The sequence below is a fragment of the Lissotriton helveticus genome, chromosome 7 (assembly GCF_964261635.1).
Source record: "Lissotriton helveticus chromosome 7, aLisHel1.1, whole genome shotgun sequence".
In the NCBI taxonomy this organism is placed as follows: Eukaryota; Metazoa; Chordata; class Amphibia; order Caudata; family Salamandridae; genus Lissotriton; species Lissotriton helveticus.
Window position 1 is genome coordinate 702,756,336 of NC_136068.1, and position 72,089 is coordinate 702,828,424.

General features: G+C 43.6%; 1 protein-coding gene across 1 annotated transcript; it reads left to right on the forward strand.

The window, feature by feature from the left end:
* Nucleotides 1–22,859: 22,859 nt before the first annotated feature.
* MSX2 (msh homeobox 2) lies at nucleotides 22,860–58,346 on the forward strand. Its single transcript, XM_078653029.1, has 2 exons — nucleotides 22,860–23,331; nucleotides 55,186–58,346. Exons 1-2 carry the CDS (start codon nucleotides 23,010–23,012, stop codon nucleotides 55,605–55,607), a joined length of 744 nt encoding a protein of 247 aa, XP_078509155.1. The 5' UTR covers nucleotides 22,860–23,009; the 3' UTR covers nucleotides 55,608–58,346.
* The last annotated feature ends 13,743 nt before the right edge of the window (nucleotides 58,347–72,089 follow it).

Sequence of the window (72,089 nt, forward strand, 5' to 3'; positions counted from 1 at the left end):
TTGGTAACACAGGCAAATGCGGGTTCTCAGTGGCAACAGCTCCTCAGCTGTGGCGGCCCACAATAGCGATAACTTTGGTAACACAGGCAAATGCGGGTTCTCAGTGGCAACAGCTCCTCAGCTGCGGTGGCCCACAATAGCGATAGCGATGACTTTCAGTCCGCGTTTCCCGCAGTAGAACTTGCGGCTCTGGAATTCTCAACAGAGGTCTCACCTGCAAGGAAAATTCCCCTCAATTAGAAATCCAAACGGGTGATGGGTGAAGTCTACTGTCCCAGAGACTTCAGCAGGAGGCAAGCTCAAATCAGGCCCTTGGGTAGCTGCTTCAGCAAGATGGATGAAAAAGTCCTTTCCCTCTAGTTACACGGACAGAGGTTCGTCTTGGCATCCAGAAGTAACAGGTTCTTCTTCCAGGAAAGAATTAAAAAATAGCCCTCACAGGGCGCAGGGAGCCATAGCTCCAGAAGCAAAAGTCCTCAGCAATCAAGGGGGCAATTCAGGGACCAGGAAGGCAATCACTCATGGCAGTTCCTCCTGGGGCCCCAGCAGCAGCATGTTCCAGCAGGATCAGGAACAGCACATCATCCTAGAAGAGCACCATGGAACTGAAAAATGTCATGGGGTCACAGCTCCTTTACTTATACCACCAAAAGACTTTGTTCTCAAAAGTCATAAGTCACTGAACTTAGCCAGAACCAGTTCAGTGTGGTCCTGGAGCACTTTGTTTACAAGGCTGTATTCTGCCTTTAAGGAAGAGGGGGTCTTCCATCAGACGCACAGTGGGAGGTGGAGCCTTCATTCACCTTGCCAGGCACAGCCCTGCTCAGATCAAATGGGTAACCCCTCCCCATACTCCAACTGCAGATCTCTCTATTTACTCCACGTCTGGCTCAGCCTGCCCTGTCCCTCCAAAACCAAACATGCAATTCACATCAGGGAGGCAGACACAAAGCACACAGAAATGCCATCTTCTGAAAGTGGCATTTCTCACATAGTCATAATGAATCTGCGCCATTGCGCAGCATTTATTCTCACACTTTCATACATACCAGACTTGACCATACTGCTCCTCTCATAACAGGAATTACCACTGACCAATGTTCCCTCTAATTCTTTTCCTCTGTGCGGCTGTGTAGGGTCTCTGTGCGCTGCAGCCATGGCTATGAGCGCCAGGAACCAGACCGCACTTGTGCGCAGCTCCAAATATCACTCCAATGTTTTGCTTTAAAAAACTGAAAAGACGCTTCATTTCCACCCATACAACCCACGTTAAGGAGCCTAAGGCAGATTTGCAATTTGGATACACATGCCATGACATGGTTTGGTTACACAGGCAAGGACACTTCAGGTTTAGAAAAGTACAAGAGTCGCTGCCTACAATGGAGAGCAAAAAGCGGGATGCCAGAATTAGTTAAGACGGTTGTAGGAGCCCAATATGCTGCATCTGAAGGTGTCCAGGATCTCATCAGAAGGCACTAGACATGCATACCTGGCTGATGGTAAGACAATCCTTCCCTACACTGATATTGTGACGTGGAGACTTTCAGGTAGAGTCATGGGTCATTTGCATAGCGAAGGCCCAGTAAGCAGGATGGCCAATTTTTCTGTTGAATAGGACATCAGTACACTTTACTAGGTAGCATTGCTGAGTGCAGGCACGAGACAGAGACCTTAAACACTGGGCTATTTGCATGCTTGCACACTACAGACTAGGTGTAAATGCGCTCCACACCTGTATTGTATGCAGTTAACATTTATTCAGTTTAGGTATACGTGCTCACAAGTGTCACTCATAGTGGTTGAAATGTCATTAATAATAACACTTAATTTATGGAAATGTCACACATAGCAATCTAAAACCTTGGCCGCTATGACTTTATTGTTGGTGGAGCTGCTGGGCACTGGACAATATAAAAAAAACATTACCTAAGAGCAGAGACATTTTTTTGTCCCCAAAAGCACACATTGCTATACTAGTACCTGGTACTGAAGGTTACTACTTTGAGTGTGAATGTGATCTTGTGAAAGATTAGAATGCCGTCCCTCACACTGAAGTTATCCAATGGCTGCAGGGGGCTGATCTATTGGCTCATGTTGTATGCTACGGTGGGCGGGAGAAAAATGTGAATGACGCAACAAGAGACCAATGGTTGAAGAAGACTGGCTAAAAGAGTCTTATAGCAAGTATTATTTTATATATACTTTTACTAAAATGTAAAGGTCTTGTCTACTGACAGACATAACATTTAGAATTCCTGTGACCGATGAGTAGGCCAAGACCTGGAATCTGATGAGGCTTAGCTCCATAATAAAAGCAATGCACACTATTTTTTAAGAAGATGGTAAGAGGAATTAAGGAGTGGGTCACAAGGTCACATAATATATATTGTTTACACAGAGTACACTGAAATTCTGTGAATGTGTCTCTGAGCTTCAAAAATATGTCACTGCCTCAACAAAATGAATCTGAAAAGAACACACAATTTCAATACTCTGATGGAATTGAGAAGGCCCTCCTGCAGAAGTTTAGTGGTCGCAAACCACAGAGTTTCATTCCCCATCTCACATTTAAGCAACATTTTCTTAAAACAAATGAAGGGAACGATGAGAGAATGACGGTAGGTCACCAGACACGTACAGAAGAGTTTTGATTACCTACTTTTATAAATACAGCAGGGAGCTAGATGATTGTCAGAACCGAAGGCCTATTGGGGAGCACTTGTGACCCATCTACAAAAATGCTGCACTTTGAAGACTTTCTTTGACCCCGTCGGCTGTGCTGAAAACTAACTGGCCCCCGCGCATCATTAATTGACTATCATCAGAGGGTTTGTGCACCACTGATGCATGTGCATAAAATGTTCACCGAGGACTGCCCTTTACTATGGGTCAACACACCCTTACCATTGCATCCCCTCCTGCAGAGGCCCAGTAGACAGTGGGTTCGCTGGCAAGCCTGCAGGTCCTGGAGATGCTCAGAGCTACAATGTTGGAGGGCCAGGTGGTAGCTGACAGTACTGGAAACTGCCCTAGAACCAGAATCGATAAGAGCAGAGAGAACAGAAAGTGGAAGATTATTTAACAGACTAGGAGGCGGCAATGTGAACAAGTGAAAGCGTGAAGAAACAACTAGAATAGAAACTATATAGATGTGGAACCAAAACTAAGAGAAATAATTTGAGTACTCCGAGACATCAAGTAACTTAGCTGGGGCAAGAGAGTGAAGACCCTTGAAGATAACACAAAGATAACAAAATCTAAGCTGGAAGGAAAGCAGTGAACAAAGGAATCTGAGCTAAATAAGAAGTCGGAGTAAGAAAGTTAAGAGAAACGAGGAGGCGAACACAAACGTTTTAAGTAGCTTTGGAGTAGGGAGAGCAGCGATTAAGGAATGTCAACATACAAAATAGGAAAGTAGTTGATTCCACTAGGGTCTTCTTCAGGGCTCAAGCATGTATTATTCCATGTTTTCTGCTGTGTGTAATCCTCATGTTCCTTCTATCAATAGGATTTATGGGCTTAATGTGATATGTTCACCTCCATTGGGCCCGTGGTTCGGAGTTTATTATAGTCCATCAGAGAGCCAAGTAAGATGGCATGCTTTCGGCAAACACCGTCAGAATACAGAATAAAGACTGGATATTTTTTAAAACTGGACTCTTATTTTTCTTTTATTTAAAGTGTGTTATCCCTCCTCGATCATGGGTTTATTTTAATATCAAAATACGAACAAATGTGTGAGTGCTTGATAGAAATAGTCCTAATTCTGCACACTGGATTTGATTTCTGGTCATGAGGTGTATGGTGACTGCTCCTCATTATCTGGGCACTCCATGCAGATCACTGGTGTAATACAGGGCCTTAGTGCTTTGTTCTCAGAGGGGATAGTGGTAATGTGGGGTGTTCTTATGTGCCCAAGTCACCAATTGTAAGTCTTCTGTTCTATCATATGTGTGATGAGTGTGGAAGTAGTATGACTAAATTGTGTGAGTAGGGTGAGGATTTCTCCACATATCCATCAGGTCAGCCTCTCTCATTATCTTAACTAATGCATTCCCCATTCTTTGCTTCATCCCTATTTTGGGATGGTATTTGTCTATGTTCCTGTAACACAATTTCGGTATGCTGCCCATATGAATCTAGCATCCAGATAGGGGGATGCTTCCTGCAATATTTCACCAAAGAACAATTTGTCGTAAGTATTTGGGGCGTAAATGTTTATAAAGCAAGGCCCAAGTTTATAGCTTCAGCAGGAATCAGACACTATCTCCCACTTTTGAAAGCAAATGCCCACAGCTCTATGCTCTCTTTTTGTTTTGAACGTGATCTATAGTCCATGCACTTTGGCCACCTGATTGATCCACTTCTCCAGCAACTGTGAATTTGATGTCTCCTAACTTCCATAGAGAAATCACAGGAATACGATATTATAAATTAGATATCACCCTTCAGCTTTCTTAAAAGGTTTTATTTCAAGTAGATCTCATCTAATTTTAGTGTTTTGACATCTTCCTTGTTGTTTGGACCCTTTCCACTATTATCTTCAAATCCATTTGCAATAGGTTGACCTCTACTGTCACTGTGTCTTTTTAATTCTCTGCTCTCCCCTCTAGATAAGAATTGTCATTAGTATAATATTGTAGATTTCATAATCTGTTTGGCCAGATCCACTTCCAGGGGATTCCAGCAGAAGGAGTCCTTCTTAGGGTAGTGCTTCTTAGATTGTGTATTGAGTTATCGAGATCCCCTCTGTGGCCTTCATTGCTTTATCCTTAGCCATGTCTGCCTATACTGGCCAGAGGGAATATTCACCTATGTATATGCACAGTAATGAGCAACACAATTATTTGTCTGTTTTGTCAGAGGTAGTGGTGTCTGGTTCACTGTGGCAGGACAGAATTCTTGGAGCCTTTATCCAAGTCTAAAACGTACTGCTTCACTGTTAACAGCATGATGCCAGCATTTGTGGTATTAAAAGTCGGTACTGATATTGAGCTGAGATGTTGACACACTGTGTGCTTCTTTTACGTGTAATTATCAGCTCATACAATTACAGCAATCGTCCTTCTTTCTAGTGAACAGTTGCACCAATAGGTACAATCAAACCCCCTCCCTTCTGTGCCCGAACCAGGACCAGTAGGAGCCTTGCTCCTCCACTGCCCATTCCTGCAATGGTATTACATTGTCCTCCGTTTCAGGCCCAATCAGTTATTCATGGGTATACCAAGACACACGATCAAGGTCACTCCAGCCGTCCATGGCACAGTGATTGCTTCTTTCACCAGCATCAATTAGGAAATGTGGCACCCCTCCCCCCGCCTAGAGCCAGCCCTGGCTATCCCTCCAGTGCAGGGAAGATTGTGGGTTTAAGTATTCATGTTAATCACAGCCCCTTCTCGAGCCGTGATTAACATGAATATTTAAACAAAAGCACACAATCTCTCTCGCAGCTGTGCTTTACTAACAAGAGTACAGCAAGTTTAAAAACACAGCGGGTGCTTTCTGAAAGTACACGCTGTGTTTTTAAACTTGCTGTGGTCTTTGTTAGTAAAGCGCGGTGCAGGGAAGATTGTGGGCTTTTGTTTAAGTATTCATGTTAATCACAGCTCGTGAATGGGCTGTGATTAACATGAATACTTAAACAAAAGCCCACAATCAGCCTAGCACCGTGCCAGAAAAACAGCAAGCAAGACCCAAGCCAGCCTTACTTGCCCTCCTGACACACATGGGCAAAACCGCATCCAGGGAGAGCCTGTTTATCACGCCTCTCACTTTTTAAAGTGGTGGAGCAAACTGTCTCTCGGGATGCCCTGTGTGTGTGCGCGCCCTCCACACACGGGAATGCGCACGTGCCAGCATGCGCACCTTATTGGGAACAGTGCCACTGACACACACACTGAGCAGGGAATCCCCAATGCATTCCTATTGGAGGGAAGGCAACTCTCACTAAATGTAACACAGAGCGCATACACTTTACACTGGACCACAGTGCTAAAGTGCCCAGGGGCCTAACACCACTAACACTACACAGAGAAAAAGGCTGGGAGAAATGCAAAAAGTTTAGGGGTGAACCTGCAAAAAGGGCCAAGTCCAACAGGATGGCTCGTCTTGCCAACATCTAATTCCCCTTTGTCTCACTGCCTGGGAGGAATACACAAAGGCAATCTGCCAAACTATTCACAGTCATATGACCTGGACACAGGCAGTAGGCACCAAATAGTTAGGACAAGAAAATGCCAACTTTCTAAAAGTGGTACAAAAGGGGGTGGTAAAAAAAGGGGGTGGTGATGGACGGAGCATCTGAACCAATCAAACACTCACACCCAGTCAAAAGATCTGGGTTTAATCCTTCACCGTTCTTTAGCCCACTCTGCCACCCCAGTTCAGACATGGCTATATGCAAATCAGTCTGACCCTGTGCCTCATGGGAACAGTCCAGCCCGAACTGCCAAGCCATGCCTTCCCTAGACCGGAAACAAGCTTCCGTGGACCGGTTTCTGGCATTCCAGCCGTCTTCAGCCCGGCTTGCTTGAATCCAGTGGCAAAGTGAGCAAGGGACTCACGTCTGAGCATACCCTGCCACACTTATGGTGGCCAAAAGCGGTACAAAAGGGGGTGGTGATGGACGGAGCATCTGAACCAATCAAACACTCACACCCAGTCAAAAGATCTGGGTTTAATCCATCACCGTTCTTTAGCCCACTCTGCCACCCCAGTTCAGACATGGCTATATGCAAATCAGTCTGACCCGGTGCCTGAGATATTGTAATGTTAAACGCTCCTTAATGGTAAAGTTGGATTGTGTTGTCTGTTCTTGAATCTATGTATAACATGTGATGAACTTTTTTAGATTGTTGTTTCTATTAGTCACAAGAAAGACTGCATATTTTAAATAATTTATTTGTGTATTGAACAGATATATCTAATAAACATTTGTATATTGGTAATTGTTTGCCTTTAACCGTTTTCTCTGATGAATGATTGACAGTTTGAATGTGGGAGTGAACGGTATGGTATGCTATTGAAAAATTCCAAAGGGAATTTGTTTCTTACTTAGTGTCTTTTGGTGTCCTGTTCATTTGGCGAGCAGGACCCCTCTCCCTTTTTTTGATATGCAATTCTAATAATGCCACTTTAGAAAGTTGGAATGTTTTTGGTGCCTGCAGCCTTTTCCTGTGTCACATAACTAGGAGTAGTGGTAGTTGGCCTTTGTGTATTCCTCCAGGACATCACAATCTAGGGTCTAAGTGTTGAAAGGATGGACGTTTTCTGGCAGGATGGTGGGGCACAGCTGTCACCTACAACACTTGCACTTTGAAAGACACTGGCTCATGCCACACACAAATGACTTGACAGTAGCCTATTGTGCCCCCAGACAGGCTGGGGCCAGGGCATGGATGCAGGAAATTCCAGATGCCCCTATAGGCGGAAACTCCGGAAGCTTCACCCACCTCAAAGTGGGCACCAGGTATACATATTGGACCATCAGATACAACACTTCAGATCACTTTTGGACCTGTGAATATTTCAGAGGAAGGGCTCTCTGCTGCCCTGCTGCCCTGCTGCTCTTTTGCCTGGCTGCTCTGCTGCAATGCTGCTCTGCCTGCAAGAAGGAAACTCCAGAAGCTTCTCCCACTTCAAAGTGGGCACAAGGTATAAATGTTGCACCCTCAGAACCAACTCTTCATATCACTTCTGGACCTGTGGAAGACTCAGAGGAAGGGTTACTCTGCTTCCCTTTTGCTCAGCTGCCTTGATGCTCTGCTGAAAGAAGGATTTCCCAGCTGCTCTGCCTGTAAAAAGTACTGCTTGGCTACCATCCTGGTAAAAGAAGAGCTGGATCTACACCGTAAACCCAGGACCACAAGAGTGACTCCAATGGTTTTTTGACTGGCCTCCAGTTCTGAGCTACTGGGACACAACACAACATATCTTGGCGCAGGAGCACACATTGAGATTCTGTTCGGTGGCTGTGCAAGCACCAACCTAGAACAACAGATCTTGACACTGACAACCGGCCCAACTTGATGCATCTTGAAGTAGGATCACACATTGCAGCTTCTGCTCAGCAGCTTCACAAGCACTGACCCAGAACGATGCATCTCTATGCAACAACCAGCTCGATGCATATTGATGCAAGGCATCACAACACCAGTGGCTTCATTGGCATCAATGCAGCCCTACACACCTCAATGTCTACATTGCAGCTCCTGATCTGCAGCATCAGAGGCACAGACACAGTACCTTATACCACAAGCTCCCGACGATTGCTCCCCGACACCCACACTGTGCAGGTCAACACAAGGACTTTGCATTTCGACACCCAGGACACAAACTACTTTTAACAGCTCACTGAACTCAGTCCGGCATCCAGCCCATGCTCCATCGCGGTCGCCCTGACTTTTTGACTTGACCCGGTCCACCACAACCAGATAACCGCAATTGGCGCTTGTTGCGTCTAAGTGCTATTTTTCCTCAAAACGTTTAAAATTACATACCTCTGGTTCTACTAATTAGATTTCTTTTGTTTTTGTCTTAAAATATTTATTACAGTTGAATCCATTTTTCTAGATTGGTGATTTTTCTTATGTGGAGTTTTCACTTTATTACTGTTTGAAGTGCTGCATATATACTTTACACATTGCCTCTAAGTTAAGCTTATGTTTCACCCTGGCAAGAAGTGTGGTCGTTGCTTAAGTAGAGTTTCACCCCCTCAACCTATAACCCAATTTCTCACAATTGCCCTGGCCATCTAGTGTCTTTCCCTTCCATGAAGCATTGCCAATTTCATTGTGTTCATTCAGCCCTACTTTTAGGAAACCATTTTCTTTTTGCCTTAGGCCCTCCATGAGAGTGCATGTATTTGCCACCTGTCTCCAAGAGTTCTTAACTCCCCTCCCTTCGAGCTCCATGTTGACCTCTCTCCCATGTCCTTCCCCCACGTTACTTCTATGATGCGTTCACCCAGATTGCTTTCTTGCCCATGTGCTTCTCTTCCCAGCTCCACTTTGCTCTCTCTCTCTCTCTCTCTCTCTCTCACCTGTTTGCTTTTCTTCGCCCTCCACCTACGCCTTTGTGCTGCTTCTCCGTGTTGTTTCCACCCATCCACATTCCCCATATTGCTTCCCCCCCACCACTGTGTTGCTTCTGGCGCCTTGAACCACTGCATTGCTTCTGCCCGCCCAAGTTGCTTCCCACACCCTCTCAACAAAAAAAAAGAAACATTCTTTTACAAAAAAAAATATTTTTAATTGCCAATTTAAATCAGATCAGCAAATAAAAAGAAACCCAAATAATGTGGGCATCCGCGTCAGTTTTTTTTTTATTCATCTGTTGCCATGCTTAAGAGTATTGGGGATGTGGGGGAAAACACTGGCAAAGCCAATAGGTCCCAGAGGCCCGGCCTATTGGCTTTGCCAATGCTTGTTTATAATTGTTTTCTCTCAATTTCGGCAAACATTTAGCAACCGAGAGAATGTTAAGTGTGCCTGTACCATGTGCATGGGCAATATGCTGAACGTCCAGTCTTGTCAACCACTTTCCCTCTGGTCGCTGACAATTATTAATATCTGCAGCGCTGCCTTATGCACAAGGGGCACTTGGTTTTTGCCTAAAAACTCAAAAATGTCGTTGTGAAAATTCACGAACCAGGAAAGAGGCACTGAATGAACCCAAGCACCATGGCCATGGATAATTTAGCATACATTCCGTCAGGTCGTGCAAGTGTTCGATTGACATTTCAAAGTTATTTAGAACTGTTTCTAGATGTAGGCCCCTCCTTATAACGTTTAATCCTTCTAACCAATGTTCAGCAAGTTTTGTATGCTATTAGAAGATCATTGAAGGCTATGTTTGGTTCTTATTGGTCAAGGGGGCAACGTTATTAAGGGTAAGCGAGAGGCCTGGATTGATTACCCAGCTATTGATTATTTGGCCTTTAGGCTGTAGGGTGCGTTTATTGGAATTCTGGGGTTGAGCACTGATCACAAGACCGTTACTGATAGGTTGAAACTAGGAGCACGGCAAAGTTAGATTTTACATGTTCCATAATGTTAAGCAGGGTTATACAAATGAAGGAAAATATGTGTGGGAGAAGAGGGAGCATTCTGGGGAGCTGATGTCACTAAGATTTAAACTTATAAAACCTTAGAAAAGGCAAAAGCGAATATGATCTCTGAAAATCAAATTGAAATGATCTTATCAACAATCTCAAAATATCCCTCCTTTTACAACAACTATAAAATAAACATATGTGGGCATATTTACAATAACTGGTGCATCCATGCAAATCCGCAGGGATGCGCCAGTTATTGTGCGCCACAGCTCCGCCATCATGGATGCGCCACATTTACAATGCAGCGCACCATGGTGCAAAAACGGCACGGATGCGTGACGCATCTGTGCCGTAAAAGTGACGCATTGCTGGAGTTGCGTCGCAAGCGCGACGCAGCTCCAGCAATGCTCTGGGGGCCCTATCTAGTTAATGCTGCGTCAATCCTTACGCCTGCTTCAGGCAGGCGCAGGGTTTTGACGCAGCATGGGCCTAAAAGTGACTGAGGGAAATCTTGTAGATTTCACTCAGCCACTTTTAGGAGGCGTTCCTGCGCCGGAACGCCCCCCCTACACAGGAACGCCTACATGTGGCGCAGGGCATTACAACGTGACGCATCTCCCAGATGCGTCACGTTGTAAGTACCCCCGCACCATGGAGCAGGATTTGAGCCGCCGCTGCGTCTCAAAAGTGACGCAACGGCTGTGTAAATGAGGCGCATGGGGCTTGTAAATCTGCCCCATGGTTTGATCAGGAATGCTGCCATAGAAGTAAGACCCGTCATAAAGAAGCACCAGACCTGGGTTATCATTGCAAGTTTTCCTGTGAGGCAAAAAGTTAATATGTCATTGGCTGCTCACTTCGCCTCTTCCTTATTTTTGCCAGGAGAATCAGCATCCAGTGCAATGTAAAGTTTAATATCAATACAACTCTTAGGTAGAGGTGTGCACATTGTGCTAAATTTGCTTTTGCTTAATTACGCTACATTTGGGCAAAATTATGCAAAATCCCACATATTTAAGTGATATCCAAATTTAGGATTTAGGGCCAGATGTAGGAGGCCATTTACCGACCGGTAACGGACGATTTCGGCCGTTACCGACCGGTAAATGGGTATTTGGGATGTAGAGGCATCATTTTACAGATTCGGTAAATGTACCGAATCGGTAAATTTACCGATTCTGTAAAATACCGAATCGGTATTTTTACAGATTCGGTAAATCCCAGATGTAGGTGGGACTCTTCTGAGTCCCACAGGCCTTATAGATTCGGTATTTTACCACCCAATCCAATTGGGTGGTAAAATACCGCATCCAGGTGTGCATGCACATGTGTGCATGCACACCTAGCCATGTGACAGACAGACATGCCCTTAGGGCATGTCTGTGTGCCACATGGCACACATGCCCGTCTTTGGGGTGCTAGAGGGTGTCAAAGTGACACCTCCTGCACCCTTGCTGGAATCGGTATTTACCGAATCGGTAAATACCGATTCGGTAATGCCCATTGATTCCTATGGGCTTCAATGCCCATAGGAATCAATGGGCATTACCGAATCGGTATTTACAGAATCGGTAAATACCGAATCTTAACGATTCTGTATTTACCGAGTCTGTGTTACCTACATCCCCCCCCCTCTATTTTACCACTTCTTAAATACCGAATCGGTAAAATTCGGTATTTAAGAAGTGGTAAAATAGAATTACCTACATCTGGCCCCTAGAGCTATATTTCTGCACCGAATGTGTCATCACATCCATTATTGATGCAAAGATTAATGTTGCGCAAAAAAATCAATTGCCCTGAAAAACAGCTACTTGTGTGTTTGTTCACGATGTTCCAGGCAGTAATTTTGCGCAAATGTTGACATAGTTACCTGGCTAGTTATAATGACGTCATTTGGGAATTCCGTGTGACAAGTGTAATATAAAATTCTTGCAATCACATGAATTATGCCACCGTAATAACCATTTTTCTGAGGCCTAGTTTTAGGACTACATTATGTGCCGAATTGTATTGAATAAAAATAAATTAGCAAAAAGTTGATGGAAAGTTTTTAACGTCATTTAACATTATATCTGTTTGAACTCTCGTATCACTAATTTTCACTGAAAATATTTTTTATAAAAACCTCCAAAATCCAATTATATTGACATTTAAAAAAGCTTCAAACTGAATATTTCTCGAACAACATCATTTTGGAAATAATTGAATTACAGAGGCGTTGGACACAATATCTCTTGCGACAGGCGGTGTCTCATTTTACATATAAATAAACGTTGAAAAAACTAACATTATCTGGAAACGTAGTTCATACCAGTGTTACATTAAAACTTGAACGGACAAAAGCCTTGAAATTTAAAATCGGTCCACAATTTTCTAAAAAAGGAGCTTGGGCTTTGGGGCCAGGCTTTAGGCCTCCCCAAAACCTCTTTTAATCATTTACTATCATGTGAGCCAGCTGAAGCTTGGCCAGTTCATGATCAATGTGCATGATAAATTCTGCTGCTTTCTCTATTGTCAGAGCAAGCAAAAAGAGATATATGCTTTACACCTTAAATGGAGACAAATAAGAAATCAAAAACTTTCAGTGTGACAGGCCCTTTACATTCTTTTGCTTTTTTCACATATACAGAGTTTGCACTGCACTTTAGTTGTACCATGCAATATAAATTAATAATGCATCAAGTGAAGTTACTTCATCAGTAGGAGCGGTCAAAGAGAGTTATTGCTATTACTACTTAAATGAGGGCAAAAATACATTCAAAACGTCAGTGTTACAGGCCATTCACCCTCTTCCTTCTACAGGTACTGCACTTTGTAATGTGCATGGATACTATAGCAAGTGACATCACTTCATTAAATTATGCATTCATATAATATTGCTGCTTACATGTGCTAGTGCTTCGAGCCCATCTGAATGGCAGAATGTGTGTTTCCGCAGTGCTTTTATCGTAGTTTTCAAAAAAGTGATCACATCAGTGCACTTCATCTGTTTAATGACATTTTGTACACGTGATCAAGGAAAACCGCAGTAACCCTGAGACTGCAATCTGTGGTGGTCACTGTTGTTCGTATATGACACTTGTAAAGCTTCAAATTATGTGATGTGTGACAATTGCTGTCAAGTAAAGGAAAGCTTTATTGGACTGCTATTTTTTAACAATCATAAAAGCATTAAAATAAACAATTTTCCAATAAAATCCATGAATTAAAAAACACAACAATCACAATACACAGTACAATTTGGTCATTTTAGAATACTTATACATTTAATTAATTAAAATACCATACAAATAAAAAGAAGTGGTCCGTTTATGTTTGGAATTCATCGTTGATAAAACTTTGTCCTAATGGAAGCACTCTTTAAAAACATGGCTAACCTCCAAGCTACATGTTCATTTTCCAGGAACAGAAGTTTTATCAAAGCAGGGCGACATTGCCTCAGCCCCTGAGATTTCGAAAGTGGAATTAACCACACATTCCTTAACTCTGAATAAAAATTGCAAAAAAGAACTAGATGTATAGTGGACTGAGAGGATTGGTTGTCACAAGGACACAGTGGTAACTGTAGTGACCAGTCGTTCATTTTATGCAGGGTCACTAGTCTGTGTACAGTATTGAACCTATACCTACTCAATAAAATTTTATCATAGGTACCTGGTACAAATGACAAATACGGCTGCATTCTTAGTGTAGTTAATAATAATTGGTGTTGACTAACACTAGGCTTTAGAAGTTCTCCTGACAATCCAACAGTTTCCAACACGAATAAACCCTCATTTTTAAGGACTTTCCTATGGATTGCCCGCAGGGTCGTGGGATCAGTAAAGTATTCTGGGTGTCCTAAATCAATCATAAAGTCACGCACAACCTGACCCAGGCAATCATTAAGGCCCAGTCTAGTTTAAGATAGTCCTGCACAATCTCCCTATTTAGCTGTGTCTGGTCCTGTGACCAGATACTGTGCTACAACAGTATCGGTTCTATTTTAATAAGGTCAGAGATAAAAGGGAGACCCAGTTGCTGTCATCTATGATGCAATGAACTGTATATTATGACATTTGCATGAGATGTCAAAAGCAACGTCACCATTTGTTGTAGAAGTAGGGCATTCAGTCTTATTCTTTGGCAAAATGAAAACTTGTCATTTCCTTTCTTCTTAGGTGTTCCTTCTTGTGAGGCTTTTTAATTGAGATATGGGTAATAATAGAAGATTACAGCTCCATCAGAATTGCACGATCCGTGTTAACTCTGCAAATGTTAAGTCTTTCAGACAGCGACTCCGCTTTACCAAAGACAGGTGAAGTCTCTATGTTATATAATGGAGGAAAATGAGGAATAACTACATGAATTAGGACTTGATTTACAGATTTCTCTGGTAATTCATGATTCGTCAGGGAACCCTAAGACTCCCATTTCTAATCAGATGGTGTTTACTGGTGCTTCTTTCCAGTAACTCTGAGGGGGATCACAAAATATTACCAGGGCACTTGTGATAAAACCCTAATAGAATTCTTACAAGTTTAGTGGTGTGGCAGTGGGCTGCCATGCAAGCACCCCGCTGCCACACCCCCAAACTCATCCTCACACCGCCCGCCAGATTACGAGTTCATTCGTGGTCTGGTGGGTTGTGCTTTGGCAGTCCCAAGTGGCATCTTTCAAAGGCTCATATCTGAGCATTATAAAGACACCAAAATGGAAGCGCCAAAGCCCATTCCTGCATGTAAAGCAATGTACAATGCTGTGCATTTCTTTCCGTGCAGCAAAAGGGGATTCAAAAAATACAGGGGGGGGCACAACTAGTGCCCTCTGCATGCATTCCCAGGCCCAGAGGCAACAGGGGGCGGGCTCACCACCATGGAAATGATGGAGGTGAAGCAACTAATAATATGCTTGGCGCTGCCTCAGCATCCTCTGACCACTGCGCACCCGCCGCTTGATCACAGATCCCCAGCAGTTGCAGCGGTCCTGTGAAAGTCCAAACACCTAAGTCGTAATAGGATGGGTGGACCGCCAGTCTGGGGGTCCACGGGCCGCCACCGCAACTATGGCAGTTCTATGGACCACTGTAATCGTAATAAGGCCCTTCAACTTTTTTAACAAAAACGTTAATGCTACATAGAAAACATTTGCTCAAGAAAATACCTTTAATTTTGTATTAGAAGTTTTTATTTTGATGTATTGACCTATATTAAGCGAAAGTTGTTTGCTGTAGTAGGTTTTTGACATGATTGATGAAAGTGTGTTCTTTTTTACATCTTGCTTTAAAAATGCTTTAGCTTTTTCACTAGACTATTATTTTTCAAAAAAGTAATACATAACTGTACATGCACACAGGTGCTTTTGGTGAGCAGGCTTCAGCCAATGCTCAGTTAAACTGTCAATCACACAATTTGCTTCCTCCACCACAGGATATAGCATTGGGCAACTGGCAGCCCACTGTACCCACTGACCCTCTTTACTTGTGTGAACGCACAAAGTCTGTGTATGTTGTTCTCACATCCACCTAAAAGTAGTTCCTTTCTCTTCAGTCACAAAACGAGTTCAATGTGTGCTTGTTTATTTCTCTTAGCATTAAATACTGGCTATTTATTTTGCCTGCACTTCGAATGCGCTGTTAGATGGGGGTTTGTTTCCCAGCTGCTTTTTAAGTTACTGCTAAGTGTTTAACTGTTTCAGAGTTTAAGTTACATTTTAACTGCGATTTGAGTCCTTACTTTGTCATGTATTCTTGTCTCTCTAACAAACAATAATACTAAAAAAAATGCATGAAGCAGATGGAAGGTGTGTTATTTAGGAAACATCACATTTAAAACAGTCACATTGTAGAATCACTTCTAAATCTAATATGTTTAATACAAGTGTAGGTCTGGGTCTGCCATGTTTAAGAGGTGCCATTGTTTTTTCTTTTTCGTTTTGTAGTACATGTTCAATTACATTTTTTTAAATTAATCATTACAACACCTTGCCTATACCAAATCTATTGGCTTCGCCAATCCTTGTTAAATGGAATGCCTCTTCATGAGCGGCTTAACGTAGAACTGCTGAATTAGTTTAGATTCTTATGACCCCAGAGGCACATCCATACCACACTCAGCACATATCTGGATGTCCTTTCAGTTTAGAATGCCTTGACGTTTCTGCTGTCATAGTCAACCAAAGGGTTGCTCCGTGACTTTCAAGAAGAGTGTGCAGCAGTGGTATTTGGGATTGGACATTAGACAAAAGATATACAACGTGGTCTTTATGTACACCTCAACTATACCATGGAGGCTATCCACAAAGGTAAGTTATACCTATGAGTAATTTACAAATGTAAGTTTAATTGTACACTTATGAGTAACTTAAGTACTTTTGGTTAATCACCATATACGAGTGTAAAGTTACTTAAAAGTGTAGACTTACATGTCTCCACCCCCTGAAACAGTGAGTTCAGCTAATTTTATGAGGAAACGTTACTACAGCTAAAAAAGGATCAGTAGTAAGTCCAGCACCCCACATGGCCAACCAATGATACTGCACAGAAAATAGAAAATAATGGAGGCAGAAACTTAAATAGAACCCCAAAGGAAATAACATTAAATTAAAATAATATATTTCACATTTCTAAAAATATATAAAGTGAACATTAAAAAGTCTACACATTTTAAAAATAAATATAATTTAATGCTAAGATATTTTAAGAACTTTTTAAATTAAAAAAAACATGTAGCTTTACTTAAAAATAATAAATCAATTAATTCTATATATAGGTTTATATTATTTTAATACAGAAGTAAAAACAAACATTTTACTTCAGATCGGATTTTTTAAAATAAATTTTAAAAAAAATAGGTAAAATAAATAAATATTTAATTAACAATTAAGTGAGCAGTGATAGAACTGTTTTATTTTGTTATACATTTAAAATAAGTATTTAAAAATATGTTACATTAATATTGAACATAAACATATATTTACTAATATTTTAATCATTAATACACTTTTTACAATTTCATTACACTTTACCATAGGGTGATCTCCACCCCGTTGGTGGACTTCTCCCTGTAGTAAAATGAAAGAAATTTTTTTTATTAACCTTGTAAAAAAATATTAAAATTAATTTTGTTAAATATTCATGTAAATTAATTTTCTACACTTGTTTTAAATGTAGAACACGTTAACAAATGGTGAAGCAATACGTACTTAATATTTAATTGAATATTTAATTGATAAAACAATAAAATAAATTAATAAAAACTATTTTTGGGATGTTTCCATTTACAAAAATACCACCTAAGATTAAAAAAAACCATTATCTATTAATAATTATTAAATGCGATGTATGGACGTATTAAAAGTAATTTATTTATATTTTAATAACATTAATGTTACATCAACTTAAAATTTAAAAAGGTCATTAAAATATATTTAAATTAAATGTTAGATATGTTTTCTTTGGGGATTTTTTTGCATTATATTAAAAGTATTTATAATTTTGAATTATCTTAATAATTGTATTTATTTTAACATTCTTTCCTGTTTGGTTTCATTTGAAGACCCTATCTTTATTATATTCTATGGGAGTATGCCTTCCTTTTCTTATCTACTTATGCATTAATCTTCATCTTAAGTCAACTAAGGAATTTTGCACTTAGAGCGTTATCCTCCAAGATAGGGCCTTCTCAAGGAGCCACTTGATGTGTAGTATTAAGGGCAGGTGGCATCATGCTAATGGGATTAGTCACCCTTAATTCCGGCCATCAAGAACTAAAGTTGGCAGATCTTCACAACATCCTGCCTTTGACAGATTGCAATGGCCATAGTATTGCTTTTGCTATGACTTTTCTCGCAGGACACAGCATAAGAGTTGCAATAACCATGCCTTAAAAGTTCAGTGCTAAGTCAGACATTGATATTCAAGTGCAGTGTTAAAGTTAACAGAATTTTTGGATTCTGTTACGGTACATTTTTCTTTCTGTCCTGCCCAGTTCAGTCAAGAATGGGTACATGAGGAATGCTTGATTGGTTGCCTTACAGGATCAGCCTTGGCATGGTCAGAACCTCTAGACCTGAAAAGCCTGTTTGGAGACGTTTGATACCTCCTTAGTTGCATTTAACAAGATTTTTCAATGTCCTGATTTGGATCATCCCACTGAAGCAGCATTATGTGATATTCAGCACAGTAGAATAGATGTTTTGAGTTACATGACTCAATTTGTCAATTAGCGGCTGAAACTACTTGGGCTGATAGACCTCAAATTACATTTTTGAAAAGCGGCTTGAGAAAAGAGCTTAAGGACGAGTTGATTAATTTGCCTATGCCATATTTCATTTTCTGAACTCATTGATTTAATACTGTTACCTGAATATCGACTGCAGGTAAGAAGAAAAGAAAGAAGAAAGTCCTAACAAAGTATTCTAATTTCAGTAGAGTCTCTTCTTTAAATTAACCAGATGTTCCAATGGACTCGTTGCTTTAGTGCAAGTTGGGGTGATGATGGGCATTTAATAAAGAAAGAAAAGGAAATATGTTGTGAAGCTGACATTTGTTTTTATTATAGTTGTTCTGTGCCTAGTATTTGCTCCAAATGGCCTCAGACAAAATGGAGGAATAATCCAATCATTCATATGAAAAAGAGGGAATTGGTTTCCTTGTATTAGATCCTCTATGAGTAATGTTGGCAATCATTTGTTTCATTTAGCAATCACTGCGAGAACAGAAGAATGTGATGTTATTAATGCATCTGAATTGCCTTATATAGGTGCCTGTAGAATATTCATTAATCTGGATTGGGCCCCTAAGAAAGATGGTTCTTAGAGAGCTAAAAATGCTTTGGACATGATTCAAACTGTAGATGATTCACCATTAACTTCAGTTTTGATTTGAAAGGTGTCTTTTGCACATCATAGTGAAGGGCATTCCTTTGACAATATTGCATTTGCTGACTATGCTGTAATATTTGGAATACCTTGGTTGAAGAGGCATAATCTCTTTGTCAATTAATTCATTAGAATAATATCCTTGTCTTCACAGTTTTGTTGTAACTAGTATTATGCTTCAGGAAGTTATTGGTCCAAAGTGATAAGACAAAGGATTCCACCTCAAGTTTAGTTTGTCTAATCTTTATTCAGTGCCACTTTAGTACCACACATTAGCTCCAGTTTTTGCCAAGCCCAAGTCTGTTCACTTTCTTTTCATATGGATTATGATTATGCCATACACACTGACCCCGGTGCTGATGCTCTTTTGGCCTCCTTTATCATTTATCAGAAACAGTGATGAATATTCTGAAGGCTTACTTACAAGAAAATCTGCACAGTGGGCTAATTGTGTGATGTTCTTCTGGACCCCTTTGTTATTTGTATCAAAGAAAGATCAAGATATCCAACCTTGCATAGGTTATAGAGGGTTAAATCAAATTGTGCTCAAGAGTCACTATAGTTTACCTTTCATAATAGACATTCTAGAGTCAGTTAAATCGCACAAATCTTCGCTAAACTGGATTTCCGAGGGCATTTTGAATACTGTGTTACGAATTTGAGCAGTGAAATGTTTCTGCCATTTTTTAATACGTATGGATTGAATATATTCTGATGTCTTTAATCAGGTTTTTTTTTCTACCTGGATGATATTTTTGGGTTTTCTAAGGCTCTTAACTTAAGTAACATCAATGATATGTGAGCTTGGTGTTATCAAGACTCCAGCAAACTCAGTTGTCTTTTAAACCTGATGAATGTACATTTGCATGGGAAAAATAGGTATCCTGGATTTAGGCTGAATGCTTCCGTCTTTATGGATCTAAAGAAAATAGCTATTTTGGAATCGCCTTCTCTAACTATTGTCTGAGAAAGCCAAAGCTTTCTTGGATTTGTGCATTTTTATTGCTGATTTCTTAAGAACTTTGCAGACATAATCAGTGACATCACATGTTTTAAAGGGCAGAAATAAGCTTTTACAGGGACGATCGAGCATGAAGAGTGTTTTAAATACATTCAAAATCATGGTTTCTAAACATGAAAATGGCTTGTACTGAATGTATTGTAACACAAAGTACTGGGACATTAATACAGAGAAGGGACTAGGTTCCCCTAAAACTTAAATATGGTGCCCATGGAATAGTTAGATCCTAGTTGGGGCATTCCCTAAAAAGGCCCTCACCACCCAAGTGGCATGCTTCATCATCAGCCTGACTTCATCATGGTTCCCAGAGGTAGGTGCTGTGGACTTTTCCTGGAACTCGTTTGAGGAGATGTGTATGTCTCTGTGTCATTGAGGTGCTTGGAACTTAATAAGTTAAAATGCATGAGGGACAACAAGTAATAGTACAGTTACTTTACTAATATGTCTCTGCCGAATGAGTAAAAACAGTGTGCTCCAGAGCCTTTGCAATGCAAACTTTTCGCCTGGTGCCAACATGTTTCTGCCTGCTATAATACAGCCCCTAATAGGTCTGGTGCATTGATCAGGACCATGTCCCTCTTACTCTCCTCACAATATACTAAGGGATCAATGCTTAATAATGTGTGCAAGAGGACGGGAATTGGAATAGGAACATTTGCACATAGGCAAGAATAAGTCTTACCTTAAACCAACAGTTGGTTTTAACCACCCTAATTAAGGGAGGATTGACCCAGTGGTCTCAGCGGGAGGGGGCACCTTCTGCAGTCAAACGTTTTCAAGAAGAGTATCCTATCCGCAGCCTGGTACACCCACATGTGTGGCTGGGACTAAAACCTACAACAGGAAAGCCCCCAAAATGCAACGTGGAAACATCAAAATGTTTGCAAAAAGCTTTGCAATGTACCCATTTTGGTGATGTATGTGTAGTATTTTGGCCCCAACTTGGCCACCGTACAGGAAAATCTATTAAATTCAGACATTTCTGAAAACTAGAAACCAGGTGGTGTCCAAGATGGTGTGGCTTGCATTGATCCACCAAGTTTTCTTACCCTCAAACATTGACTAAAATCATGCATTTTTATCAGACATCTGTAAGGAAAAATTGTAGAATCTACAGTTATCTACAAATTTCCTGTTAACAAGCCTTCCCATAATTCTCCCAATAAAAATGGTACCACACTGTTGTGGTTAGGACTATTGTGTGCAACAGGAAAAGCCCCAAAATACAATGTAGATACTTCAAAATTTCACCTTGAAAATTGACCCTTTTCGGGGATGTGACTAGATGCGATATTAGGTTCTGGGCTTTTCCACCACTCTGTGAAACCTACTAAGCCCAGCCTTTTTTGGAAATCTAGTCACCCAGTGAAGTTTATGGTTGTGTGACTTGCATGGATCATTGTGTTGCAGCCCCGGCCAGTAGTAGGTGTAACTGCAGGGCGGTGACGTAGGGAGGGGGAGGGGCAGGGTGGGGGGTTGTAATGTATGGATTACGGACTATAACAGATAAGTAAACATATAAATAAATAAAACCAATTTCGTTGTGTGGACTGCATCGCATTTGGCACGGATTCATGCAATTCCTATCACCCTGGCTTCTCAGGTAACTACTGGTATCCCAATTGTGTGGGTGGAACTATCAGCGGTGGTAGGAAAGGCCCCATAATGCAATGTAGAGCCATAAAATTTCGATTTGAAAATGTATTCAGTTTGGTGATGTTTGTAATTATGCTAATTGGGACTGTGCTTAACCACCTCCCAGGGACATTTACTAAACCCAGCAATTTCTGAAAACTTCACATCCAGATGAGCTCGGGGTGGTGTGACTTGTATGGAGCCCACTAAGATTTCTAACCCAGAATTCCCTGCAAACCTCACGCCTTGTCTAATAGCCTAAAAGCACGCATGTGAATATGAAGTAGTAGAGGTCCACCCAGTGTGCCTGACTGACTGAGACATGACAACCGGAAATAGACAGCCACCCGGCTTTCCTGAATACCTAACATGGAGGAAACTTGCGCTTCTGTAAGACTGCGACCACTAAAAGCACATGCTACAGGAAGCGAAGGTTTACTTGGCTTGCCATAAAAGGGTATAACGTCTCCTTCCACAGGAATCCACTTCCAGGATGTGGATACAAAATGTCACGAGCATGACGCATTATACACATGCGTAGGCAGTATCAGCGAGCAAATATTCATTTTTACCTGCAACTACTCAAGTACCCCGAAAAATTAAAGTTATATAAATATATCCGAATACACGTTCGGCAATGCAAGAGTTTTGTTTCCCTTTTCTCGGATTCCTTCGCACTAGTGACGTGACTCAGGCCCGAGCTCTTCGGAGCTCGTCAAATTAAACCGAGACTTCCCTTTAACCCCCAGGGAAGGGGGGAATACAGAAGCCGAAGTCGCACCATAAACACCCCCTCCCACCACCGCCACTGCTTGAAACGAGCTCGCGAGCCGCAGACTTCAAAAGCTGGGAACAATTGTTTTCCTGTGTAAGTGTCTCAGATGAAAGCTCAGGTGATCTGTTAACTGTTTACATGTAGACAGGCGGAGAGACGGCGCAGCGGGGCAGAGGGAGGGCCCGGGGTGGCAGCAGCGAGAGAGAGAGAAGAAAGAGAGCCAAGGTTACTCGAGCTTCCTCTTCGTATAATCAGCCGTAATTGCTCGAGTGGCTTTTCAATGCGCCTGTGATCGCAGCCTCCAGGGTCCGGCTAATGACACGGTGCAGCCTGCTGCAGTCTATGTAATTAACCCCTAATTGATTTTTTTTTACAGAACCTTGAAGGGAACCGGGGAGGAGGCTGTCAGCCAATGGCGCGAGCCCTGGAGTTTCGTCGGCGGCCGGGATTGGCTGGGCCTCCGGGGACAAAATGAAAAAAATCAAAAACAAAACAAACGAGAGGAAGAAAGTTTGAGGGAGTGCTGTCGGAGGAGCCGGAGGTGACAGAGCTGCGCGCTGCAGGTTGGGGCTGTTGTTCTGGTGGCTGCGGGACGGACAGCGGGTTCCGGGGAGTCCTGGAGGGTTGCAGGACTCTTCCTCCCCCCAGCAGCAGCAGTGAGGATGATGATGGCGCGGTCTTCGACGGGGAAGGAGGACTTGTCTTCGGACGAGGAGGGCAGCCCGGTGCCGGCCACCCCCAGCGCGGATAAGGTGCGGGTCTCCAGCTTACCCTTCTCCGTGGAGGCGCTGATGGCGGACACGCGGTGCTCCCCGCGGGGGGCGCCCCCGCCGCAGCCCCAGCACCCCACCTTCAGAGGGGCGCGGGACAGCCCCAGCCCCCTGGGGGGCTCGGCCTCCATGGACACCGCCTCGGTCAAGTCGGAGAACTCTGAGGACGGGGGGGCCTGGGCCAAGGACGGGGGCCGATACTCTCCGCCGCCAAGTGAGTACTGGGGGCAACTGGGGAAAGAGGGGGGCTGCTCCCACCAGCCTTGATGGCAGCTGAGCTGTCTTTTTTATGCAATATGTATACTATATTGTATGTTCTACTTCATGCACCGGGGGCTGTGATACAAAAAAAGCTGATAGCCCCTCCAGTCCCCTGCAATCCAAAGAGTGCATACACGCAATGGGATAGGTGTTATCTGCTGCAGTAAAGGGATCCTGCGAATTGTATCTGTGAACTTCAATGTCGCATGAGCTGCGCTATAGCCTGACATATTTGCACGGGTAAAATGCATTGCATGTGTAATAAGGTGTCGACTGGCGCGTGCTCCCATCACCCGCCGCTGATGATGCATTCTTCCGCGCACAGGACTCCCCCCTGTGTGCGCCATCAGAAGGATTAGATACTATCACCCCCTGCTGCACAAACAGTATATTAAAAGGAGATAATCGTACTGTTATGTGAAGAGACCTCAAGCATTTCGAGGAGCCCGCTGCCAGCGCTGCAGAATGCCAGAGTTACTAAACACCAGGTCCCTGGTCTTGATTTCACTCCATGCCTCTTTCTTGCAGCACTCTACTCTTCCCTTCATCTCAACTCTTGCAGTGCATCCCCCCCCCCCCCGCGTTTTCCCTTTGCCGCATTTTCCTATCTTTCTCGTCTCCTCCTTTATCCCTTTTCTGCAGCTCTCTCAAATACCGATGAAGAAAAAATAAGCAGAGGACTCCAAAAATGAGAGGCGATGCCCGCCACCTGTGAGAGCCGGCACAAATTATGCACTGGATTGGGTGTCATGCCTGCGAGCTATACCGCACTGCCACATAGCAATGCATGGATGCCAACATGTACAGTGCACTGTGTGTAATGGATGGGAGAGATGTCTCCAGTACCAGGCTGACTTGTGCTCCGAGTACTTGGCGCGTGGCGGTCCCTGTATTTCGGCCTCTCTGCCTACAGCGACTAGTATATTACCCCCACTCGTCGTTTGCGAGGTCTCCCACCCCACCCCTTGTAAGCCAACGGTAGCCTTGTTCATCATAGGGCAGAAGGCAGCGCTTTATAATCTACAATAGTTATAAGTGTATGTAGAGGCAAATGGCCTCGTGCCTCTTAGAATATCACTGTAAATGTGGACGCTTTCACTTTCTGAGTATGGGAGTGGTTCTTTTTTATTAATGCTTAATGTCCTAACCAAACCTCATTAAAACTATGAAACGATCAAATCTCAAGTCGTTTTTCCATAACTAAAGCAGTACATAAGGCCTGTGCACCGGTGATCAATGTATAAAACATTTGTATTTATTGCGTTGCTGTTAAGTACGCCGCAGTTTATATTCGGCGTAGGACAAGGAACAGGCAACGCGGTGAACTAGCGACACGGTGGAAACTGACGCTGGAGCCACCTGCAATTCAAGAGAGAGAATTTAGTCTTCCACCCTTCCGAGGTGGTCAAAGATTGCACGAACATGCAAATGCAACGCCTGGTATTTACTTTATAATTTGCTAAAATGAGTTTTGACTTATACAAACTATTTTAAACGGACCATTGTACTTTGGGGGTTACACAATATAAAGAACACAACTGCACATTCATATGACAAACGAGCGCCTCGTGTAATTCGCCTCCAGTCCTGGGTGGCTGGTAAGAGTCGCTTTATGAACGGCAGCATGTCCGCGTGCACTGCACTGCAGAGACGGCGGTGTCCCCGGCGCCATGCTGCACAGAGATGCATTCAGAAACAGGCCCACTTCGCTTCCGGGATGTCTGTATTCACCGTAGAATCCCATCAGCCCCTACCACAGGGTGGATCGTGGAATCCTCACACCACTCGCGTCACCCCCTTTGCTCTGGCCAGCAGTTACCAGCGTACCGCATAACACCTTAAGCCGGTTCATCTCCCTGTTTACACTGCGGAGACGCTCTAGAATGGCCGGGGCGTCGTCAGTTTATAAACCGCACACTCTGACCCCGAGTTTAGAGACATTAATTCTTAATGTGTGCTCAGTCCCCTCGGCCTTAAACCGGTTCATGTCACTGTTCACACTGGGGATGCTTCAGAATGAGAGCGGCGCCGCCAGGTCATAAACCGCTCCATCTGTCCCTAAGTTCAAAGTTATATAAACATTTAGTTTTAGCTCGGTCTCAATAACACCTTAAAACGGCTCGTCTCACTATATACACTGAAGGGTGCCCCATAATGAGAGGGGCCCTAGCAGTTCATAAACCGCTCCACCTGTCCCTGAGTTTAAAGTTATTTACTCTTCATGTTGGCTCAGTCTCCGTGGCACCTTAAACCGGTTCTTGCCTCTATATACACTGGGGGATGGCCCATATTAAGAGGGGTGCCTCAAGTTCATAAACCGCTCCATTAGTTCCTGAATTTAAAGTTATTCACTCTCAATATTGGCTCCTGGCGCCGGGTCCATTACAAAATAACAACTTCAAGTCGGAAAAGGCCGATTTATACTTTCGACTTTCTGGGTAACCTGCAGATTGCCTTATCTAATGAATCTTCCAGATAAATGAACCGATCTATACCACACCGTATACTGTTGCACTAATATAGTTGTACATTTCACCTGGTTCTCGCCGAATGTATAGGCTCGTCTCGAGGACGTCATGTAAGTATTGCTTAGTGACTGAAGCGTCTCTGCCGCCTTCACTGGTTTGGGGTTGTTGCATTATTTGCCCTTTTGCCCCCCCCTCCCCGGCTCGGGGGTGGTTATTGCATTCAAAGTCTTACCTATCGCCATCCACATCAGTGGCAATTGCACGAATAAACCAGCCTGCTTTATTGCTACATAAAGGCATACTCTATTGATATATAGCGCTTTACAACGCCCTCCTGCGCTTCTAAGCGCAGCAAGAAGCAGGTTTTACTGTAACCCAATTTATTGTATTCGGTGTACCCACTTCCGAAGGATGGATGTCTGTGTAGGCCTTGTCTCTCGCGCTCCAGATCTCCGTATATTTCAATGCCCAGCGTTCATCTCGGTGAGCTGACTGGCTTTTGTGCGTGTAAAACGGTCCCCGGACCGACTATATCCGCGCTTCCTGCAGGGATAAAGCGGTCGGTTTTCCTCCCGTGAGGTGGGGTTGATGGTCAGATACTTCTCGACTCCATTTTCTGTCTGCATTGTACATTTATTTCTTATTTTCAGTATAACTCTTCGTTGATTTCTTTATTTCAGTGTAAAGCGCTTTATGTCACATATAAACAGCTGTTGCTTTGAAACGCGGATTCTAAGAAATCCTAACAGTTTGCTTATTAACTGTGACACCAGGAAGAGGTCTCGTGGCTGTTGCCGCCTTGACTTTTTAGCCGTTGTCACATTTACTGTTGTGGTTCTTGCTATCTTGGCCGGGGAACGCGGTCATTTTTATGGCGTTGTGTTTAGTGTCGGTGCTTAGTGCAACCAGGCACATTTCATGTCATAAAACACCAGGAATGTTCGTTTAATACGTTAAAGCAACCAATCTTTAAGTTAGCCGAAAAAGCTCGTGCAACGAAGTCAATTTTAGCTTCGTATCACAAACCTATGAATGTCATGTCAGTTTGCGTTCTAGCGTTAAAGCAGGCAGAGTTTGCAAAAAAAAATAGCCTTGTCTATTTTTTATTTTAGTATTATATGTCCACACACACACACTTATAGCATTGTTATCAATAATATATGGTACTTCCTAAATGTTTATTTAACCCACGCGCTGAATTGCCTGTCATGCAATACAGGCCGGAATGAAGCCAGCAATAGCAATCTCTGTGTGGCGATTGTGTCTCTTTAAGGGAATTGAAGGACGTCCTCGAGTGACATTGGTGTTTGGGGTACCATAGAAGGAGTGTTTGCATTTAATGTAACTTCCCTTTATGTTATAAAGAGAAGCGCGTCCTAGCGCCGAAATCTGTAAAGCAGGTCGAGAAACTTCTACCAATATCATGGAAGACTAGAGTAGCTCCAGGCACACACCAAAAGGGCGCGTGGTTCTAAATGCTATTGGCTCCTGGGCACCCCCCTGGGGACACCACAGGGTTAATCCTGTGTGAAAATTGGTGGTCGCAGGTTTCGGTCTTTTCCGCACCTGCTCAGCTTTCCATTCTTATGCCATGGACAAAAGAAAGTGAACTGTAGCGCCCACACAGGACTTTGTAAGGGTGTGTGGGCGCTACGGAACTAATCAGAATAGTGGCGCAATACATGACATTGCACTCGTTTGTTTTTTTAGAAACTAGGCGCGTGCCCACGTTATTTTAAAATGTACCACGGGCTGCAATTTGAGGTTGTCAACAATGCCCCCTTTTTTCCAGAATGCACGCGCTGAACCCGGCTTCAAACCCTCGAAGTCCGGCCGGCCAGATATCGCGTGCCGGCGATGTATTAAAATCATATTATGCACACGGGACAGATCCGATGACACATATTAATGTCAACAGGATTACGGCTCAGTTCCAGTCAGTAAAACAATCCTGCATAGTTTAACTACCCAGAGCAGACGAGGGAAAGTCACGTAGCAGAAAAGAACCAGCGTGGAGGAGCGAGCAGCAGTCGCCCAGTAGCCTCAAGGGCAGACGGGGCCCTCCCAGGCGGCAGGGGCACGAAAACACAACATGAACTGGTTCATGTCTTCTTAAGCGACATGTTTCTGGGTCATCCTTTGGAGGGATGGGGCGTTGAACGTGGCTGCAGCGTCTTGCTCTTCAGTAAATATATCTAGTGAATTTGGCAGAAGCCCTAAAACGTTGGAAATGTTGGCACCCCCACCCACTGTACCCCCCCCCCCCCTCACCAACACTGTCCTATGTCCTATACATGAGGAAATTCAACTTTTCTGCACTGAGAAAAAACATGCAAAGTAATGAAGATTTCTCAGGCACGTGCGCCGGAGTTTTTCAGACTCTGGGGTGTATTACATGATCCCCACGACAGAGGCGTTGCACATGGGGTCCCAAGCCTCCAGGGGACCCCCAACCCTTCATGGGGATCCCTTTCCACCCAAGGCCAATGAAAGCTTGTGAGATATTGGAGATTCAGGGGGGGGGGGGGGCTCTTTGCATTGTGTGTGTGGGAGGGGCCATTATTTTGTGCTATGGCACTGCACCACGACCCCTCTGATCTGGAAGTGAACGCCTGAGCCAGCAATGCAGACACAAACAAGGTGGGTGGAAGAGCAGGACTATGGTGTGGAGGGGTGAAGGTAAGCAGAGGGGACACTATTACAGTCCTTGCGATCTAATATAGCAATGTATATTACTCCAACATGACCCCCAAATCCTGGGCCCAAGGATTAAAAAACATAGAAGGGATGCTTTACTGGTGGTAGAAGGCGCTATACAAATGGTCACAACATGCACGCAGGTAAGATGGAGCGCTAATTCTGGCGGGGAACCCCTTGGCGCTTATCTAGGCGCCCGAATTAAAACATTAACATCAACAATTAATTTAGAAGTAAAACAATTCCCCCTTTCCGGAGCTTAGTTGGTGAAGAGTTGAATACGTTTCTGACTGAATCTTTGGACGTTATTTTCTTGACTCTTAGGAATGACATATTTATATGCGAAGCAGTACACGCATTGTGCGTATTTGGTACAAGGTAACTTTATGATATAAAATAAATACACATTTCCCCGAAAAATAAAAGTGCTGTTTTTATATGGTGACGTGGGAAGGTAATGAACCATAGATCTGGCTGCAGATCCGGCTAGTCCTGCTGGTGTTGCACTCGGGCCCCACTGCCATCTCCGTGTGGGGGTGGCGGAGTGTGTGGGTGTTGGGGTGGGGGGTTAAAGTCCACCCTTGAACGTCTTCTATTCTTTGGCTGTGGCACCAGTGCTTACCACTCCTCCTCCCCAAAACCGTGCCTTGTAGAAGGTCTTTGATGTACCCCATGTTCCCACAGGCCACAGGTAGCCCCGCCAGGGGTGCACGTGGATGCACGCGTCACTACTTTGCTTTTCTCACTAGCCAGTGTTTCCATAACCACATCATTCCCTTTCATGCACCCTCGTTGAACATCACATGCATGTTTTGCCTCCGATAGTTTCACCCCCATTTTCTTTTAACAGTGCAGGTGTATCATAGAATAGAATGACCTCTGGGTCATCCTAATATTGCCAGATAAAGTGGGAGGCAGAGGGATGAAGCAGAACTGCCCAAGGACACACGGTGCTTGTTTGTGCAGCCGAGATGACGTCCGTTCCTATGACCCTGCAGGCAGTAGTCGTTTACCCCGCTGAAAGAGGATTTTAAAATGTAAGGACATAGACACAACAACTGCTGGCTCATTATAAGAAGACGATATATTTTCGAAGTTGGACCCTACTGTTCTGGGTGGGACCACGGACGTACTTAAATAAAACACAACACTGACAATTCATTAAGCACTGCCTGAGGCCTTGGCAATCGCAGAAAAACAAAAAAACATGTTATTGCTATTGTGCAATATATAGCTGAACACACAAAGTGTGTACAAGGCGCACAGAGCGCCATGTGGTATATGAAAAGGCTTCTTCCAACCCACTGTGAGAATTTTCAAAGCGCTCCGAAGCCCCGGCCTTTATATCAGTCACAGCAACAGTCCATCTGGGTGTGGCCGGCCCATCGATTTGCTGACCAATGGGAAACCATAAAATAAACCTGTCTTATACAGTGACCTATTGGTGTCAGATTTAAGGTGTTTAAGTGTTACCGTTTCTTTTCTTGACAATAACATCCGAAGGCACTTTAAATTTACATCAGATATTTACATTTTCACTTAACCACGAAAATAAAAGCAGCCACCTGGTATGCACCCGCTAATGCACACTCACGAAGACGCACGCACATACACGTGCTCAAAACCTCCTCACGCACACACAGACACAATTTGTGATTCCTTATATAAGGCTGTTATCCTAGTACTGTAAAAAAAACAGACCTCGTAGTCCTGTAAAGTGAACTACAGGAAGGGCAACACTGGAAATTCTCTCATAAGCCGGAGAGGAAGCATATATATCAATATGTATGTCTGTATAAATATATATATTATACGCAACCACACGTGTATACATACATTACATACATATATATGTGTATATATATATATATATATATATATATATATATATATATATATATATACATATACATGTGTCTATATAGCCCTTTCTTAGACTGTACTGTGATCTGATAACCGTAGCCCATTACTTGCAGCGACTTTCCCTTGTGTTTTCTGGGTCAAAAACATGCTAGACACACGTCACTTCGTTTCACATTCGCTTTCTTTTCTGTCATATTTATTTGGAATATTCTCACGTAGTCAATTGTGATTCCACTATCAATACATCAGAATTTGTTTTAAAAGTCGTTTTAACGACCGGGACAGACGAACTAAACAATTTATAATATTTTATTACAGTGACTTCAAATAAATAAATGAATCATTTCCACTTTAAAAAAACAACACCATATTAAATACATGTTCAGACAATGACGGGCATATAAACTGATTCAAATTAAAATATCACTCAGTTAAAAAAAGAAACATCCTTTACAATGTGTCATCCTACCTAGAAATTCAAACTCTCGAAAATATTTCCCGTCGACGGCTTCTTTAAAAACAAATACATCATCAACAGTCACATTAGAGCATGCGCACATTTTCTAGTGCTTGAGAGGCTTCGTGGCACTCTCTGCTTTATATGTAACGCGTGATTTGACATACTGACGTCATGGGAGGGCTGTGCTTGCAGCTCATTTCGTGTCAGCGTTTGCCCTAAGGCTCACACCAGCACTTGTGAACATGCTAACACTATGGACTTTCTAAGAGTGCTTCGATTACTGTGCCGTGGTACCGCTAGGCGCTTCCATCTACATGGCTCCATTGTATGGCTGCCCGACACGCAGAGCTTTGAAGGGCCTCTGCTTGGTGTGAGCAGGTGGGAGCACTCATTCGTAACGTGCGGAGGGGCCGAAGAGGCAGTGTCCATCAGACCTACAGCAGCACATCTGGCTGTCGCTTTGCACATCTGTGTGCAACAGGGGACCACCTCCTCCTGCCACACCCGCTTCCCACCATAGTAAACACAAGTGTGCTGCTCGCTGAAGTGCAGGTACCCTGGGGGCCAAGTGTTGTGTAAGCAGTGTGTGTACCATTGGGTGCCAGTTCTGTGCAAGAAGTCCGTGCACCGTGGGGTCCCAATGCTGTGTAAAAACTGTGGTAGGACCCTGCAAGTGTTACATGAATGAACAGCATTCCATGCTGGTGCCTATGTGTGTTTGTAATGCACAAACTAGTTTGCTGCATCCTGTGTGTGTGTGAAATAGATTCATTCAAATGAGCAATATTCCATGGTCTTGCTTGTGTGTGCCGCGCTGGTGTGCTCGTGTTTGTGTCTGCGTGTGCAATAAACGAACACTATTACCGGATCCTGCGTGTCTGTGTGTTTAATAGATGAACTGAAACGAGCAATGCTCCAGGGTCGCGCGCCTGTTTGCATTACATGAACTTTATTGCTGGGTATTTCTGCATGTGTACTTTAGAGACATAACTGTGTGTGTTCGTGCGATAAAAAAACAACAACTATATAGCAGTATATTGTAGAAAGAGCATAAACATACAACATTGCAGGGTTGTGTACGTATGTAATAAACGAACAAGCTTTCCCGAGCTTACATGTGTAATAAATGAACAATACCGCTCTCTCTACAGCACATTTGATAAACATGCACTATGCCATGACCCTTTTTCTATATAAAACATACATATAACGATCGCTAGTGCAGAACCTCGGAGGCCTGTGGTTATATTAAAAACATTGTCGATCTCACAGGCCACGTCGAGTATGTAATAAATAATGAAATAATATGTCTGATAATAGATGAGCGGTGAATAGCGCAGTGTCCTATATGAGCCATTGATAAGCCAACAACATGGCCGCATTTGCACCGTCTTTTTGCGGCCTCCCTGCTCCCTCTGTCACTGCACAGGCTCAAACGTTGGTGACCCCGAAGCACTGTTTGCAAACTGCACAACGTGTAATTAAGGCAGACACAATGGGCAGCTTGTGAGCGTTACACTAATCCCATTAATAAAGTCTGCATTACAGGGACATTTAGAAAATGGTTTACATTTGGGAAGAAATCCTCTTATGGGGAATTAACCTGTCCATCACCCCTATCACTGCCCACTTCTGTTCAGCCCTGCCTTTTTCTTTTTAAGAAACAAGGAATTTTAATATAAATTCGTTCGTTTAGCTGCAGATGTGTGCAGGCCCCCTGACCATTTTTTTTCAACCAGTGTCAATAAACGTTGGCAATTTTATAAAATTGAAACGGAGAAATAACGTTTTTTGCAAACCCTGCATTTCTGTAAGGGCCGGTTGCCCATCACAGAACTTCAGGCGCCCCTTCCCGTGAATACCCGTGCCTCTATGCGAAAAATACTGTTCACTTGAAATTAACTTAGGGTTAAAAACGAAACCTGACAATTTAACGACTTCGTTAGTGAATGCTTGGACTCAGAACGGCGGAAGTACCTCACAAACACAACCACAGTACGAGGTGGCTTAGAGTTGCACACTCGCTGCTGGCATCGGATGTCATGGGTAGACCATCCTTCTGAGGTCGGCAAATTATCTTGAGTAATCGTAACGCCGGTTGTTTCCAGCGCTTAGAAGTGACCAGAGCGCTGCAGTTCGAGGCAAGACCGCTCCCAGTAACAGCGGCCCCTCCAGGTGAAACCGTGCGTGCATTCCGCGGCTGGACTGGGGTTCGGGCCTCTCACAGCTCACAGGACGAGGGGACTGGACTGCGGGTTGCCCTCTCCAGGGCGATGCGTGTCTTTACCTGGCCTAGTCCTATTAATTAAACACACACTCACAGTGCTGGGAGCAAAAATGTTCCTGTGGCTTCAAATCTCGATGGGCTCAAGACAGAGATAAGAGCACTGATCTGCACCCGATGCAGGTAGGGACGGCACACGTGTAACTTTACCGAAGTGTGGGTCACCTGTGCCCGCTGGTGACACTTGGGCGCTCGGCCACAACTTCTCTCACGGATTTAAAAACACAAGCGCACGTCCAAGGTACACCGTCTCGCTGTAACAGCCCTTTACAACCGTGCACACTTTTCGTATTGCTATGTGTATATTTACACATGCATGCGTTCCATCTATATTACTCATAGTATTCAAGTGGCTACAGAGACTCTAAAAAGGAAAGGCATTAACCACACGGCCCTGTTCATAAAACAAACTAACACATATTTCTGACAATTCCCAGCGCGTTTTATGTGGCATAAACGTACCGATCCCTGCCACTTTTAGAACGCAGTGTGTTCCTTGTTCGGCTATTGCCCTTTTAACTGTACTAAACTATTTCATCTTGCCATGCCTTTTTTTTAAATTTCGGTTTCCTCGATGTGTTGTACGGCGCCTTCTATTCCTCCAACCTCAGGGCGCTTTAAATTACCATGCCTGGCTGTGTAGTGCGCGTTTATGTCTTGTGAACACCGTTGATTGCACGACAGTTTAACACCCTAAAGAGGGCCCCGTGGGGTGTTTCTGCTCCTAATCCAGCGTGGATTTATGAAATCGACGCCCCACAATCTCCCGCACGAGCGGGTCTCAATCTCGCCCCACAATCCTCCACTCTGGGCGGGCACACCACCTCTCCCCGGCCGGTAGGGGTAGAAGTTTACAGAAAACGACAAAAGGCGACCATTCTGTTTGGAAATCCGAGCCACGTGCTGAAAACTGTTAAATAAACCTCATTAAAGATGCTAGCCTGATTGTTCCGGAGTCTCATCCATATGCTCTCTAACGGGATGGGACGTAGCTTCTAGTAGTGCAACAGGTGCAGTGGCACTGGGGCCCTGGAATGTCGGGGAGATGCAAAGCATCAACATTATTGCTGTCTTTACACTTCGCGACCACAATGGAAGGGCCAGTTTCCGTGCTTTGGCCCTCTCCATCCGATGACTTCTGCCTTTAGCGGCGAATAATGTTCCTTCGGAGGGCTCTCTGTGGCCCCCATACGCTGACAGCGTCTTCAGACTCTCTGGGACTCTTTGCCCCCACATTTTAAACGTCACCCGACATTTCCGCAGATAAACGTTTAGAGGATCACAGTGGCACACTGCCAGCACTTCCTGAAAATTTCACGAATGCACAGACCTTGGTGTAAATTTCGATTCCTATTTGGTGCGAATTTAGGAGGTTTCAGTGTTCCGCTGGTGCAAAGTACACATTGGGTGCCCCGCCTATGCCCCCCCCCCCCCTTCCTGAGCGCTCCCAGTTCTCTGTTTTCCTTCAATTAGAGCAGATTGTAACTGGGCTGGCACCGTCCGAGGTAATAAAAGCCGAGGCGGAGAGCGCTGCTGGGAGTGATTTAAAGTACAGACAGGAACCACATCCTGCCCGAAATTTGTCAACGCGAAGTCATCCATTTTAAGGGAATTCGTAATTCTTTATGGTAAAGGGAAAAACAATAATTGCCCTCCCTGCTGGTCCGGAGCCCCGCCCCCTCCCCTCGATCTAATTTAACCCAAACCCCGAGCGTTGCCCTGACGCCAATCTAATGTATAATCAGCCGCCGAACACGTCTTAAACTCTATCTACATTTTCTACACCCACTGCTCATTTTGTGTGTTCCGGCGTTTGCTGTCGTGGTGGTTGCAAAACTCCCCTTCGCCTCCCAGAGTCTCCTAGAAGAAAGCATTCTGTGCAGACAAAGCAGCCTCATTTCATTCAGAAATAATTGCACCACTTAAAGGCTGCAACAATGAGCCTCTGCCAGGGCGAATGGGCAGTAAAAATGATTCATGTTATCTTAAGTGAATTGTTTGGTAGGTTTATGCATCTGCTGCAGTGATCTGTGTGCAGGCACCACACCCTGCAAAAAGAACAATTGATGGACAGAATGCAGAACAATGTCATACATTCACCCCACTACAGAGATCTGGGCCTAAATCCATCGATTTGTGTTCGCCATGCCATTCCAGTTTGGACCCAGCCAAATGCCACTCAGTCTTGACCCTGTGCCCAATGGGAACAGTCCAGTCCGAACTGCCAGGCGAGGTCCTCCCTGGACTGGAAAGAAGTATCCCGGGACCAGCGAGACAGGTTGTGTATTGTCACACGTTTCTAACAGTGTGGTTTACTTTCGTATAAGCTGTATGCTGCTTCAGCAGAGTTGAGTGTGTGAGGGTCAGGGACGACTTTAGTGCTGGTAGTGCCTGGTGCAATAATCTTTTTTACCCCCCCCTCCTTTCACTTCCTCCTCAGATTCCCTCACTACCACCTGGTAAATGGGCCCCTCAATTCTCCATAGCTACTCTCTTCAATGCATTTCATTTGTTTTAAAGCACTGGTAAAGGTTGTCTGTACTAATCCACTCAGGTATCCACTTTGAAGCCCGCCCTGTGTGTGGGGAGGCCTGACTCTCAAGAAGTGAGCACTGCCCTAAAGCTTGCCCTGCATGGGGGTGGGCCTGACTCTCAAGAAGCAGTCCTGGACTGAGTCGAGATGAACCGCTCCTCCCTCAACAATGGTAATAAATAGCATATTATTACACTCTGTGCATCTGCATGTGACCTGACGGGGTGTTTTTAACATTTGTTTTAAAAGAAAGCATTGACCTCCAGCAGGGTGAGTGGGGCTAAAGTCCTTCAGTGATTTAGGATCACATTGAAGGGGTCTCCAGACTGGTACAAGAGCTGGTCATTGTGCAAAGGTATTGGTAGTGCAGTCTGGTTCTTATGCCAGGTTCACTATACTGCACTACTAGCAAAGAATGCGACCTGTGCACCATAGCAATAATTGTGGGAAAGAGTGTTACATTTTTTAACTAAAACAAATGTTCATGAAAAAAGGATGTGGCATTATACCTTATATGCAGATGCACAGAGTGTAATATGCCATTTATTACCGTTGTTGTGGGAGGAGCATCCTGACCCACTCCAGGCTTCGTCTCTCATAAGTCAGGGCACAGTCAAGAAAAGTAACATGCATATCTTTTTTTTTTTTTGTCAAAAGAACATGGCAGTTAAAATAATTCAATTAAAAATGGTGCCATGCCATTTATTTGCAACAAGTAGGTGAATATATTTATATGTTTTGTTAGTTGTAGGGGTTTAAGTAAATCTGTTTTTGCCAGTGGCATTGCATGGGGGGAGCACAAGTTTTGGGGCTAGCAGCCTCCCCCCTCTCTTACCTGTGGCTGCCGACAGCTGACAGTTGATGTTATGGCTATTCAAAGGCACCCTTGTTCTTAGACACCCATTGGCTGGTGAGGAGAAAGTCGGACAGAAGTCCTTTCTAGGCTTCCCATTGGTTGAAAACCATAATTCATGAGAATGAGGTCATTCTACAAATGAATGTTTCATCTTCTGCTGCTGGCGCTTTAAGAAGAGTCAACCAATGGAAGAGAGGGGAAAGGGTGAGGTGATTGAGTGTCTATGACAGTGCAGGTTTTAGGTTATGCCACATTCAAATCTAGAAGGTGTTGTTCGGTCAAAGCATATTTGGCAGAACACGAAGGTGTGATCACAGAGGGTCCATGACTGCAGTGGCACTTCATTGGTTGCATCCCTTCTTGTGTTCACAGTTAGGCAGCTGCATGGTCACCTCACCTAGTGCTGGCTTTTTGGTCCCTAGCAGTTGGCACCAGGGCCGGACTGGGAACAGCACCAGCCCTGGCGATTGCTGCCTGACTGGCCCTAGGGGTGGGAGGTGCTAACAACGCAACGCTCCCGCTTTTGTTACAGGGGGTGATATTGCAGCACTGCTGCACAACCGGCCCTCTGTAACACAAACCGGCCCCCTGTAACACAAACCGGCCCCCTGTAACACAAACCGGCCCCCTGTAACACAACCGACCCACCAGAAAAATGCCCAGTGCCAACTACGGCCAGTCCGGCCATGGTTGGCACTTTTAAAGACCAAAACTCACTATGTCAAAAAGTATAACTCAAAGTCCTAGAGTTCAATGTTATGTTTCTCTCTGCTGAATGTACCACACATGATATTATCCACTAGGCTGCTCTGTAGATATTATGAGTTTATTTATCTATTTTGCATTTGTATAAAGCGCTACTCAACCATAAGAGCAGTCGGTACATTGGAAATAACCTACAACAATTGAGATGGGAAGCATCCCTTACAGAGAGCATTCACATGTAATAAGAAGCCGACAACCATAAAGAGATGACTCCATAAACGTCATCATCTTCAAAGGCAGGGAGCAGAATGACCAGGGCAGCTCTGCAGGGGCAAGAGTAACAAGCAGAGGAGGGAGGGCGATGGAAGAGAACCCGTGAAAGAACGTGGGAGCAGTGGCATCAGGAGGAGCAGAGACCCTAGGGGAGTGCAAGAAGAAAATGCGGGAGTCACCACGGTTCCTGCTACACGAGGCCGCCATGTTGGTTTGGGGAACGTTTTCTACTGACGCCACCAGGCAACGGGCTCAGTGCCACACTGGCAAGGAGGTGCAGGACGCAGTCTGCGGCTGATTTATATTAAAAATAACACATGCTATCCACTGTTAGAGAGAGACTGGAAACCCCGAGCAGGGCTGATCTAGCTTCAGAGACTGTGGCAACCCTCTCCTTTACAGAAATACGACCAAGTACAGTGGTAAAGCTGCCTTAATTATGACCCACTGGGGTCTAGTTCTTAATTAAGTACAACCATGTCCTAACATGTTATGAAATAACAGCCACTAAGCATCAAACATTAGTTTAAAGGCTACTTAAAAAGTACCGACCACTAATTGAAATGTCTCTCGCTGTGCAGTTGTCAACATGGCCCATTTCAGAAGGATATTTTTTGTTTAGCCAGACTCAGGTTTTCAAGTAAAGTATGTATTCTACCAGGTTTTCCCATACTTAGGATGTGACGCTATAAGCCCCAGCAGCATTTGTGATGGAGGCAGGAACACCAGGCCTGGCCTTACATCACCATCATGACCTGGAACCAGCTGAAGGGATGACCCTTATAAGACCGGAGTTGTTTTTTCACAACTTAATGGACCTCCTTTTATCTACCCCAGAGTGGCGAAAGCATGAGCCATTTCCTCTATTTATGTATTTATACGGTATTTCTAAACCACAAATCTGACCAAAATGCAGCAGAGCGCTGTGTATGGTCAAAGGCAAACTTAGTCGTCAAGTAATAGGAAGGGAAGCTGGGTTGTGTATGGTTGGTGATTGTGATGCAGTGTTATTGAAAGAGGTGAGTCTTCAAATATTTCCTAAATTGGAGCTGCGTGGATGCAATCCTGATGGCTGTGGGGATAACATGGGCATATATTGTCCTCAGGACCATATATGGGCTCCCACCACACTCCGCCTCCTAACCAATCACCTTAGATATTCATCCAAAGAGAACAAGTACAAACCTGTGCATTTGCATAAAATGTTCATTACCTTTAATTGTAAATAACTGAAACAAGTAATACCAAACCTGTGAAAAATAGTGTTTTCTTATCACTTCTTGCAGAAAAACACAAGCATATTTCTTTTCACTACTTCCCATCCCAGATCCCAAAACTGTAACTATTGAATGGGAAGCTGGTGCTCTCGTGATATTGCTAATTTTTCACAATGTATACTATTGTCCCGGTGAAAACCTAGACTTAAAAAACACAAAAAACTGCAAGAACTTTGGCTAAAAAATATAGCCTAACAAATCTCTGTTATAGGAACTAGAAAATCTGTTTTTCCGTTTTCAGTTATGCTTATACTAATTGTCTAACTTTTTCTGCATGGAACATGTTTTGGAGCAAAAAAAATGTCTTTCAAAAATTATAACTAGGGTGTGTGCTACATCTTTTTATAGCACCTTAGACTACTTGGGTAACTCACAAGCATTTGGTACGTGACTGCGCATCTCGCATGCGTAATGTCTGCAGTTTCTTGGAGAATTAAGGGTAGTACACAAATAGAAAACTGAGTCATTTGGCACATGTTTCAGAACTGATTTAATGCCTTATTTTAACTCTAGTTCTGCTGTGCTTGTCCGACTGCTTAATAGAGGAGTGTTCCAAAAACATGCCTGCTCCCAGAACAAAAAACATACTTTGTAAATAAAAAATAATGAGTAAATAAAAATAACTCATGCTGTAAATTCACTTTCCTACACCAGGGCTAGATGTACTATTCCCACTATTTGTATTCTCAAACCAGGAATGTGCAATTAGAGGTGGGAAAGTAACACATTAAGGAGAGCCAAGCAAAAGGCCTGCTCTAAGAGCCTGTGCACTATCAGAGTCTTGGAAATATTTGTTATGTAAATCATGCAACAAACATCACGTTAGAATATGAAAAGATGTCTTCGAAATTCAAAAAAAGTATTTTTAAAAATGCATACAGGTTTCATTTTACATAGTACATCAGATGATATCACTTCATTGCAAAGATTCAATTAAAAGAAAGCATTTTGAACTGAAGATCATTCCTGCCCCCTCCCTTCTCTGCCCTGATGGCAATGCCATTAGTGAACTAAGAGGCAAGTCATTTGTCATGTCATGCCTGGTTTTGGTGCCATGGTGTCATGGGGGGAGAGGCGGCGGTAATGGTGCGGTGTGTGTAAAACTCAACACAAGGGTTAGCCATTTCAACATTGTCTCAGAGAGATACAGAGAGAGAGATTTTGAGAAAGAGAGAGAGAGAGAGATATTTAGAGAGAGAGAGAGAGACATGGAGAGAGAGAGGCAGAGACCGTGCACCTGCGGCACTCTTCTCCATGGCCTTGGGGCCCACCCCTGTCTTGACCTTTCCTGGAGCCAGAACGCACACGTGTTCAGCTGAACGGTATTAAATGCAATACATGTACATATTGAAATGCAAACATTTTCATTGGGAAAATCAAAGCACGTGGCCCGCTTTTTCAAACAAATAGTCCCAGCCCACTAAACCTTGCATCAGGGGTGCACGGGGAATAGACAGCACGCGAAAGTGTGCATGTGTGTGTTTGGGGGCAACCCCCACCCTCTGTTCTCTCCACCTTTGCTCGAGGCCTGCTGACGGCCGCGGGCAGAGTCCGGGCCCCTGGGGGAGGCTGCTGAGCGCTGCTGGGCCGCAGGCTCGGCTCCCAGAGGCGGGAGCTGCAGACAGAACCTGTCATCGACAGACTGCGTCTGCCGGTCCCTGCTCCGGACTCCGTTCCTTTTAACCCCTTCAGGCCGTGGTCCGTGCATCTCTGCAGTTCCCTCCCTGAATCGTTGGGTCAGCGCAAACAATTCTGTATGTCAAGAAGCGCCCTGACCTGACGGTTCAAGCTGATCTGCTTGGCGCTAAACACATTGGATGAACAGCGTGTGCCCATTAAACTCTAGACTACAGCCTCAAATGCACTCAGGTTCTCTGCTTCCATAATGACGAGGTCACACCACTGAGGCACAAACAAGGTTGCGAGTGTGATACACGTGATATCTACTGTTTCCCAACATCGCGACATTATTAGATACAAGCAGTGCATACAGAGTTATGCCGAGAGGGAGTGTGCGCCCCACGTGCATTGATGTGACGCGGGCAATTATATAAATGTTAAATTACCCGAACAGCTCAATGAAACTATACGAGTGTTTATTTTCTTAGCCATGTAATAACACCGACGCTTTCATATAGCGCCTGCTAAAAGAGGTTAGTGATCTGACTGCTCAGCAAAGAAGAAGCCTTGTTTCATCAAAATGTCTCCTTGTTCCGAGTCTCTGAAAGATGAAAGGCTGGGTTTGCTTTGGTGTGGTCCGAGTGTGCCGCGGGCAGGTTTCAATGGCAGGGGAGAGGCTTACACGTGTAGCATCCTAGCTAATGATCAGCCAAGCGGCGCTATAAACCCCAGGTCGAGTGGTGTCTTGACGTCACTAAACCCTGCCTCGCTACGTTATTGGACCAGACTATTTGGATTCAACTTTTACATTTTCTTTTATTAAACAAAATGGATTTTAATACAATTCAATTCAATTTTAATACAGCTATCTGTTTCCCTTTGGTTGGAAACCAAGGTATCCACAAACGTGGGACAATTTAATTTCACCGAACACAATCTCCACACGCCAAATTTGCGGGACTTGATTATGTAACATAAACGTTTGCCTATTGTAACTTTCTCACATCTCCCCCAACAGATCTTGTGTTTACATTTTTAAATTAAAATCTGCGCATATAATGATTCCATGTTGCTATTTCTACAAAACGGTCTGGGATTGTAAAACGGAGCCTCTCCCCAGCGTTTTAATTATTGTATTATGTTTATTAAATGCAGATGCAGCAGGAATGGTCCGTGGACTGCACCACTGTGGAGATAAAGAGGGGGGCTTATTGTGTTCTGGGCAGATCTATGGAGCTGTCCCCTGTACATGCGAGGAGCTAGCCCAGTCTTTTCCTTCCCTTTCGGCCACTCTTTCCTGTATTCATAATGGAAACAGTGCAAGTATCAGAATGTAAGAACGTGAACTGGGCTTAATGGAGCGCCTTTTGGTAGCTTATCTTATGTAGTGCTAAAGTCAGCCTTGCAAATGCAGCGAGGCGCTAAGTGTTCTCTGTAAATTAATCTGTGTCCAAATCTGACCTCACTTTCTCAATCCGCTCATCTGCAAAGAGTGCCGTCCTGATAAACTGTTGTGGTCTAGTGCAGCTTGCCCAAACCCGAAAGTGCTTCTATGACGCCCTCCAAGCACTGTAGGATCCTGAAGCTGTTGCCTCTCTGTTTTCCAAAACAGAAAGCGAAGCATCGCTGTTACAATTACTCCAGCTGGCTTTTGCCTGGGACTGGAGGCTGAAGCAGCCGGTTAACCACGACACGTGTTAAATTGACGTATCGGAAGGCGCATTAAAAATGTATGTTTGCGCGTGGTAAACAGATGACACTCCCTGTTCAAACCACACACACACAGATTCCTTCAACCAGAGGAGCTCGGTTCACCACAGCTATGGAGCAAATGCTTAAACCGCCCATCATGGGACCGGTTCTAATTCAAACTTTCGCACTTGTAGAAAGTGTGTGATCCTGGACAAATCCCTTTATCCCGAGGGTCCCAAACCCCTTATCTACGAACATTGATAGAAACCACGAGACAGGCAGGATTGGAGACAGCCAATCCGACTGTACTAAGCACAATATATTGTCTTCCAGACGTGTCAGTCAATTGGCAGCTTACTTTTTCTGAAAATGGTTGTCTGATCTCCGAGAAAACACGTGTTAGACATTGCTGTAACAGGCCACACCAAAATAATAAAATAAAAATAAAAATGTGACATGGTAAAAAAGGAGCGGCCAGAGGCAGGCAGGAAGACATCACAGCTGAGATGGACAAATAATTACATGCTCTATAATATACCGGTTCTGAAAATAATAATGATATGCCTTCTGTTATTAGAGTATCGCGATACTGTTGCAGTTTATATCGATCACGATACTACTTTCAAAATTATCAATACGACCTTTTTATATAGCGCTTCTGCCAAAGTTACGCGCTTCGTAGCGTTGCGGACTTGTTGCTGAAAGCGTTTTCTCTTATGTATGGGCTGCGTTGGAAAGAGCCTCGTAAACAATGGAAACTTTAGATCGGAAAATGTATGGAAGCCATTGGGTTTAAGACTTCTACTCCGCTCCCCCGCCCCCTTCCCACGCGCAGTTCTTCCCACCCTTCCCGAGGCCTTCAAGCATCTTTTTAAATATTTAAACAATCCTGGAAACAACAACAAAAATTACACTATTATTATTCGTTTTATATTATTAAATAACGACACAGAGACCCGCATTGTATCCCACAATTAGATTGTAAAAGTGCTGAGCTAATCTGTTACTTGCCGGGGAATGTAGTCAACAGAAAATGACGGGGCATTACCAAGAGCATGGTGGGCGCGCGTCTGCTGCGTAACTCACCAAAAAATGGTACCCCCCCCCCCCCCCCACCCCCCGCACCTTCAGAATGTGACGAGAGGCCCCACATCTCACAGGTATTTTTTAGCCAAGTGCTGGGCCCCCGGAAACAGATTGGGGGCCCGAGTTACTTTGGTGGGCGTGTTGTCATTCCCACGTTCCCTATTACGTCCCACGTGGGCCTCCTTCCATTTTATTTTGTCGGGAACAAGACGCATGTCCTTTAAAATTGAGATGTTTTGAGCTGCCCCAGACACTCGCTGCTAGAGAGGCCGCTTTGTCTGCTGGACTGACTTTAACATCTAATGGGTCAGCGGACCAAAAAGAAAGCATTCTGTGACGGCATTGGCTGAAGAACATCTGCCTTTCTTCCTATATACTTTTGTAATATTACAAAAACGTAAGAGACAGACGCGAAACACGTAATAAAAAGAACAAAACTCCCAGGTGTTAAAAGAACGTCGTCATCCAGTCTAGCTACAATTCAGGTGCGTCGCTGTTTATGTGCTGACAGTTTAAGGCACACTGCAGAATCCAGCATCCCTGCCACTATAGCTTGTTGTGCTTGCTGTTGTGAACCGCTGTAATGTCACCGAGTGGTGGCGTTTATCCTCCTGGAGTCGATACAATAATACCAACGGCTGGGGCATAAACAGCATACCTCTGGGCAGAACTTTCTGCATCTTGAAACAATTGAATATGCTAAAAACATATGATGGCCAGCAGATAAAGTAATGAAACAAATCTCTTCCAAGTGTTTCACCCTATTTTCTAAATGTTTTGGATGTAACGTTTTAATGTGTGATTTCTTAAACCATATGAATGCTTAAAAACTTAAGTTCCTGCTACTCTGTTTTTTTAGTAACATATATTGCCAAGTCACCTAAACGCTAAGCTACAGATTTTAAAAAAATGGACTAACTTTGGGATTTTCTACAGATGTCTTCTCAATTAATAACTCCCTTATTTGAAACATTTTGCAGAATATATTAATTGTAATGCCTTTTCAGTGAATCCTAGGTCAATCGCTAGTCCAGTGCTCCCTTTTACAAACATTGCAATGAAACTGTTTATTTATAGATATTGGAATGGATATTTGAAAAGTGGTTGCAACCTTTGCACAGTTCTTTTGAAAACATCCTAAAGTTTGCAAAGTCTTATGCTTTCTCACAATAGCATGAACAACTGGCGACATTTGCTGTAGTTGAGATTGCAAAAGGTATATTTGCCACAGTATACGTTTATACTCCTGCCACAGTATATTTACGTACTTCTGCCAGAATATACGTCTATACTTCTACCACAGTATACGTTTATTCTTCTGCCACAGTATATTTATACACTCCTGCCACAGTATACTTGCATACTCCTGCTACAGTATACTTGCATACTCCTGCCACAGTATACCTGCGTACTCCTGCTACAGTATACTTGCGTACTCCTGCCACAGTATACTTGCGTACTCCTGCCACATTTTACTTGCATACTCCTGCCACAGTATTCTTGCATACTCCTGTTACAGTATTCTTGCATACTCCTGCCATAGTATACTTGCATACTCCTGCCACAGAATAAATTGATACTCCTGCCACAATATACTTTGAGAAAGGGTACCTTGCAGAGAAGAAAATAATGTGCATGTACTGTCCATCATGGGTGGTTTTGATATGAGTAAAAATGGCCTCCCCTTGCACAGAAAATCTTTGCAGAGGCTAAGGCAAAGGGAAACCAGGAACATTAAAAAAAATATATACACAAAACTTAGATGGGGAGAAAAATCTTCACACAGATGTAACTTACAACTGATGTGAAACAAAAAATAAAATCCTGAACATTTCCTTAGTGCTACCAGTATCGGAACATGATCACAGAACCTCAGATGCCTGCCAGCTGTTAACATATAATGACAACAGCCACACTTTCTGCCCTGTGTCAATGAGCAAGAATTGGAAAAGTAATTTAATTCACTCCCAAGTGGTCAATAGAGCTGTGTGCAATTTGTGTTATACTAGCTAATCTTCTTGTGTAGCTCCATATTTTTGGGCTGCCCCTATTTTGCGTAATTTTCTATTACCTTACTCCGATTGGTTGGTTATCTGTCTCTCTGGGGAGAGCTGGTTGGGGCAGAAATGGGATTAACAGGATTTCAGCATGTGCCGTTTGCTCTCTGCTAGCAATGTCCAGTGTGGGATTTACAAGAACTGGACAGTGGATCTTCGCAAGGGAAATGTATGCAACATCCTTTATAATCGCAATCCTGTTGTGAGAATAGATCTCTGATGAGCAATAGAAAAGTCCTAATTTATACTTGGATGGCAGCCCTTGCATTTCCCTCAAAAAGTCTTAAATTCTTGTGGGAATTCCACATACTAAGAAAGAAAGCCCTGAACAATGTCCCCCACCCCTAGTGGTGAAATAAGTGGCTGGAACGTTTGTTTGATTAGTCCTTCTCTGCAGAATCACCCTACAAGTATGGTTTGGAAGACCACCTCAGCTGACCGTCAGTAACACCTTTGGAAGACCACCTTAGCTAAAGGTCAGTAGCACTTTCCCCTGCTAGGTCTTAGGTTCAAACCTGAGGAGGACTGTAATGAGTCTACACAGCGCCACTCACACAGCGCAGCGCTGACTGTGTACTAGAAATCTACCCCAACCATGAATATTTCATGATTTGCGATGTTGTTAAAACATCAGATCACTTTGGGTAGAAAATGCATATAAAAATATTACGAATATGCCGGGTATGATATATGGTACAAAAGGGGGTGGTGATGGACGGAGCATCTGAACCAATCAAACACTCACACCCAGTCAAAAGATCTGGGTTTGATCCATCACCGTTCTTTAGCCCACTCTGCCACCCCAGTTCAGACATGGCTATATTCAAATCAGTCTGACACTGTGCCTCATGGGAACAATCCAGCCCGAACTGCCAAGCCATGCCTTCCCTGGACCGGAAACAAGCTTCCGAGGACCGGTTTCTGGCATTCCAGCCGTCTTCAGCCCGGCTTGCTTGAATCCAGTGGCAAAGTGAGCAAGGGACTCTCGTCTGAGCATACCCTGCCACACTTATGGCGGCCAAAGCGGTACAAAAGGGGATGGTGCTGGACGGAGCATCTGAATCAATCAAACACTCACACCCAGTCAAAAGATCTGGGTTTGATCCATCACCGTTCTTTAGCCCACTCTGCCACCCCAGTTCAGACATGGCTATATGCAAATCAGTCTGACCATATGCCGGGTATAATATATGGAAATATTACAGGGATGTGTCAAAAAAGGTCCCCAGCATCTCTGTGATTTTTTTTACGATCTTCTTGATCTTTCCAAACTGTACAAGTTAATAAAACAAGCATTGCCAAATCAATTCAATAGGTCTTGTTTATGAAAGGTCAACTTTTGTCTTTACTGACATTCATGGCTGATCTGAAAAGTATCTGCAAAAAGACAAAAACATTCTAATCACCATTGCTGAACAGCATCAGCAAAAGAAAAAAAAAAGGCAAAACACTGACCCCAGTGTGAGAATGTATGCAAATGCATACCTCAGTAGCTTGAGCACATATGAGTCATAATGATGCAGTGGACATTTTTTTGCCATTAGTGAACGTAATTAAAAAGAAAATGTTTGCTGATGATGATGAGCAGCATAGGCGAAAATAAAAGTCATGATGACAGTGGGCAACAGCTTTTTTTTTTTTTACATTTTTATTTGTTGTTCTAAGAAGGTAGATGCCCATCTTCGAATGGCAAATTAAAAAATAAAACGTGTGCACATATATATTATAGACTAGAGAATGGCTGCCTGTTGTCAAATTTTATCTACTGGGCCCTCCATGCTGGTGAGTGGCGGGGGGCCTCAATGAATGGGAATGGATGGGAGAGTAATAGAGGAGCTGGAGGGGAAAATAAGAAGGAAAAAGACCATTAGGGCGGAGAAGAGCAGGGGAAACAATGTACGAATGGAGCAATGTGGAAAGCACAGGGGGCAGGCATGGGAGACCGAAGCAGCACATGGAGGAGAGATAAATAAATCACATGTATTCTCATGAGGTGCTGTAAGAAAATGGTAGTTACCTGATGTCATCCATGGAAGGATACAAGTCATACACTTAAAAGGCTGGTACAGAAGCCACGATCCAAGGGATTGACGTGCAGAAGCAGAGAAAGGAAATCCATCAAAACAGAAGAAAGAAAACTACCATTGATAAGCAACGGGTAGAGCCATAACCCACCTCTAAATATAGTGTTGTACACAATAGTGCTTTCAACAATAGACAGCTACGCCAGTGAGACTCAAAAAGGAAGGCGCAATATGGGTTCTAAATATAGTTTTGTAGGATAAAGATTTTTTTTTCAGGTGACTTCTTATCAGAAAATGTTTTTGTGTGAAGTCGTTCTCAAAAAATTGATTTTGTTCGGAGAAAACAAAAACTCTCTCGCAATATCAAGTTTGTTTTAACTTACGTTTTGAATCTCAGCAAACATTGCAAACTAGATGCTTCGAAGTTAAGTTTGAAACTTTATCCATTTATAATGTATACATCAGCACATATTCCAGATCTGAACCAAAAGTATATGGCGGCCAATGTAATATCTGAAATATTATATGCAATGATCTGTCACTGTAAATTCTCATGCAGCACCATTCACCTTCTGTGGAACCATGAATTGCACGGCGTACCGTGTTTCTGTTCAAAATACTTCAATCACATAAATACAAATGGTAGATTTCACGTTTTTGAATATTGCATCAGGAGCAGGGTTTTTTTTACCTAATGGTGTGCGAAAATTCACATTTCTTTCTTGTAAAAATTGCAAAGATTTATGGAAAGTGTACAAAGGTTGTACACTTTTCACTGCCTTTTGCAACTTTATTTGCACATATTCTTATTTAAGAGCAATAGAGTGAGGGGATAGATACAGGGACGAAATAGATACTGCAAGGGGATTGATACTGGGGCGGGAGGGGGAGAAGGACTGTGTGGAAATAGAGGGCCTATTAGGAGAGCACAGAATCTAGGAAGGGATGGAGGTGAGCAAGGGAGGATATTAGTGGCGGATGGGGGCATACTGGTCCGGGGTGTGTGCTGGGAGTGGAAGGGTACCTGGACACAATGAACGCTAGCGGAAGCCATGGTACTGCTAGTCAACAGCTGCTGTGAAATGACGTTGAATGTGGAAGCACACTTGAACACACAGATACTAGGAGGGGGCAATGTAGATTATGGTGAATACTGGTAGCGAAGAGATACTAGTTGGAGGCAGATAATTTGAGCTGATGATAAATAAGAGTGGGAATAGACAGTGAGAGGAAGAACCCTAGGAGCGGGTGCATACGGGAAAGGATAGGTAACAGCAGAGGACACATAATGGGACTGGAAGAGGATTGCATAGGATGAGATCTTGGATTGATGGATACTCAGAGTGGACCGATATTTAAAGAAGAACACAATGGGAGGGGTGCAATATGAGAAGGGAATGCTTCCTCAAAATAATGGAAAGAGGGAAACTACAGACGGTGAGAGCGAATGGGCACAGAAAGAGGATGAAGCAAATAAAAAATCGCACACTCTCATCCTTTCGGAGGACGTTTAGTTCGTCTAGGGGCATCACCATCGAAGATCTACAACTGCATTCCCCCTCCCAAAAGCTTCAAACTACAGCTGTTGTTGTAGAGTCAATCCAATTGACCCAAAGTGAGGATAAATCAACACTACGCATGTTTCAATGCCCTTATCCCATGGTAGAGCAGTAAACAGAGAGTTCCTTTGCCATTGTTACTTTTAAGTCTGGAAATTGTATTTTAACAAAGTTTCTCCAGCCAACACGTTTCTTTCCTCTGATATAGCTATGCATCTGTATACATGTCTCTGTGAACACCAGTACCTGAAGCACAAATATGGCCAACTTCATACATTAAGATGGAAGTTTCGATTTCAATGCCAAATGCACGGTTTGTTCTCTAGAGTGAATGTCTGAGGCGGGGTAGCCGAATTGAACCCGATACATATCTCCAGCACATGTTCATGGAGACACCATCACAGATTAAAAAAATGATGGCTACGTCTCTGTTTACAGTTTTGATATATCCTGTAAGGACTGTGAGAACACACAGTCTGTTTATTTGTGCTTATATTGTGCATTCCGTTACTGGTTAATTCAGAAAGAGGGTTGAACTTTTGTAGGACAGATATTGGTATGCTTTGGATAATGGGATATATGTATGGATAGACACATTCTGGGAGGGGACAGGTTGAAAAAAGGAAAAGCTTAATTAAAGTTCAGAATTCTAGAAGAGTTATGAATATTCAGATGGAATGGCTATCATGAAGAGACTGATGATGGGAGAAGACTGCCATTGTCAGTGAAAGATACCAGAAGAGGGGATTGCAGAGTGAGTGCTCTGGTGGATATATACTAAAATACATCTTCACAAGTGGGGAAGGCAGTCATAATAACCCTAAAGCCCTGGCGGAATGTGGGATACTGTGATGTGTGAAGTCTATGAATGAAGGAGAAAATTAGTTCCTACTCCAGTTGCATCATTCACCATCATCATATTTGATCTTCTAATCATTGGAAGTGACATCACATGGCCCTTGACCCCCATTAATTCACAGGAATTGATAGCATAACGCCTTCAACTCTGATTAAGGTACATTGAATTGAAATAAATAATAGCACAATATGGGTAAACGTATTAATTCCAAACGATTACAGCTCAGGCAAAAATGCAGGAGATGTAGTCAAATGAAAGAAACTGGAACAACTGGCGGCCCAAAATGATTCCACGGTTTCTGTTATTTGGCCACAGTGTCAATTAATGGTCCACATAAATGCTATCTGTTCCTCTGCTTCCCGTGGATAAGTGGCAACCACATGCTCTTGTCTCTGCTCAGCCAAGAACAAGTCTCAAAAGAAGGCCCTTTGGAAAACCAAGACTGTAAGACGTGCAGGGACCTCAAAACACTAGTTGTTTCATACAGATGTGACCCTATGATGTCTAGAGATTCTTTGAAGTTAGGGGTATAGGTATAAGAGGGCATGAAAGCTATCTCTACGTGGATGACGGACAGCTACCTCCAGATAAATGCTGATAAGACGGAGATTATGTTGTTCGGTAATGCCAAGAGATTTTGGTCCATGGATTAGTGGCCAGCGGACTTGGGGACTGCCCCCATCCCTAAGACGGTGGTAAAAAGCTTGGGTGTTTACTTAGATCAGACATTGCCTATGGAGGACCAAGTGGGGGCAACCGTCGGGACTTGCTTCTATATGTTACGCTTGCTACAGGGAGTCTTCTCTCTCCTTCCGCTGGCAGTATGCCAAACCTTAGTCCAGGCACTGGTGGTGAGTCGCCTGGACTATTGCAATGCGCTTTTGAGCACTGACAATGAATGTTTGCTAGACTACAGGTTGTACAAAACATGGTGGCGTGTTTAGTTACTAATATGCCTTCTAGAACGGCCTCTCTTCCCCTCCTACAGCAACTCCACTGGCTGCCCATCCGGCGGAGAATTAGGTTCAAAGTATGCTGTACAATCCACAAAGCTTTAAACGGCAAAGTACCTAGCTATTTAGCGCAGAAACGTATTCCTTACCAGCTCAGCAGAGTATTACGCACATGTATGAAAAAACTTCTCCTATTCCCCGTGTGAAGAAATCGCGTTCTGGTGAAAAAGTGTTCTCTTATAAGGCTCCTTTGCCGTGGATCTCCTTACCCCTTACTTTGCGCAGCTGTGAGGATCACTTGCGCTTCAGGAAACTCCTGAAAACTGTACTCTTTGTTGCTTTTATGTCTGTAGCCCTAGCACTGCCTGTTCGCAGCGCGGAGATACCCCCTCGGGGCGAGTCCTGCACTTTATACGTTTCTAAAATAAAAAAAGAAGTTAGATGTATGAACAAGACCACTGGAATTTATATTTTGGAGGGTATAATCTGAAAGTTGTTCGGCAAATTCACATCTCAGTGGGAAAAAACAGGGTCCTTAAAATCACATTGTTCCTACGGCCTATTGATAATGCTCTCTGGGATCTGCACGGGGCTGCTGACAATTTAAACAGCATCTCAGAGGCCAACAAGTGGTCCCCATGGTTCGGCATCCTTGGCATCAAATAAAATGCGTTGCACCACAGAAGCTTCTTGGTATATTGGTATAACGGTGGGATGAATTCCCTTTACCAAAAAGCGAAACCAATGCTTTTTGTGTGTGTGTGCGAAACCCAACCTGCAATAATTTAAGAAGGTTTGCAGTGGTTATTCCAGAGGACATGGTTCACATTTCTGCTGTTTTGTTTAGCGTTTTCTTTCTTAATGCGTGAATCAGCTAAAGGAAGCAACAAACATTAATACTGAATCATCATGTGGCTTATCGTAATGTTGAGTCATTGCTGCGGATTCCCTTTCCACCTCTTTGGAGTGCAGTAAATTCGTTGAACCATTAAAATAATTTTGCAACGGAGAAAAAAAAATGCTAACACTGGCTCAGCATTAAATTAATGTTTTCGCTATTTGTTTCTTTAAAGATACAAACAAAAGGAGTCACCTGCAGTGAACATAATCCTATGCATGCAAATGGGCTAAGGCATGAACACAGTTGCAAACGTTCTAGTTGCTGCTAAATGTCACTTCTAAGAGCGAAAAGCCACTTTAAATATTTACTGTCAGAAAGTTTGGCTTGGGATACCTTAGCAGACGAATTATCATTGCCACACTATAAAAGTGTGTCAGAAAACTAAGACTATCTGCCAACCTTTAGTGCTGGTGCTGTTTCTAAAATATTGACATATGTACAGCAATGCTGGTCTTATTTTTGAAGTTAATGGTGTGCATCTCGGCTTGTCTGAGCCACAAATATTAAAAACATGCCCAATGTCTGAGAGATGAGCTGTATATTCTGGAAGGACCCCCCTTATCCATCGAGACTGTTTCAACTCTGCTCCAGTTTAGCAAAGAGCTGAAGACAGGCCTTTTTAAAGAACCGTATATCACAGTGCGGCACAAGCCCACAGATACTGTTCCAAGACACTTAGGTATTATCATTGCCTTTGACCCAAGACCGCTCTCTGATGCCTTACGGCTAGGTTTGGGCTCTACAAATGCCACATACATACATACATCATTCTGCGCCCTATCGTGTCAGAATAGCCACAATTTCTAGGGAAATACCTATTTTCACAGTTCCAAAGGTAGATTTATGCTGAACGTGGAATGTATGGAATAGTCTCCGATGTGGAAACTCTGGATTGCACCTTCATTCTACAATTGATTGAGCAATGTCACTCACTTTTATTACAGCGAAGAGTTTGTCCATCTTTTCATGCTTTGACGCACTCAGTGTGATTGAGTGAAGCCTATATTCACATTTTGAGTCCTTAGTTCCCTTGAAGTGTCATTCAGTTCCTTAAGCAGGTAGTCTGCGGTGGATGGACCTTTATTAGACAATAGAATTGGAACTGGCCTGGTGGCTTGCAGAAACCCACAGCTGATGAGGGCTAGTATTTAGAGGCCCTGGTTGCCATTTTCCCCCATTTCCTTTGGTTCACGCCTGGTGGAGTTTCCACACGTAAACGAGTGTGGCTGGGGGTGCTTGGCCTGTTCTGGTTGGCATGGTAAGATCGCGTCTCCTGACCCCATTATTGGAGCCAGCACCCTCTTGCCACAAAGAGAGGGTAGCTGTGGTTTTGGGCCCACATTTCAGTAAGGGAATGTATTAAAATATTAAAACTCAGGCCTAACCGTATGTTTTCAATATTAGTTTTCTATCCACACCAGACATTTTGTCCGAATCCTGAGGAAGTATTATAAGCCAGAGTGGGCCCAGCTAAACTTTTACCCATGGCTCCACTGATGCCTCTGGCAAGCCTCTTGCCACTTCGTCTGCACCCCATTATTTACATCATGTTCTAGGGTGGCAGGCAGTTTCATTTTTCTTCTTGTGTTACTTAGAGTCCCGTATACGTTGGTTTCATTGCTTGCCACCTTCTTTCTATTGCCAATGCTTACAGAAAACAGGACTGAGGCAATGATGTGTTTTGCAATTCTTAAACACAGGGTGAAATTATTTGGTTTAATGCTGGTTTATACAGTTGAATTGAGTGGTGGGAAAATGGCGGCACCATGTAGCGGTGGCAGCGCACTTACACAGAGATGGTATAGTGCAACCTACAGACCATCTAACACTGCTGCCTCATTTACTGGCTGTGATTCTTCCTGTTTGCTGTGCTCTCCTCCTGTGGATTTCTAATCACTTGATGTCACATCAGATACCCTTCCGTTTCTTGTTGTTCCGTGCCCCACCTGAACTATACTACCACTAACGTTCAGTACTACCCCATCTAGGCAAAGCTTATTCACCGCACCCTCTCACTGCGACTATGTCACAGCTGTTGCCTCCTTTCTCACCACCATACTTCTTTCCTATACACATTTGTGATAGCTCCTGCCTTTTACATAGCTGTCTATGATGCCCCCTGATATCGTTCTCCCTATGCCAGCTTCGCCCTGTCCCATCCATGCAGTTCCTTTCAATACTCCAGCTCAAACCTACTGCAATATATCTATGCCCAGGGGAACTGAATTTATGCAGCAGGGGAGGATCACATTATGTGGCAGAGTTGACTAAAATGCAGCAAGAAAGGCAAGTTATGTGGCATAATGTGGTACATTTTGTGACATTATTTTTTATTATATCATTTTTACACATGCTGACATCATCTGGGCTGTTTGCATGGAGAATTCACATAATTTAGTTTAGAATCACTTCAGTTTAGAAGTTGAACTTCTATGTCATCTACAGCTGGATAAAAAAGCTATATTTGCATAGCACCAGTTAAGTCGTGAATACCAGTCTAAGACTGGGGTTCACAAAGCCAAGCCTTACAGGGGCAGACATTTGTACCTGCGTGTTTCATTTCTGCTCTCCAGATAGGGAAGGACATTGGAATTCTTGTGATGCACCCTTTCAATGACTGAATCACAGGAAGGAGTAGGGCCTAGCGGTTTGTGATTTGTCACAAGAGTATGAGAGGGTGTGTGAGGGCATGGAGAGAGAGTTGTGATGAGTGACAGGCATTTTGATAGGGGGCACCAATAGAGAGGTGTGATGAGAAGTTGCTGTGGTGAAGATCTTGAGAGAAAGGGGTGTGCTGAGGGAGGGAATGAAGCAAGAGATGATGTTGGGATCTAAGAGGTTTGGACAGAGGAGTTTGGCAAGAGAAGTATCCGTGGGCAGTAGCGTGTGGTCAGACTGTGAGGTATTACAAGATGGCTGTCACAAACGTGTTGCCTAGTGAAGTCTACCTCATGTGTGGGGCAGTCAAACAGTGGTTGTAGGGAGACTGACATGGAGTGTTTGCTCAAATATACCACTGGTGAGGCGTGATGGTTCTGGGACGGAGGGCGGCCATGAGGAATGAGGCAAAGGTAGCATGTGGCAAAAATATGGAGAGATGAGATAAGCTGCTTGGCAACAGTGTTTTAAGACAGTGGAAAGATGTGACTATTGATCCTCATGTAAAGAAAGAACAATGTGAGTACTATGTGTGATTTAAGGTTGGAATGGGGATTCACTGGAGAACCAAACAAGGTGGCTTAGTCACATACTTATCTGAATAATTATGGATTATATTTAAGTCCATGATGATATGTGTTGCTCTCTGTTCTCCGGTTCTAGGTGAATTTAAAATTATGCTCTTGATAATGACTAATTATTTGCAAAATGAGTTCGAGCACTAGAATGAAATTTGATTAAGGTTTTACAATAAAAAATCAATACATTTTGTGTGCAATGTCGTTTTCTCCTAAACAGCCAGTGAATACATGAGACTACTCTGAAAAGCACATGACGAATTATATAAGAAGAATGGTGAATTAAATTGTCAGAACTGTTTCAGTCTGAGTGGATAATTGTAAACATATTGTCAAGTGTCAGGGAGGTTTATGCTCCCATGTTACGTTTACCATCTAACAGTTTCTTTTAAATTACTTTGCAGGACACCTGAGCCCTTCCACCTGCACCCTGAGGAAGCACAAAACCAATAGGAAACCACGGACCCCTTTCACCACCTCCCAGCTGTTGGCACTTGAGCGCAAGTTCCGCCAGAAACAGTACCTGTCCATTGCGGAGCGAGCTGAGTTCTCCAGCTCGTTGGCCCTCACGGAGACCCAGGTAAAGATCTGGTTCCAAAACCGCCGCGCCAAAGCCAAGAGACTGCAGGAAGCAGAACTGGAGAAGCTCAAAATGGCCGCCAAGCCCATCCTGCCTCCTGGCTTCAGTTTGCCTTTCCCCATGAATTCTCCTCTACACGCATCCTTGTACGGCTCCTCCTACCCCTTCCACAGACCAATGCTCCCCCTTTCACCTGTCGGACTCTACGCCACACCTGTAGGGTACAGCATGTACCACTTATCATAGGAAGAATGATAAGAGCAAAAAAAAAGACATGAACAGCTGCGAACTTCTTGACGAATAGATTGTCTTTCTTTCAAAGTGCAGCCAAAAAATGCTGTCCATTTTTCAGTTATGTTTCAAGAAAATGGACATCTGTGGCCTGGGGTAGAATGTCACATTGCTGTCGTGGTTCTTCTGCGAACAAGAGCGGAAAGACCCAAAGGAGACGCCCCAGTCACTGCCTGGATGGTCTCCTTGAACAATGGACGGGGGCACACCTCAAGCAGTACAAGAAACAACATCAGGGAATGAAAACAAAACTATGTATGTCGGAGCTGACCCATTTCATTGCTTAAAAAGTGCCGACCAAAATTAGAAAAGAAAAAACCCCGCAGAGAAGACATTTGAAGGCAAGACATTTCTGCATATATGGTGGGAAAATGCCCCTCTGTTTTGTTTTTCGATGCAAGGCCCAAAAAACTTGAGAAGATTTACAGGGGGTATTGCGATAAGGGCTGTTGACACCAGGAGGCAAAATGGAGGACTGGTTCCCAACTTCCAGTGCTCCACCCAGAACCTTGCTCGAATGGCACTGTGGGACGAGGAACCCTGTCCGAAAGGCCTTTGCGCTTATGTGAGGACGAGCCCCATTTTCAAAAACTTTGTTTCGGATGTAGCTTTTTTTACCCTTATTAAAGCACCTATATGGCTCTACACAGTCGCCATGTTATACCGTCAAAGGAGTTCTCATCTGCCTCTCTAATGACAAAATAAAATTATTTAAATAAATGATACTAATTATAAAGATTTAGTGGGCGGCTGTTTGATGTGTACTGGTTGAGAGATCAAGTTCATAGGACATGGGATTCACATAACATTTCAGAGTAATAAGGTATGTGCTCTATTTAAAACGAATATAAGTAACATGAATTTCTATCCATTATTAGATTCTTCCCCTTTTTTCAAGCATTGAAATCCCGTTTTTCACAAGTAGGCGACAAAGAACCAGGAAAACAGTACATGTAAAAAGAAATAACATTATTTTCACAGCTATATCAATTTGGGTGTTTAATAGTTGACTCACTTGTACACGAAAGAAGCTTGTCATTTAGAGTTCTATAATGGTAAAGTCAGACAGGGTGTCGATGAGTGAGAGAGAAAGACACCGAGAATGTGAGAGGTAGACAAAAAAGCGTGAGAGATGTGTGTGTTTTAATAGAAGTGAGAAGGATGAGAAACTTTGGGGCATATTTACAAAAAAGTGGCGAAGTGTGTCATTAAGCCAAGAAAGCGAACAACTCTCTTGATCACTTTAGAAACATGTGGCTGCACCATATTTACTAGAATATGGTGCAGCCCTGCATTTCCCACTGCGCTGGCGCTAACTTTAGCTGCCTAGCGCCAACACAGGCACCCTTTCACCATAGTGCAAGTGTGCCTGTGTTGAGGGGAAGATTGTTTATGTGCAGGAAGGACCCCCTTCTTGCACATAAACAATCTTTAAATGCTGTTTTGTAACGTCTATGTGTGCTGCTTAATGAGCACACATATAAGTTGCAAAACAGCATTTTAAAAAAATGATAGTTTATGTGCAGGAAGCTTTCCTGCACATAAACAATGATATGCAATCTTCTGTTTGTATGTGTGCACAAGGCAGCACACATGGAAACAGCAAAAGCGAGGAGAAGTAAAGCATTTCTCCTTGTTTCGCCTGTTTAACCCCTTCGACGCTGATGACGAGCTGGGCTCGTCATGAGGTAGCCTCCTCGCACGCTCATGACGAGCCCAGCTCGTCACGTAAAGTGCGATTTTGAAAAACCCAGCGTACGGGCGGAATTCCGCCCGCACGCATGCGGTTAAGACCAGGTTCTCCCTGGTCTTAATTTTGGCACTGCCCATTATTTACGCTGCCCTTGTAAATAGGGGGCAGCGTCAAACTCAATGGGTGTTGCGGTGGAACGCCCACCCTTTTCACGATAAGTACAGCGTGAAAGGTTGCCTTATTTACAAGGCAGAGTTAAGCCACGTTAAATGGCTTAACACTGCATTGTAAATAAGTCGATGTACCTATCGCCACCACAACGTCACTGAAAGTGACGTTGTGGTGGCGATAAGGGCTCGTAAATATGCCCCTTAGTGTGAGAGCTCAAGGAGGGAGGAGATTAAAAATGTATGACATAAAGATGTTCATCTTTGGTAAAACGAGAGTCAGAAAAGAGATGACAATACGAGAGACAAGCCTACAGATGACAAGGCAGGGAGGAGAATAGAGAGATGAAAAAAGTCATAATGAAAATAGAAGAAAAGAAATTAAGAAAAAGCAGGTAGGCAAAAAGAGGGGGAAAGGGTGAAAGAGCCAAGAAGGATGAATTTTCTCAAATAATCTGTGTCTGACTTATGGTGCGTTCTATGGACGTGTGTGAGTAACTTGTTGCCAAGTGTGCCAAACTAGTCCGATATCTCTCACTGTTTCTCCTCAAGAAATTATTCAAGGAAATAATAGTCTGCATTGTTTCCCCCCTATTGTTGGGGAACTTAATCTTGAATGTGTGTCCAATCATGTTGTAAAAAAATGACAAATGCAAGAACTGTATGGTCGGGGTGGACCAGTTTATCAAAACCTGCCACGTCTATTGTCCCCTTTATTTTACAGTCCCTTTGAAAGGGGCACCTTGTACAATGTTATATATTTTATTGAAGAGTTATTATTTCGTATATCTCTGTTGTTTGTAATTAAATTAAAATCTTGTCTATGTGCCTCAATGTTGAGTCAAATGGTTATTATTTGCTGCCACCCCCCATCCAAAGACGGATCTTTCCTGGATCTTGTGCAAAGGGAATCTCATCTATCTTTTTATCATTTACAAAATAATTAAACATTTTTCAGGTCCAGTTCTCTGGGTCTTGCCCTAAGTCATGGGACACTGTGCCCTTTCATCCTAGGAAATCTAAGAATCCTTAGGAAGCAACTCTTAAGAGAAGAAGTCCGCAACAGAAAGTGGTCCTTACCTAATCCTCCATGGCTGGACTCAGTGGTGTGTGTGGGGTGGATCTAGGTACAATAACATAGTATTCGTAGATGAAATAAAGTAGATATGTCCACCCAAAGCTGTACGTTTAAAAAAAATAAATTCCATAATGTGTCATACTGGTAAAAGAAATTCACAGTGTAGTAATCAGAAACTAGAAAGTACATAACAAAATCGACAAATGTATTGAAGGAATATGCCTCCTTATTACGCATGCCTTCACCCCACATGCAATTACAACGCGGTGGTTACAACGACCGTGTTGTAACAACGCATACCATTACCCCGCAAGTTGTAACAACCACTTGCGGAAGGGGGCACTGGATGTTGGAATAGTATAATTTACTATTCCAACTCCAGTCTGTGCAACAGTAGGGATTTTAAATCCAACACCACCTCCCCCCATGGTATGCGTCCTTACAATGTTGTAACTGCATGCAGAGTAAAGGATTCATTGTAAGGGCTGTTTACAGTATTGAAGCAATGATCTGGTAATCTCACAATGAGAACAGATAATCTCACCTAGAAGCCAATAACCAATTAAGGCAGTAGTTAATACTTACATTATGAATTGCCTAGTGATTGGTGCAATACTTATCACACCCCTTAATATCCAATTTAGCAGTGGTTGGAGTTTGTGTGGTATGATAAAGAGCCTCTATTACATGTTTTTGAGGAATATCATGAGGACTTTGGTACTTACCTCAACAATGAAGCATTTTTGTCCTGCTAAATTTTGGCTATTTTGACCTCTCCACATTTTCCCAGGGAAAATCACATGGGTGCAGTGTTGGCCTCAAAGCTTAGAATTCCTTCTGTGTGGAAACAAACGTTTTGAAAACAGCTAATGGTATCAAAGCCTTTAAACGGGCACTGTAGCTAAACGGAGGATAGAAATCTTCTTGCCAAAAAATGTTATGTTACATCACTGCAATATTGATTAAGTTGGAGACATCTAAACTGCACAACACAAAGAAGTCACATTGGAAACAACAGTGCTAATAGTTCGTGCAAAGGAAAGGGACAGTATCTACGAGTGCATGTGTGTGGATGTACAATGTGCACAATGCTTAATTTTTAAAATAATAAGAGCCAGGGCTCTGACCAGGAGGCCAATGCAGCTTGCACCACCCATCGCCCCTGGCACCGCTGCCGAAACAACTACTAACCATCTCTCTTGCCTGCAAGAGCGACAGTTCAGATTATTCCAGGTACCCAAAGCTAAAGGAATGGCTGGGGAGGCAGGCATTAGTAGTTTTTAATGTGTATTGTATTCATAAACACCCATTGTTATGCTCATTTTTAAATGAGATGAGTAGTGCCACCATGTGGCAGACTCTCATAAGTGCAGTGTTGCCAATTAAGTCCTAGTGCTGAGCACCGGAAACCAATTAAGTGGCTGCGTGGAGTACCAGAAACCTCCAGCTCAAATTAAGCACTGCATGTGCACCAACCTGTGGGTGTTCACATAAACACGAAGTATAAATGCATAATAATGAGTGCACATGGCTTACAGTAGACTACAAGGGGTCCCTGCACCTGGTGGAATGGCTAGCTTACTGGGTGCTGGACCAGCCGACTCAGCAAGGTCAAAGGAGTAGTGAAAATAATAAATGACACAGAGCTGCAGGGAGGGTGCAGTCACCACCCATCTCATATGCATTTTCAGAAGGTGATCTCTAAGGCATTCTGCCTTCATCTCTGTTGAAATTTTTGAGGGTTCTCTATAGGGGTGGACAAAGAATTCCACTCTGCCGGCGGAGTAGGCAGAGTTTTGCCTACTCCATGCTCCGTGCGGAGCGCAGAATTCTGAAAAGCACAGCGATGAGACGTGGAACAGAGTTTTTTCTGTAAAGCAGCTCATCAACGTTAAGTTGGCAAGCACTTGTGAGAAAAAAAATCACGTGCTAGAGCACCACCTGGTGAGATTTCTCAACGCGGGCGGTCGCGACTACTCTCATTGAGAAATATGCTGCTTGTGTTGAGGAAGCTGGAGCTCGAGTAGAATGTCTACTCGAGCAGCAGAAAGCAGCAGCCCACTCCGGTGCAACGCATAGCGCTGTACGTGCTGATTTTACAGTGCGGGACAGACTCCTGGTGCTGAAAATCAGTGCGAGCAGTGTGACTTAGCAGACTCTGCCGCAGGCAGAACTCAGCAGAGCAAGGCGATGATTATGTGCCACTTCTCAGAGTTCCACGGAGTAAAACTCTGTGGACTCCACCCAGGTCTAGTTCTCAGCAGAGGTCCATGATCAATATCAATTCTTCATCAGGGCACTTTCAGTCTTGTTGTGAGCGGTAAAGTGTGCTTTAATATGCTGTGTTGGTCCTCTGGTCTACTTGGATTGGATGGAATTTCCTAGCATGGCAAATGGAGACAGCGACAAGACAAAGCAGAAGAAATTTAGAAGGGCCTTCTGGGTTAGTAATATTCTTGAGGTTATAGGCTACATACAGCTCCACACTCTCAATGTACTGGCAGCAGATGGTTCATAAATGTCAACGGCACAAAGAGGTTCAGTGTGCAGTGCGCATACTTGCGCCTACAACAGGACGTGCTTTTTAAAATTATTATTTACTGATCCAAGATGGATTGGTAAATAAAAAGTAGCATAAATATGCTCGGTTGAAATGCACTGTTTAATTCTTTTTTTTACGGATGAGTGGCCATGGGAAGAGTTAGGGAAGGGCGAGGATAAAGCAACATGGTGGGTGGGAGAGAAGCAACATAAAGTGAAAGAAGGCAGGTGAAAAATATCAATGTGAAGCACAGGGGAGAAGCCTATGGGTGAGAGGGGGCAACAAGACAGCATAGGCAGAGGGAGGAGAAGCACATAGGAGAGACAGAAAACAGCATGGAGAGTGTAGAAAAGAACATGAGGTAGACAACTGATAAACACCTACACCATGGGTACTCGCAAACATTTTCCCATGGGCCACAGAGTTTGGTATGTGATGTGACCAACAGCAGCATTGATGCTAATATGGTGGCAATCATGAAGGGGAGTTTGAGGGGAGATTGTGGTAGTATGCTTGGTGTAGCGGAAGTGAAGTATATAAATCTAGTGGCTGAATTGCACAATGTGAAACCAGAAAACATGGGTTTAATCCCAGCTTACAATCACAAAAAAGGGAACTACTGGTCTGTAAGAAAAGGTGAGATAAGGCACAATCAGAATCTTTAACGTCACCCTGGACTGTTATTCGTTTGAAAAGAATTCCATTAGCCCACCAAATGGCAGAGCTTCATCAGCTGGTATTGGTAAGTTTGGTACTCAGTAGGACAGCTCTCCTTGTAAAATCAAGAGCTGTACCATTCCATAATACCAGTGATGGATCAAGCCATAGATGTTTTAGAAAACGGTGGTGCTGAAAAACAAATATTGCAGTGATTAAGGGTATAACGAAACTAGAACGTGCTATTAAAATTGATTACCATGGTAACAAAGACCACTTTTATTATGTGCTTACCACAGTGTCAAGGTTAAAAACAGAGTGTGGATAGTTTGCCATAATAACTATCTTCAGGTGGTTAAACTGGTCTACATGTTTCAGCCATTCTAGGTAATATTAACCACTGGCTTTCTTCAGGACTTGAGATTACACTACTGCAAAATACGACGCACAAAACTGTGTGGTGAAAAATAGTTAAATAAAATGGTTGGTGTGATACATCCTACCATATTCTGTGACTCCGAAATGTAAGATGGTTTTCACAGGAAACAAGTGTTCTTTCCCATTATATCATGGGAGTAATCCTCACCTCTCCTGGCAACTGCTCAGGTGATGAGGCCCCGCTCTGTCCGTCAGTGCCTTTGGCTTAACCTAAGTTCACCTTTCTTGCAGACCAGTAGTTCCCTTTTTTGTGATTGTATACTGTAGGATGGGGACAGGATACTACTTGGTCTATAAAAATTGTTCCCTTGGACCCCCTTCTTAACTGGGTTGTATTGTATTTAATCCCAGCTTCCCTACTTTACCAAATTGTGTGATCCTTGGCAATTGTTTAATTTAATTATCCCTCCTTTTTCTTCATTATCACATACAAGAGAACCTCAAAATGCATGACTTCAGGATCTGCACTGTACAAAACCTTCTCCTGTGTTTGATTTAATAAACTATAATGCTGTACATGTATAAAAGGCACTTATACCACACAAAGAGTGCACATAACAACTGACTTGCCTCTTAGTTCACTATTGGCTTTGTTCTCAGGGTGGGGGAAGAATGAATGTTTCTGAATTTATGTTTGAAAAGTTTCACTTAAAATGAAAATACTTCTCAATGCACTAATGTCATCTGATGTATTAAGAAACGGATCTGCGTGTTGATAAAATACACTTTTTGATTTTTGAAGAGCCCTTATCATATTTTCACATTTTGCTGCTAGATGTCTTTAAAAATGAAGGTGCTCCTGAAGTTAAGCAGTGCAGGACAACCTACTTACTTCCTTTCTTTAACTTCAATTAACGTTTAAATAAAGGCTTGCCTGTTTATTTAAGATCTTTTTATTCATAGTGCTTAGTCAAGTAAACAGCAGCCCAGTGCTGCTGTTGACAAGGGGGAAACATGTAAAGACCTGGAGGGTCACTGACCTACACTCTCATGCTTAAACAAAAAAATAATTTCCCAGAAAGTGAGCATAGGAAGTATAGAAGCCAATCAAAGAGAAGGTAACATGGCTATGCTCCATGGGATGGGCAATCACAGGGTCAGGCTGAAACAAGTCAAGCCATCCAAAAGAAATCAAGCAAATAAAAGTGGCAGTAAACCCAACCAATGGTAAGCAATTGGCAGACTGCAAAAGGGCACCTGTATGTTCTTGAAACAGGACCTGAGTATGGGAGAATGGTTCATGTGAGAAGGCTGTGGCTAATGCTGAATCTACCATAAAGGAAGAGATGAGATCTGGGGTGGGGAGGAAAAGTCTAAATGGCATCATCAACAGACAAGAATTTGACAAATTCTCTGAGGAAGCCTGATGTCTCGAAGGCACAAGGTTGTCTGCCTAATTTCTAAAGGTCAACCTGATGAGGGATCCAAGAAGACTGTTGTCATAAATGTGGACCAGGGATGGCAGTCTAGTTGGTGAGAAACAATCCTCTAAAATTCAATATGTCTGGTGCCTAAAATGAATTTGAGGGTTGGCAGTTCGATGTGGACGGTTGCACCTGTGAAGGCAATAGTTGAAAGGACAATTTTAGGTTGGTGGGTGCTTTTAAGGCCTGAGTCACGTCTGTTGCACTTTACCCCTGCTAGCAGCAGGCAGTGCATTAATCCAGACTGGAAGAACCAGAGTCTACTTCACTGTGGGATTATCAAACCAGAACTGCTATCCTTTGAGTACAGTCTTGACGTGCAGAGTGATGAAATGTGATCCAATTCGCCAATGACTAATCCAAGAAATCGGATATCAGGAGTGTTGAAAAGGGTTCATGCTCTATTTGATAAGGGGGGATCCTCAGGGGAATCCAAGATATCTGCTGCCTGAGATGAGCCAAGGGTTGCTGATCTATTTGTAGAGAGTTGCACCAGTGAAGGCGACAGTTGAAAGACAATTTTGTTGGTGAGTGCTGTGTTCCAGGGCCACATGTGTTGTGTTCCACCCTAGTCCACAGTTCTCAACAGAGTAACCCATACTGGAAGCAACTGACCTCACTTCACTGAGGGATCACCAGAGCAGAACTGCAATCCTGTGGAAAGGAGACACACAATGGACTGCAGGTACCCAGTAGCAGCCGGCATGGATTTGGAGTGGTGGGAAGTTAGTGGGGGGTAGTATAGGCATATTTAAAAAAAGAAAGAAAAAAACGTACCTTAGCGCTGTGTCTCTCCTTCGTCTCTCCTCGCATTGGGAATGAAACCAGAAGCAAGCTCCCAGCCTCTCCTGACCAATCACAATGCTGCAACACAGCATTGTGAGGTCTGAGTGCCATGGTTCGGCGTTCAGGCAGGGACTGGGGGCTTGGGCATGTTCTCCATGCAGGCAGTAATGCAGGCTGAAATGAGGACAAGGAAAGTGTGCATGACTGTTTGACCTCCCCAAGAGGCTCGGCCAAACAGTCATTGCGCACTTAGGAGCGTTGTACCACTCCTCCCCTGCTCTGCAGCCCCGCCCTATCATGCAAAGCAGCCACAGCAGGAGGACAAATCAAAATGATAATAACATTACGTTATCATTTTATTTTTTCCTTTCTTTTACTGATTCAAGGCAGTGGGGTGACACTCCTTCGCTTTAGGGGAGGAGCAGCCACTGCAGAGATCACAAAAAGGAGCTGCCACCGTTGGAGAATAAATAAAGAGGTACACGTTTAACTGTAACAGGAAACACCAGAACACAAGTGCTGCAGAATAGATATAACTCTCTGTGAATCGAGCAAGAAGCACAGGGTAACAATTTGGGAAAGTGGAGAACCCGATGAGCGAAGGAGAGATGTCTGTGCCACCCAAGGCTAATTTACTCATAGAACTAAGGTCCTATGAATGAATGACTGAATGAAAGGGGTTTTGTAGAGCGCGACTGCTGCCCGAGTGCGTCCAAGTGCTAGGTAGAGGGAATAGTACTCTGAGGGACGGGGGGAGAGAGCCAGGGGGGGAGTATTTAATTTCTGAAAAGGAATGTTTTTAACTCTTTACGGAAGGACGAGAGGATGGGGTTGGACCTTAAGGGAAGGGGAAGGGAGTTCCATAGTTTAGCGGCATTGAGCGTGAAGGACCTGCCTCCTGCTCTGGACCTTTTGATTCTGGGAACTGCGACAAGGAATGCGTTCGTAGATCGGAGTAGCTTGCCGGGGCAGTAGGGGGTGAGAAGTGTGTGGTTGATCTCAGGGCTAGCTCTATGGAAGGCTTGATGTGATATGCACAGGGTTTTTAATTGTATTCTTTCCCTGACAGGGAGCCAGTGGAGTGACCTGATCCCTGACTTAGCTGATTCTCTGCGGGGGATCTGGAGTAACGTACGAGCTGCGCAATTCTGAGTACGCTGGAGTTTCTGCAGCACGTATTCAGGGGCTCCCAAGTAAAGGGCGTTGTTAAAGTCAAGTCTGGACTGGATGAGGCCCTGAATGACAACCTGCTTGGCTTCGAAGGGCAGGATTGGAAGGATCTTTCTCAGCATCCGGATGATCCCGAAGCAGGTTGCTGCTGTTTTCGTTGCCTGAGTGTTAAAAGTGAGGGTTTTGTCCAGCCAAACTCCCAGACTTTTGATGTCCTCATTCGGGATTGGGGGTGGGCCTAAACTGGAGGGCCATAGTTGGTCGATGGGGGTTGGAGGGGGGGGGCGAGGAACATGATCTCGGTTTTGTCGCCGTTGAGTTTTAGTGAGGATGCTGTCATCCATCTCCTGACATCCTCCATGCAGGCTGCCAGGTTGGATTGGGGGAGCCCGCTGTTCTTCTGTGTCAAGGAGACCACCAGCTGTGTGTCGTCCCCATACAAGATGATCTTGATGCCATATTGACTGACGACCTCAGCCAGCGGTCTCATGTACTCATTAAACAGTGTAGGGCTCAGGGAGGAACCCTGGGGTACCCCGCAGTTTAGAGGTCTGCTAGTGGAACAGGAGTCACCGTCGAAGACCTGAAAGGTCCTTCCGCTCAAAAAGGATCCCAACCAGTCAAGAGCGTCTCTGGAGACTCCCAGATTGGATAGTCGATACAGCAGGGTTTTGTGGCACACCGTGTCAAACGCGGCGCTCAGGTCGAGGAGGACCACTGCCACCGATCCCCCTTGTCCAAGATCCTCCTGGATTCTTCCGTCACGACTAAAAGAGCGGTTTCCGTACCATGTTTAGGACGGAATCCTGTTTGGGTGGAGTCCAGTAGAAGATTCTCTTCGAGGAATTTAGTGAGGTGGAGATTAATATGCTTCTCCAGAATTTTGCTTGTCCAAGGCAACAGGGAGATTGGACGGTAGTTGTTAGGGTCCGTGGGATTGAGATTGGGCTTCTTAAGTAGTGCTTTCGCCATTGCCTGTTTCCAAGTAGGGGGAACCACTCCTGTTTGCATGGAGCTATTGAGTAGCTCCATGAGGGTGGGGAGGATGACTTGGTTGGCCATGTTCATCAGGCAAGGGGGTGCTGGGTCGTGGGGAGAGCCTGATTTATCTGTTGTGCGAGGGATTTGAGTGATTCTAAGTCTAGTGGTGGGAATTCATTCAAGGATACTCGCGGAGGGTGTTCTATAGTGCTTGAAGGTTGGGGTTTAGTGGTGATAATCTCTGGGACGGGGGCTGTGAAGGATACATATATTTTTATTAATCTTTTGATAGAAAAATTCAGCTAGCTCGTTGCATCGAGCTATGGGATTGTCGACTGGGGCTGGGGGGGGGAGATCTTGGAGAGGCTTTTAACTACTTGGTATATTTCTCTTGGCTTGTATCTGGCTGCCATGATTTTCTCTTTGTAATAAGTGGCTTGAGCTGTATTTATTTCGAGTTTGTAAGCCCTAATAGCTTCCCTGTACCTGTTTTTTTCAGTGGTGACGTATCCTAGGCGCCACTTACTTTCAAGCTTTCTGCACTGACGTTTTAACTCCCTGAGCTCCTCCGAGTACCAGGGGGCAGTTTCTCGTGCTCTTTTCAATATGGTTTTCCTGGTGGGGAGGATGGAGTCGATGGAGTCCTCGATCCATTTATTGAATTTCCTGCTGTCGGGTATGGGGCTCTGGGAGAGAGAGGGCTTTGAGGTGGATAGGAGGCTCGACCACTGCTCTGGCGGGAGTCGGGACCAGTTTCTCATCTTTCGTGAAGTAGGGGTGGGGGGAGTGAATCTGTGCTGTGGGTGGACCAGTTGAGGGAAATGAGAAAATGATCAGTCCAGGGGAGGTGTGTGATAGTACCAACCGTCAGGTTGGGGCAATTGCTAAAGACCGGGTCAAGCAGATGACCTTTGTTATGAGTGGGGGACCGGATTAGTTGTTCTAGTTGGATAGCGGCTAAGCTAGAGACTAGCTCATTGGCGGTGCTGTCAGTGCTGTTGTCGAAATGAATATTAAAGTCGCCCAGCACCGTGAAGTTGGAAGAAGACATAGCAGATTCGGCCGCTAACGAGGGTAGTGAGGAGTGGAAGTGATTCAATGGGCCTGGGGGGCGATACACAAGTGTCCCTGTTAAGTGCCCCAGGAAGTGCTCTGCCACTTCCTGTAGTGATAGCACGGAAATGCTGGGACCACTTGCCTTACGAGCCTGAAAAATGAGTAAAGCCAGTCCCATTCTGAAGATTAAAGACACGTTTCAATGTTATAGACTGATTTCAGGGTACCTTAAGGGGAGGTGATGTTCTTGGACCTCTCACATGTTCGTAGAAAAGTGGGATTGTCCGCATAGCAGGCAGCCCTTAGGATATCATTCCTGTCTCTTCTGAGGTCCATCGTAAATCCTTGTTTTAAGAGCAGTTCTCTGGGTTGCTTTTCAAATGTCGAGGGGCGACAGAATTATTCAGTGGCTAGAGGTAGGTAATTTGATGGCAGCAGAAGCTATGTACTGATCACCTGATGTCAGGAGGAGACATCAAGAGCTTTGAAACTGAGCCTTGGTGATGGGTCTTTGAGTCAATGTAATTGGCTGGAAGCACTCAGGGCTACAATCGAGCATTCGAAAGAGCTCTTCAATGGAAGCTATAGGACACTGAGGTGAGTATCTAATGCAGATCCTTGCTTAAGCACACCACCCACTCACCCATATCAGCACTCTGGGTCACAATTATAATGTGGGGAAGCGCTCTAGGCACCATTAGTAGAGTGAGGCCGACGGTGTCCAGCTACGATGGCATCTTAGTGGCAGACTGTGGCCTATACCGATAACATAACATTGGCTTCTTGGTATTCCAAATTTAGTGGATAGTGCACCATAGTTTATATATGTTATTTATTTGATCGTTAATTAAAATCATTAAAATGTTGTTAAAACAATTACATTTCATGTTCCAAAAAGAAGAATATAATTTTTTATTTTTAAATTAAAACAGAAGTTCATTAAAAGCATGTGATATAGTATTGGCAGCATGCTATTGAATCAAGTTAAATGGAAGGAAAGAAGTCTAGGTATAGAGGTCTGAATACCACGGGGACAATGAAAAAGGTCTGGGTGCATGGTTCAAAGCTTAATGGTTATACTTCACTTGATTGAAGTGCTTCCAGGACTTGCCTGTTGGGCAATGTTCGAGTTGACTTTGTCCATAAACTTCAACAATCTCACAATGAGCCTTCAGTCCTTGCCCTGGAAGCAGTTGTTCAGTTCTCTAAATAATGGGTTTAACATAAGTCTTCTTTCCAATACAAAACTGCACAACACATGGGCTGAAGACTCCTTCGGATAGGGCAAAAGCACATGAGGCATCTACAAGTGCCTGCCTCCATCTTGGAGACACTTTCCCTACATCAAATAGGCTCATTCGTAATCTTAAAATGTTTAGTTTGTATGATCGTGACCGGGGCAATGCCAGGTAGGGTTGAGACTTCAGCTCAACATACGTTGGTATTGCAAACTGATTATGGGACTTTGCCAGCAACATAAGAACATTTTTTGCTGATAGGGTCTTCACTGTCTTTCTCAACAGGAATATGAAGAAGCCATGTGAAATATTTGAATGTATGACGTTACAACGCATGCTTTTACCACGCATGCTGTTACAACGCGGTTTTTACAACGCAAACCTTTACAACACATAGCGCTTTGGGGTGCTGGATAGTGAATAGTTTAATTTACTATTCCAACTCCAGTCCCCGTGGACACTAGGGAAGGTGTTGGATAGTAAATTAAATCTATTCCCTATCCTAGAGCGCCCCCCAGCACAATGCGTTGTAATGGTTTTCGTTGTAAAACCTGCGTTGTAAAAGCACTGCGTTGTAAAAGTTTTGTTGTAAAGGATGTTTCCTGAAATATTCAGGGACAATTGTTGGGTCATTTGAAGATCTGCCAGGGTCTTCTGCGTTGCCTGCCATGGTGAGGTAGAGAGATTAATCAGATCTTGACCAAGATGACATTTAAAGCTCCTGGCTTCTATCTTTATTAATTTGAATAAAAATTTCAGCAGGGAAGCCCTCTGTGCCAAGGTTTGGTCCATAAGTCTGAACACCAGACGGATCCGGGCTTCCCTGGTAGAGTTTGGGATTCTAAAGATTTGTTGAACTAGCCTTGACTGATTCAAATTTAGCCAACCCCAGTTTTGTCCAGGAATGCTTCAAGGCCGTAGACTAGCAAAGGCGGAAATTCCGCTTTTATTACCTGTAGCCGCTGTAAGAGTGAAGGGCCTGTGAGGGTGTTTGCTACTTTACAGAGATTGACTGCAATCCATGAAGCCTAGTTTTGAAGAGCTCCATGTGGAGCTTTGGTGTGCCTGAAGCCTGGAATTCAATGCCAAGATATTTACATGAACTGACCCTGTCGATGGCACATGTTCCCCTAGTTTCCTTGTCCAGGAGTGCCGCTTCCAAATTCGTGTGAAAGTGAACATTTAGTTTTGTTCAAACTTCTTTTTAGACCTTTGGTCTTACAATAAGAGGCCAAGTTGTTACCTGAGTGTTGTTGCCAAATCACCCAAAAGTGCAGCAAAACAGTGTCTTAGGCATATTGTAGAATTTTAAGTCGGACAGTTGAGTAGGAGGTCATGTTTTTGGGATTTTCACAATGGATTCCATGTCTGCAATGAATAAATAGAAGTGGATGGAGGCTAGCATGCAACCATGCTTTAGCCCTTTGTGCACCATGGTTCTCAGGTATTTTACTGCTGGAATGAAAAGCAGGATACTGGGACACACCCAGCCACTCCAGGGTTTTGACGTAGACTTCTCTGATGAATAGTAAAAACCGTGACACGATATTGACAACAGATAGCACAAGAATTATAATGGTTGAAAAGAATTGTAAAAAGCAGGGCTTCGGTATGTAGAATGCAATGGTCACACATGTATTCAAATGATCTTAAAGTGTGTGAGGGGCTCCTGCACGTGGGAGTGCTGGGACAACGTATATCTCCATATATATCACTGATGGTCTTCCGAAATCAAGTGGCGCTTGCACTACACTTTTGAAGGTAAATACTAGTTTGACTGGTAAGAAGCGTGTTCTCACCCACTCTAAAACTAGGGAGGAGGTAGGCTCTTGTGATGAGCTGTAAAAAAAGAGAAAACATCGAAAAATGCTAAATATTAGAAGATAGCTCTACAAATAATTACAACAATTGAAAACAAATGTGAAACCTTGGACTTCAGTAATAGGGATGTACCGGGATTGCATAGTGACCGGAATGTGTTAAGTAATGTGTAAAAGACTCTAGCATGTAAGCATGCAGGCCCCAGACCCCTCTGAATCTACATAACATTAATAGGCCATAGTAGGCAAAATGTACTAATATTTGGCGCAGCGCTGCACTAAATTGCATTATAGAGAAAGAGCAACAGCGCCAGATGTACTAAGATATACCACTGCCTCCAACCCTACTCGATGGAGCACGTTTGGCTGCTTTCCTCCATGCACACACCATGACATCATTGTGCAAGATGTGTGCATGATATATAGCATAGGCTTTGAACTGTAATGGACCCTTCCAAAATACTATAGACAGAATTAAAATGTTTCTAACTTTGTGTGTGTGATGTACATCGCAGCACACATGCACACTTGGAAAGGATTTATGAAAAGACACATTATGACTCCTTTGAAATGTACATTTTTTACAGTTAATTCCTGTCAACCTATTTAAGTAGATAGGGCTTGAATGAAAAACCATGGATGGTTTGATGGGAACATCTATGTACCAGCCATGGTACGCCCTTGTGATGCATTACCCTGGGGCTACTTAAATAAAACGCAACACTTTGCACCAGTTTACATTACGTTAGTAATGCAAACCTGATGCAAAATGTTAGTAAACATGTGCCTAATGTTAATCCACTGATACAATGTTTTGAAGATGTAATTTCAAATGTGTTAAATATATTATTTTAGAGGTGACTTGGCTAAATTATGCCACACCTGAAATGGGTCATTGCCCCATGTCTGTCTGTAGACATTGAAAAGATGCAGCTCACAATGGGTTACGGTAGATATGGTGATCTCTTCTTTTAATACACATGTTCATACACACTAGCAGGAACAAAGGACTAAAACAACTGACCCAGCAGGGTTTGAAAATATACATTCCATCCTACACTCCACATTCTATGGTCTTGTTACATCATCCACTATACAGATACTATTACAAAATCCCACAAGAAGATCCCAACACAACTTGCCCCTTTAGAGAACAGAACACATTCAATTATTACTCTATATACATAAATAACACTCTTACTTAGAACAGAACCCAAAAACTATATGTGAAAAGAAATATATTAAATGCTATAAAATATTTATGTATTTATGCATGTTATCATGATTTCAAGGCAAAACATAATACCTTGACTTCACAGGGAAATACCTCTTTCTAGATTAAATCATTTCAAACGCATCAGGTGACAGAGGAAGTTCCCCCCAAACC

Bases quoted from the DNA above. Each gene is read 5' to 3' on its own strand.
- MSX2 (XM_078653029.1), top strand. From the start codon at position 23,010: ATGATGATGGCGCGGTCTTCGACGGGGAAGGAGGACTTGTCTTCGGAC. The intron at 23,332-55,185 runs GTGAGTACTGGG...ATTACTTTGCAG, and splicing joins CCGATACTCTCCGCCGCCAA to GACACCTGAGCCCTTCCACC.